This window comes from Triturus cristatus, chromosome 4_2 (assembly GCF_964204655.1).
Source record: "Triturus cristatus chromosome 4_2, aTriCri1.1, whole genome shotgun sequence".
NCBI classification, from domain to species: domain Eukaryota; kingdom Metazoa; phylum Chordata; class Amphibia; order Caudata; family Salamandridae; genus Triturus; species Triturus cristatus.
The window spans coordinates 312,448,699-312,520,787 of NC_140586.1; the positions used below are offsets into that span (position 1 = coordinate 312,448,699).

At 47.0% G+C, this 72,089-nt stretch overlaps 2 protein-coding genes across 3 annotated transcripts; one reads left to right on the top strand and one right to left on the bottom strand.

Moving 5' to 3' along the window:
- The first annotated feature begins 9,875 nt into the window (after positions 1 to 9,875).
- Positions 9,876 to 45,832, top strand: LOC146833773 (uncharacterized). 2 transcript variants are annotated; one of them, XM_085601640.1, is made up of 3 exons: positions 9,876 to 10,181; positions 23,382 to 23,421; positions 41,786 to 45,832. In XM_085601640.1, the coding sequence occupies exons 1-3, from the start codon at positions 9,999 to 10,001 to the stop codon at positions 42,199 to 42,201; spliced, it is 639 nt and encodes a 212-aa protein (XP_085457766.1). In that variant the 5' UTR covers positions 9,876 to 9,998; the 3' UTR covers positions 42,202 to 45,832. The 2 variants fall into 2 exon arrangements, with proteins under 2 accessions (XP_085457766.1, XP_085457767.1); XM_085601641.1 differs by lacking the exon at positions 9,876 to 10,181 and adding an exon at positions 11,952 to 12,087.
- Positions 45,833 to 67,056: 21,224 nt separating this feature from the next.
- Positions 67,057 to 70,739, bottom strand: LOC146833774 (zinc finger BED domain-containing protein 5-like). The gene is made up of 2 exons (XM_085599913.1): positions 69,179 to 70,739; positions 67,057 to 67,274 (listed from the first exon to the last, which is right to left on the bottom strand). Exons 1-2 carry the CDS (start codon positions 70,737 to 70,739, stop codon positions 67,057 to 67,059), a joined length of 1,779 nt encoding a protein of 592 aa, XP_085456039.1.
- Between the last annotated feature and the right edge of the window lie 1,350 nt (positions 70,740 to 72,089).

Here is a 72,089-nt window from a genome sequence, read left to right on the forward strand (position 1 = left end):
ATATTTGCCCGAGCAAACTCTTTTTAGTAGAATAATGAAAGAATGGAGAAGTTCTAACTATATCATAACACAAAAAAATGAAGTTTGTAGGCAACTCTTTGATGACAGTTCACTGGTCACTGTCCTATGTTAGGATAGTAACTTCTGAACTACAAGTAACACAAGTATCTCTGAGACAGACGCAGTAAACCACTGAGCTATTCCCATAACATTCAGTTTATCTGCATTTAAAAATTACCAACAGACAAATGGTTGTCCTCCTCTTACTGAAAGCCTGTGTTTATTAGGATCAAAGACAGTCAGCATCAGCGCTTCTATAAGGCAAGGGCTGGCTGCTGGTGGCGCGTTTTATCACAGAAATAACCCCAGTGAAAGAATCAAAACGCAACTCGCACTACACCGTGTAGTGCGAGTTGTGTTTTGATTCTTTCACTGGGGTTATTTCTGTGATAAAACGCGCCTCCAGCACACCACAGTGCAAACAAAGTACTTTAAAAATAAAAAGAGGTAATGCAGAGCGCACACACCGTGTGCTCTTCAACACCCACCCAACACCATACACATCGAGCACCACACATTGGCAGCGTCCTTTTCAAGGGATTCCAGATCTCTTGGGCAAAGGCTAGTTTACAGGAGGCATAAAGGAGCTCACATTTTCAAAATGTACTCAATGCTTGCAGAAAGAGCTGCTCGCAGGCTTAGACCTACTCCTCTAGGTGACTTTCATTGTTCCACCTGTTACATTGTTCAACGGCGCAGTTTCCGTCCAAGTGCATGGAAAGTGGAAACCCAGAATTACTTCTAATATGCTATTCGTAATTCTCCGACTCACAGTTAAAAGCATATCTGAACTTCAAGCATTCAGCCATCAAAGTTTGCACTTGTGCCTCACCAAGTTTATTGCACATACTACAAGAGTTTGTACATCGTTTGATTTTTTTATTTCTTATAACAGCACGAAACTCTGTAATCTATAAAAATACATTCAGACTGTTAATTTATTTTACTTGAAGAACACTGAATGCACTGCCTCTGAAAACACGAGTTAACAATGCTAAAAAGAAAGTGAGCGCTTTAAACCAAAGCACGCGGTATATTCAAAGAAAACGTAGATTGCAGGCTCTCTGACAAGTTGTATTCAAAAGCATCAGAGTTGGAAAAGGAGTTTACAAATTATTGTAACCTTAGCATGTTAATGACAATTAAACGTTTCCTATTTCCAATTACATTGAAGTATGCGATGCTTGACCATAGCCCCGCCGCCTCATACATTGAACAATAATTTAGGTTTAAAAAAAAAAAAAATACAAAAAAGGCTACACACACCATACCATGCATTTCATGTTTGCAAATGTTGGAAGCTTCGACTGCTTGCTCCACGGCGATACAGACTTATTGCTCAGCTTATTAACCAAGGTACAGGCTCATTCGGCCAAAACGCACTGCTGCTGACTTTCTGGCTCATAAATTACCCTGTTTAGACACATGCCCTGACTGAACATGGTGTCGCGTTTCCGGCATGCAGGGCATCTGGACAAGCCTCCTGCTTTAGGCACCAGGAATTAGTGGGGGGTGCATGACGGTGACTTGAGTCAGGTGCACCAGTTGCGGGCGGCGGGCATGACTGAGGAGTGAGGGGGGGGAGGTACGCGCGGGGAGGGGGGTGGGTGGGGGTTTAATTTAATGATAAAACTTACCAGGCATCTTCTCCTCCTCCAGTGAGTCCAGTCCCGAGTTGCATCACGTCCCCTCTGCAACGTGGTGGACCACGGAACAAACTTCTCCCAGCTCTTTCTTTTGCCGCTCAACAGGAAATACCAACTCCAACTGCCAAATCAGGAGACTGGATGCGACGGGGGGCCGGGCGGCTAGCATTTGATAGGGCATGGGGCTACTTGACGAAAAACACGTCACCGCCCGAGCAGGAGCCTATCTCCAGACTCCTACACTACACTAGGCATGCGCAGCATGCCTAATGCTTTGTCAATGTGAGTGAGGGGCTTTGCTCCTCTCTCACATGCGCAGACAGTCCACTAGACTCCTGCTATCGCCTGCGTGCACTGTGCCTTGACACATGCGCACTTTCACCCCTGAAGCACAGGCCGGCCCGGAAATGTAAACAGACGAATTGTAAAAGTTGTCAATTCGTCTGCTTACATTCCTGTTGGCCGAACTGCAACTGTGAGCAGTTTCTTTTGTAGGGCGCTGCCCCAACGCCCCTAATGGACCATCCGCCACTGAGTGAGGGCCGTGAGGTGGTATGGTGCATGGTCATCTGGGCCTAATAACTCGGGGGGGGGGGTTTAAAAACCTTAGGACTAGCGTCAAGCGCATTCCATAGTTTCCTGTGCCTGTGTTTCCAAGGGGAGGTGTTTAAGACAATATTGTCTGCTCCTTAACCATTATTACCATTTCTTGAATGTGATTTTCCCAAAGCTCTTCCAATTACACAGGACTATTTTACATGCTAGTGTTAACATTAAGTCAAGCCTGCCAATATACAAGATAGTTCTTTAACCGGGGAGATGTTGAGTGTCTGTGAATTGTATTTCAAAATTTGATTCCAAACATTTTGTAGCATCGGGCATAGCAGGAGCATGTGAGATGAGTCACCTTTGTGTGCGTTGCAATTCCAGCATTGTGGGGACTGGGTTAGATTTAATCTAAGTAGTCTTGCGGGGGTCCAATATGCCCTGTTTATGATCATAAATTTTGTTTGTGAGAGAGTTGGGGAGATTTTCAGTTTGAAAGGCATTGTATGTATTTGCTTCCAGTCCAGTGTAATTGTTTTGCTGTTTGGTTCTGCCTCCCATTTTGCCACATTACTCAAATGTTGTTTGAACAGTTCGGGAGCAGTAATTTGTAAATCCTTGAGACTGTGTGGCCAGTGCTCAATAATTGGGTGAGTCTTGAGGGGAGTGAGGAGGGGCTACAAATAGAGCTAAGTTTTGAGATCTGGACTTTCACTTTCAGAAAATCATAGAAGTCTAAGTCAGTTAAACCCTTATCTTTTTTTAAGTGTGATAGTTTTCAAACATGATATTAGAAACTTTCAATCTTCACCCCCACACCCTGACAACTGAGTGTCTTAGTGAACTAAGAAGCAAGTCAGTTAAATAATAAATGATAACAATAAGTTGTTACATCCACTCTTTGGGTGGCCTGGGTTTATATTATACATGAACAACAACATGGTTTATTTAGTCAAACACAAGAGAAGGTTTTGTACAGCACACACCCTAAAGTCATGTATTTGGAGATCCTCATATGTGATAATGAAAAAGGAGGGAAAGTGAAATAAATCAATTGCCTAGGATCACATAGTTTAGTTAAGTGGTGAAGCCGGGATTAATCCCAAGTTTTTGGTTTCATATTGTGCAATTCAGACACTAGATGTATAGGCTTTCCTTCCACTACACTGACTTTATTGCCAGTGCCCCCGAACTCCCGACCAGCACCTTGCTGGCATCAATGCGGCCCTCTGTCACATTACACACCAAGCTTTGTGGCCCCTGGGAAAATGTTTGCGAGTACCTATGGTCTGAAGCAGGCTATTTTAGTCTAGCAGAGGTTAGAATAAAAATGTGAACAAGTAGTGTTGGTGAAAGAATGCTTTTAATTTAAGTTTACATTGATGTCATAATTAGGTGAACTCCTGTCCAAGGTTTGTCTTCCATTTATTTAAAAAAAACTGTGTTTATTACACAACATTATTCATCCCATGTCCTCTCACAGGCAGTGCTAATTTAGTGATACTGGTTGAAGGTGGTGGACGCAGGCACTCATTCTTTTAATATTAATCTATAACTCAGAGGAAGAGACACAGAGGTAGAAAAAGGTGAAAGGAGGAGAACATGAAGGGACAAAAGAAAATTCACTGATTTAAAAGAAACAGCTGGCATGTGAAAAAGTTTTGTTTGAAAAGGTGCCCAGCTCAAGCCCTCTTGTCTGGTACCTACACCCTTTGGGCTTTCCTGGCAAGTTAGAAATGATCTCAAATACAGCACAAGTGTTCCATTGGACATTTCTCAGGAAACTATTCTTTTTTTGGTCCTGTTAGTAAAGAAACTATGCTGGAAAATGCACCAAAATGATCATCCTGCCACCCGAACCCTTCATAACACAGCTGTGCACACTGTCTGTGCTTGCTCACTCATGACAAATTATTAGTTTAGTTTTACAACCCACCACTTTTCAGACTTCACCAGCCACCACTCCTGGAGTATTGCTTCGAAAGTGATAGCCTACTGTATACCTCTGTACAACTGGAAAGTATACTTTTATATAACATTGAATCAAAGATTTGCATTGTTGATAACACCATATGCAGGTCAATGAAACTGAAATATTAAACTCATGATCCCGTTTTACACGGTTCTCAAGAGCGCAACAGTAAATTTGTGGGAGACTTTCATAGTACAGAAGGGACAGCATACACTTGAGTAGCCGTTCTGTCAAGCAAGTAGCGCCGGCGCGATCTCTAGGGGGTGTTCCCTCATTTGCATGGGGCCACTTTGGAGCAGAACTGCAATATTTTTACAGAACACAGCACAGCAACCAAAACTACTCCATTGTGCTGCCCATGGGGAAAACACAGCACAGACCTATATCTACTTACATTAGCCTTCTGCTGGTGCTCTAATTAGGCTACCTTGCGCAATGCACAACCTCGCACTGTAGTGCAGAAGTGAGTGTGCGCAATCTAACATAGATTTTGAACTTCAACTACAACATTCCAGTGCAAATTCCTATACCTATATAAACTCAGAAGTATCTCATACACTGATGTGTGCTGTGTACTGCAGCACACTTGCAATGGGTGCTTTTTAGGTCTCGCTGAGCCCCAGCGCTTGCGCTGGCTCGAAGAGACATTTTGTATGTGGGCTTTTCAAAGTGCTGCTGGATGGCCTAACGCTTGCGTTCACACGATCGTGCACGCGCGCAGCCGCCCGCCAGCAGCACTTTGAAAACTCGTGTGCGTCATCGCGATCACTTTCGCTTTCAGAGCGATCGCGATGACGCACGCGCACACACAACTCCCGCTTCTCCCCCTCCCCCACCACATTTTGCATCTCCGGCTGCTCGTGCGCGGCCAACGCTTGTTTTTTTTACTTCCGTGCATCAAACATGGAATGAATATTGGCAACGTGTACAAATACAGAACTAAGGCGGAAACGTGGAAGTGAATACTATTGCTTAATTGAGACTGCAGTTGTTGATATAAAACCCGGTTTCTATTGTCAGTGAAAACTCCCAAAGGGCTTTGTTTTCTAAATTCCATAACTCGCTGATTATAAACAGGGATTAACATGCGAAGGTGTACATTGCAATTTAATGTTCCCTGCAAAGCGACTGCTTGAGATATTTGCGGATATAAAACCTTAAAATATTTTTCGTTTAGAAGCAGGTCACATGCCTGGCTGTTCAATTAATGTAATCATACCTTCTTGTTCTGCTAGGAATAAAGCAGTTGTTTAATTAAAACATGCCAGTTGTTTATAATATAGTGTTTCAGGAATCCTTATTTGAAAGAACTGGTAAGGATTTATATCAAGCATTTCAATCTCACAGCTAAATTACATTTCCTCCGCTTGGAAAGAGAGGCAAGCGGGAAGAAAATAAAAATGGGTACAAAATAGCTTTAAATTGAGCGTGACACTCGGGAATTGTGAACTTGTCTGCTGATTGCTCAAGAGATACCGCAATGTATTCGTCCTAAAAGATGGCCTGGTGCACTCCTTCCTGGCAGAATGTACAGCCGCTCTTTCAAATGTCATATTTTTGCTGCAAAAACACTTTTGCCAGTTTCTCTCATTTTACCCACGGGGTAGTCTATAATTGTCATGTCCGCACTGAAACCATCAGTAGAAGGCAGACCTCTCGAAGTAAAATGAGTTTTTATATTTCTGAGCCTGTCGGTCTTTTTCGGCCATCGGTTCTTTTTTTTCGGATTAGATCCCAGAATGGTTCGCATTGGTTTCTGCTCCAAGAGCCCCCCCCCCACACACACCCGCCACGTTCCATGCAGAAGTTAAGCTTTTCTTGTGAGTCAGCCAGGGCTTTAAGTGGGCCGGGTCTCGCCGGGTCTGAGCACCGGCAGTTTTTAGGTCTTGCCTGACCCAGCGCATGCGCTGGTCTGGCGAGACTTATTGAGAGGGCTCCAAAAAGTGCTACCAGGCCAGCTTAGAGCTACAGTGCATGTGCGGGGCGCGCGCGCCGCGCTTGACCGTGATTACTTTCACTTTCGCGGCGCTTGGCTTAGCCAATAGGTCTCGCTTTTGGGACCTAAGTATTTAGTTAAGCAACTGTTGCATGGCTAAACACTTATAAGGTCCCGAAGGCGAGACCTATTGGCTATGCCAATGCTTGCTTAAAAAGAAATCAAAACATTTCCTCTTGTTAATGCCTGCAGCCTGACCTAGCTATATTAGGCATCACAACCTTGGGGTGTTTGCGCTGATCCATCCAGGTAAAACCTCAGGAATGTCCTCTTGGTGCAGATTGATGCAAAGCAGCACAAAGCACTTTTAGTGCTAAGAAAAAGGCATGTTTCCAACCCAAAATACCCTTTGCTCTGGAAAGTACATACCATTACGTCACTTTATGTCGCTTTGCAATGGTGCGAAGCCTTAGGTTCGGATTTACTATCATCTTGCATCGTGAATGCGTCACTTTTGTGGCGCAACCCAGAGGTAAAATATTTTTGGGCCTTTACCTAGCCACACAAAGCCACTTTGGGTGCCTTTGTGTGGTTTAGTAAATACATAGTGACACAACACAGCGCTTTGAGCTGCCTTACGCTACTTTGCGTCGGGTATGCATTACATGGCTGCAGCATGAGTGAACCCATGCATCCATAGATGGGTTTTGATGCAAACCCAGATTTACAGAATTATAAACCTTGGTTTGCGCTAAAATAGAGTATCTGCCCAATATAGGTTTAATGAGGAAAAATATCTTAGGGGCATATCTACAAGGCGGCGATATAAAATTATCGCCGCTTTTGCGGCCGTTTTCGGCCGAAAAGCTGCGATAATTTTATCGCTATATCAGCAAGGTCACGCTATTGCGTGAAACCTTGCCTTAGCGCCTGAATTCCTAACGCCCATCTTTGCATCTCTAATGAGATGCAAAGTCGGCGTTCCTCCCCAGGATAACGGGAGAAATGTCGCTAAGCGACATTTCTCCTATTATCAAGCCTCACGCAAAGCAGCATAGCGACAAGAAAAGTAGCAATAACCTCTGTTATCGCTACTTTCCTTGCGCCTGCTTTGAAACTGACTTAGCCATGATATCCTATGGAAGGTGGATATCATGGCTAAGTATGTGAGGCCCTATCAGCAAGCTATCGCCAAACTTCGTGGGATTATCACTGGGTTTCCAGCGATAATCTCACGTTTGGCAGTTAGCGCTAGGATTTTTATCGCTTTTGAGATAAGCATTGCTAATAGCACGCTATCTCAGCAATAAAAATCCACGCTAGCCGGCGATAATTATCCTAGCGCTAAGTGCGCTTAGCGATAATTATCGCAGGTTGTTGCTGATATGCCCCCAAATTTCTCCTTGTTACTTCCTCATTCAATGTGTACTGCAGTTTAAGTGGGTTGTTTTTGTGCAGGAAAGTATCCCTTCCTGCTCAAAAACGCTCCTCCCTGCAACTTAGGCACCCTTGCACAATGGTGAAAGGGTGCCTGCTTCGGCCCTAGGCAGCACAAAGTGCACCAGTCCAAGGAGAGAGCAGAAATGCTCCATATCTTTGTAAATATGGAGCATTTCTGCTCTCTCCCCTTCACACAATGCAGCGCAGCAAGTTACCTTGCTGTGCTGCTTTGCGTGAAATAATAATAAATATGCTCCCAAGGGTTTCTGCCCATTTGCCTCTGCTCCCATGCTGCATTACACACATGGAGGCAGAGGCAAAAGAGCCGTTAGGTGGTGTGCTGACTGTGCACCACATAGAGGCAGTGCACAATCACTGTGCCCATCAAACATGGCCGTTTGAAGGGGTGAAAGTGGTCCCAGGGACTGCTCAAACATTCCTCTGCATGGGGTTCAGTCTCTCAATGCACCGATCTGAAGAGTGTTCTCTACCCCCTTCCAAAGCAGGTTGGCTGATGTCTGCACAGTGAATGACTTAAAACAGTTGGTCTATCCTTCCTGACTGAATTGCCGAGGCACAAGTTTGCAGCTGCAATGGGGACAGCACATTAATAGGGCCCCCAGAGTACCAAGAGAAAGTTGGGGGGCCGCCTTATTTTTCGAAGGTATGTTTTGACCGATGCTGAGGTTTCTCAGATAGAAGGTAGTATGTGTAAACGTTTTGTTGACATGCATCACCACTCCAAGTTGCGTTCTGTGTGGAAGCTAAGAACACACTTATGAATAAACAAGTTATGAAATGCAAATGGTGGGCAGCACAGTCAACTTGATAAAATTACAACCAAGAAAAAAAGCTGCTGTTTTTGAGATAAAAGAAAACTGTAAAAAAAAAATACCCCCAGTTTCACGTGATCTCATTCTGCCTCTCTACAAGTCCCTTCGAGGCGGGAACTAAGGTCTGGTCTGACCGCATTCTTGCGTCCTCCTAGCCGCGCGCTGCTCGCTTCCGGCGCCATGTTTCTAGATTCCTGCACGCGCCCAGTATTTCCCGGATTCCCCGTACTGCTTCTGCAATCTCTGCTCGTGCTAAATGCAAACGCCCTGGCGCAGCGCCAAATAAAGGTTGGCATTGTTTGCTGGGTTTCGCAAGATGATGACGAAATAGAAAGTGAGACTGGGCATAGAGAAAGACAGAGAGAGAGCAATATTGACACTTTACACTCCAGTACCGGCCTCCTGTACGTAGCACACACGTGTGGGTGTTTCTTCAGCTATAAAATAACCGACTCTTTCCAGGGATGCTCAGAGTTCCTCTAAGCTTCCTCGCCTACTAGATGAAGCCGGGCATTCCTCACGGTTGCTCCTAGGAGACCTTGTCACTTGACTGTGGCACCCACTGGGACTTCCAACCTCTACTTCAGCATTGAGGGCTCCTACACAATTACAGCTCCTTGGAATTCCTTCTTGGCTTCATTGCTGCAGTTCCTCGAACTTTTCCCTCTCTTTTGTTACTGTGGCACCTTTAACTTCTTTGGTCACCACACTGAAGCTGCTCTGTGTCCATCGTGTCGGCATAACTAAACCTGCTCCTAGGCGTAAAGGGTGTTTTAGGGTAATTTACTCCCTTTGGTTATCACATTGCTGTACCTCTTTCTGTTCCATCACAACTTACATTGTTGTAAATCTTGTCCACTCCACTGCGAGTTGCTTTGTTGTGCCGCCTTTCAGTCCTCGATCCATTGTATTGTTGTGCTCCATACCAATTTTCCCTCAATTGCACTTTTCAGCTACTTGCAATCTTCAGTCAGTTGTATTGATTTGGCTCCTCCATTTTTTAGTCAGTTGTGTTGCTTTGGCGCCTTCATTTCCTCCATCACTTACATTGCTGTGGCTTCTTACACGTCCACCGCTCCTGATACATCAGCTCTTAGTCCACTGTACTGCTTCCGCTCTGCCATTCACAGCTTTGCTCTTGGCACTGCTGTGCGTGCTTGCCCATCCATTGCATTACTGTGGCTCCTTCCGCTCCAGAGTCAATTGCATTGTTGTGGCTCATTGGCCACCCTGATCAAGCGAGCTGCTGGGGCACAGAGGCCACCTTGAGCCATCGCATTATTTTTGCACATTGGTCACCGTGGTCCACTGCGCACAGCGCCCCTTTGACTACCTCTGTCAATCTCATGTCTCCGGCACCTCGCCACCTTTAACCAGGGCATTTCACGTGGCTCCTGGAACTCCTCTGTTGACGGCTCCTGGTTGCTTTCAAGTCTCCCAGTTCTGCTCCAGGCTGTAGTTGTTTAGTGCACACCGCAACTGTTGGCGTTTCCCTAAACCTCTGAATCACTCAGAGTCCAAAGAAGCACAGTCTCCAGATCTTGGCGTGTCTTCAGCCATCAAGGATGAGTCATTCGGAAGTGGAGGCAAAGTCCAAGGAGACCGAGATCTTCATTGGCGACACTACTGTGCCAAAGACAGTGTCTGGACAAAGATGCCGGCTGTTGCTCCTCTCCGCCCTTGTGTCTATTGTCCTGGCCGTGCTGGTGTCAATATGTACCAGCTTCCTTCTGCTCCCAAGGTACAAGGTGAGTGATGCATTTACATTCTGTTTTTCCCTTAAAATGCTAAACTTATTTCCCCTGAAATAAATATTTCTCGTCACTGATCCAGTTACCTGCTTGCCACCAGATATTTTATTTTTAATGGAAACTGCGTTTGAGGTACCCAAAATGTTCCTAGAACAGATCAGATGGCGGTGCTGCTGCGTGTAATCAAGTGCTCCTGAAGTGATGGCGGCCATTGCGCTTTCCCTCACATGCCATCATATTTGACTCATCCGTCCTTGAGTAGAAAGGTGGAAAGACACACAGAGACACGTTCAACCCCGCTTGCTTTTAGTAGTCCAGGTAGAGGCCTCTTAGAGCGGGCCATTGGGCAACCAGTGATTGCGCTTCATTGGGCCTATAGATGAGATGCGGCGGAGTCCATGGGCACAGGGATTGAGGGTGCACATTTTGGTCACTAGGTTAAGGGAGACACAACCAAGAGCATGGTGTACCTTATCGTAAGTGGCGTGGCAAGGGTGCCAAGGCCCATAGTACACAGGGAAAACGGGACTGAGGGTTTTGTTGTAAAACACAGCCATAATGTGGGTGCCATAATGTCTTATTATGTAATAGTGTTTTTATCTGCTTTTACCGGACTATTGTTATGGCTTTTATTAACTTAAACAATACAGTATGAAATGGAGTGGGTGCCACACTCTGGCAGTGCCACTGCGCCTGCTGCAGTGATGTGAGATCGTTTATTGATGACCAGAAGTGCTGTGTCCTGCTTGGTAATTGGTCGTTTTGTCGAATTAGACGTCCTTTTACCAAAGAATCAAACAAAAGGCTTTTGTCAAAAGCTACTCTCTAAATGTAAGAAGTCGATCTTGATGCGTTGCTGGATCTTATTCGAAATTCTTGGCGCGTTGCTTGAGAAGGCTTGCGCTCAGGGCTCTTTTTGGCGGTCCTCTTGTTATTCATTATGTGTCATATATTCAGATTATCAGCCAGCACGTTGGAAGTACTGAAGTGCTCTGACAGAGCTGTGTTTTTGTGCATCCCAGGACCTGAATAGCACAAGGGCGGTGATGCTTTGGGAGAGGTGTCTCTGTGTCTGACAGACGTGTGTGCGCGGATGACCCGTCTTGGGCGCATGCGCAGAGCTCAGTCTGTGGGCGCCTCAGGTGAGTGAACCTCAGTAGCGTGGCTGAGCATGTGTATGACACGGTTGAGATGCATTAGCAGAGCTAAGTGTGTCTAACAAGATTGAGGTGCATTACAGAACCATGTATGTTCACGGCTGGCTTGAGGTGCATTGGCAGAGCTGATTGTGTGCACGACGGGCTCGAGGTGCACTGACAGAGCTATATGAGTGCATGACTGGATTAATGTGCATCGGCAGATATGAGTGTGTGTGTCCTTAGAATGGAGCAGTGGCGGGGTCTGACTCTGCAGGTCTGTACTGAGGTGGATTGCCAGAGCTTTTATGCAGGTCTCAGAGTTAGTGCATCAATGGGCGATGAACTAAGATTATTATGACGCATTAGAAGTTATTTAAGAAAGAAAAAAACGGTATGAGCTGCTCATACCGGATACACGCGCTCGCGAGGCTGTCGGCTCATTCACATAAATGGTGTTTACTTTCGGCCGTGACCCTTCTCGCAGACAGTGTTTGCTTGACCCCTCGAGTCAGCTGTCCGACTTCCTGGGGTTACTGAAAGGATACGCCATACTCGTGTTGATGGGCGTGTACTGTCTACAGGGGCAGGAACTTAACTCTGTAAATCATTGAACCAGGATGGGGAGGGAGCGGCGGCAGTGTACATGGCAGTGAATGAGTTGCACCACTGCCACAAGTTTCTGTGCGAGAGGGCACCATGCTGTGGAACAGACTGCCGCACTGTGCAGCCACCTGAGCCTGGCTGCTGAATTGCCGGCAGTGGAGGTGGGTGACAGGAGTAATTTTCAACTTCGGGGCAGGGAAAATGGAGTCTCAGGCAAAATGATTTTTTTGACGTTTGGGTACTCCCCGATTCCCAAGTAGTACGTTGTGTTATGTTAACAGCTTTCGCGAAGCGCTCTGTCACCGATGGTTCCTAGGTGCTATTCCAAATGTAACTGGGGACAAAAACCAGCTAGTAAACGCTGAGTTATCAAATACTTGTATGAACAGTCGGGGTTTTAGCTCATGACGAAACGGGGTAGAGAATGTTGAAAACATAAATAAGTTGGGAGAAAATTAGTAAGTTTAGGTGCATTGCTTGGAAAGCAGCGTGCCCCGTTATTGATTTGCAAAATCCAGGAATAACTTTAAAGTTAACAGAAGAGGATTTCAGACAACCCCACCAACCGCAGGGGAAAGGCCGTGAATCACCTCCTCCACAAAGCTGCATTATTTCTACCATTGACTGTAGTGGAGCGTCGTACAGTAATTAATAAAGCCCTGGAACACCTTGTCAGGGTAGTAAGCACTCAATTAAATGCAGTCTCAATGGTAAAGACGGTAACGTTCCATCCTTGGCGTTTTGTAGATGCGGGCAAGCAAATGTATAAGGCTAACCGAGCTTCAGACAGGCCAATGGTCCTGCGTGATCCTAAGAGGGACATCACGAGCCGCCGAGGCATCCAAATATTTGGCATGTAAATCGTGCAACACACTTATATAAAAATATGATAAAGACGCTTCAGCATTAAAAAATAGTGCAATCCTTTAATATTTGGGAGGATTTTACTTGATTAGGTTAGATAATGTCACTGCCTTGTGTGGCATTTTTCAGAAGTTATAGTTTCTAAGCATCATCTTGGAAACGCTCATGTACCCCGCTTGTAAAAAATGTGTAATTCAGCCACTCAGTGACATCTGCTTCTCATCCCTATTTAACCCCAAAGGAAAGGGCTTTTTGTTTGATTATTTGAGCATCTAAATTAGTACAGTGTTAAATAAATACATATATTACTTATTAAATTAAGCTGACACAAAAACAGACTTTCTAGAAAATTCTATAAAGTTTAGTTAAGAGAAGGTAGAGCACTCTGTTTTTATGCTAATATTGCAAAGCTTCCCTTGACTTAAAAAAGGAACCTATTAGCGTGGCGCAAGCCCTTTAACACCTTGATAAAGGCAATATGGGGTAATTGCAAAATAAAGGTGGTTCGGCGGTTCCACAGAATTACTTAACGGTCTTCAATAAAATAGAAGTGAATTCCAGACCTCGGATACAAGAAGCCTTTTAATACTGAGCAAACTGGGTCATTCGTCAGTGTGGGCTTTTTTCATTTTGTTATGTTATGTTATTTAATTTTATAACGCGCACGGCTACTCAAAGAGTGTCCCGGCGCGAACAAAGGGGAAACACACAAGAAACAAACCTAACCCTCACATAAAGAGATGAGTTTTTAGCAATTTTTTAAAAACAACAATGTCATCCACCGAGCGCAGAGCAAGGGGAAGTGCATTCCAGGCCCGAGCTGCCAAAACAGACAGGGAGGCACCCCCCCAAGCGATGCCGCTGGAAACCAGGAATCTTTGCCAATTTAAGGGATGCAGAGTGCAGAAGTCTCCCCGGAACATAAAAAGAGAAACGCTTCTGCAAATAAGCCGGTCCAAGGCCGTGGAGCGCCCGATGGGCTATGGTGAGGGATTTAAACACCACCCGCGCCTTGACCGGGAGCCAGTGCAGGGAGCGCAAGTATCCTCGCACGCTCACCCTGGGCGGAATCCCTCCCAGAAGGCGGGCAGCTGCATTCTGGATCACCTGGAGTCTATTGTGGGAGTAAGCTGGAATTCCCACATACAGGGCGTTCGCGGAATCCAGACGAGATAGGATAAGCGCACGCACAACCGCCTCGCGAGCCGACTGCGGGAGAAGCGGAAAAAATCTTCTCAGAACTCTCAGGAGACCAAAACAACAGCCTGCCAGTCGATTGACCTGGCTGGAAAAGGAAAGATTCGCATCAAACCAGACGCCCAGGTTCTTGGCTGTCTGGCTACTGGACAGGGGGGGCGGAAACTCAGCTGGCCAGATCAAATCTCTGAACCCAGGTGGGAAGACGCCAAACAGCAGAACCTCAGACTTGTCTTCGTTGCATTTCAACTGGGCCCTAGCCAACCAGTTGAAAACTGCCGCGAGACACGATTGCACAGGGGCCACAGCAGCCGAGTTCTTATTCCAAGGGAACAGAAGTTGTGTATCGTCAGCGTAGGCAACCACCTTAGCCCCCAGATCTTCCGCCAACCTAACAAGAGGGGTAAGGTAGATGTTGAACAAAAGAGGGCTAAGGGATGAGCCCTGGGGCACCCCAGTGCACACCCTCTGTGATGAGGAGACAGCCGGAGGAAGCCAAATCTGCTGAGACCGGCCCTCCAGAAAGGACTTAATCCAGCCTAAGGCAGAGCCAGTTACACCAAACTCTGACAATCTATCCAGTAGAAGAGGATGGGGAACCGTGTCATAAGCAGCCGACAGGTCGAGCAGCACCAAGGCTGCTCTCCCGCCGGCATCGAGACAGTCACGGATGGCTTCCGATATCTCCACTAAGGCACCTTACGTGCTAAAGGAGGGGCGAAAGCCCGATTGCGCCGGGTGAAGTAGGCCCGCACCCTCGCACATACTCTGAGAGTTGCCTGTTAACAATCTTCTCGCACACCTTAGAAAGGCTAGGGAGAAGAGAGATCGGCCGATAATTCCCCGGAACCGAGGGATCAAGAGCAGCATTCTTCAAGAGGGGGAGGATTTTTGCCTGCTTCCTAATACTAGGGACCTTGGCGACGTGCAAGGACATATTAATGATGTAATTGACTTCGGCATTCACCGTCTCTGCCACGGAAGCCAAAAGTCTTGCCGGGCAGGGATCAGCCGGAGAACCGGCCTTCAAGCCCTTCAAAATTCTCAGCGAGCCGTGAAGATCAACTGGGGAAAAATTAGCAAACAAATGGCTGGAAAACGTACCCACCTGGCTGAGCATCGGGGAGCCCATAGAAGAGGATCTACAATCCTGAGCAACGGGATTTAAAAAACTATCTTTAATCCCCTGGATCTTATCCCAAAAACATTTGGAAAGGGACTCACATCAGGCAGCCGACGTGGGCATTGAGCTACTTTGAGCCAATGGAGACATGAAGCTCTGAACAATGGCAAAAATCTCCTTCGAGTTGTTTTGCGCCTGATCTATGCGAGTAGCAAAAACTGCCTTTTGGCCAGAGAGATGGCCTTGTAATATATTTTCTGGCACTGCCTGAGCCTGCCCTTGGCCTCCAAGCAGTAATTGCTGAGGTGCCAGAAACGCTTCAGCTCCTTACAGTCCTGCTTCAGGTGACGCAAATCCTCAGTGAACCAGGGTTTAGAGGGAGAATCCCTCGACCTTCTAGAAGAAGTTGGATTGGATATCTCAGCTAGAGAGTCCTGCAGCCAATTATGAAAGGCATCAAGATTCCCATCCAAATCCTGCGACAAGGACGGTCTTCTCGCCTCCAAAGCTCTTACAAAGTCAACAGGATCAATTTTCTTAAAAGAGAGTTTGTGAGAAACTATAGACTTTGAACACGGGGAGGCTACTTCCCATGAAAAGGAAATTAGATAGTGATCAGACCAGGAAACTGGCAGAGGGGCCTTAATTTTGATGGGAAAGGTCGAAAAAATGTAATCAAGGATGTGGCCACCTTGGTGGGTCGGCTGACAGAGCCATTGCGAAAACTGCGCTACCTGGCAGATCTCAAGAAGCTCCACCGTATCCCTAAGTTCCCCTTGATCGACATGAATATTGAGGTCTCCAAGAATTAGGTAGTGGGAGAACCGAAGTGCCCGCGATGAGACCGCCTCATCACAAGCCTGAAGGAAGGATTTGGCCGCGCCTGGTGGGTGGTAAATCAGAGACCCACCAAGCGTAAAATGGGCTGAAAAACGAATACTAAAATCCAGAGCTTCACAACCGCCCCACTGGCAAAGCTCACTTTTGCCCAGCTCCCACTCATCCTTAAAAATGACAGCAACCCTCCCTCCTCTCCCGACGGGGCGATCTAATCTACAAATTTTATAACCTGCAGGGATAGCCATTGACACTATCGGGTCAGAGGAGCCATCCAGCCAAGTTTCAGTAATAAATAGAAGGTCCAACGAGTTATCCTCTAATAAATCAAAAACCTCCAAATAGTGCTTCATCAATGAACGCACATTTAACAATGCTGCAGAGATGGCTGGAGCTTTAAGCGCTGGGGAAGAATCCAAACAAAGATGAAATCCACAAACCCCACACTCATAATTTTGCATTCCCCATGAATTGGGGTAGATCTGAATGTCACAACAAGCGCCCCTCAGCCCTTTCAGTAACTCACTCGAAAAACGACGACTATCACCAACGCACTTTATTTGCGAAGCAGCATGACTTGCCCCGGCCGCTGACGAGACGCTGACGGGCGCAGACGGGCTTGCCTTAGGCGCGCCTTCGGTGCGCCAGTGGCGCGCACGCTGCGCTCGTCCGCTGCGCGAACACGCAGCGTGCATTGAAATAGCTTCGGTGGCCAAAGAGCTAGAGCACGCCCACCAAAACAAAATGGCGCCTCTGTTCTGGCACACCGGAAGAGAGTGCAAAGAGCGAAGATACGAGCAAATTAAAATTTCCCCCAAGATTTTGATTACCCCCCTGGGGGAGAGTGGACCGCCTGATGGTTCAGATGGTTGCTGATTTGTCTTTTTAGATGTTTAGGTCCTGCCTGAAGCAGCTGCTCAAACTGAGATACTTTTATTTTCTTGGTGCTTCCCCTGTCATTGTTCTTGTTTCCCTGTCATTGTTACATCACCCGTACATCCTTCTGTGGTATTGCTTGCCTGTCCCACCTCCCGCATTGTTTCTTGTTGTTGTCCTCTCTCTCCGGTGCTCTTGCTTGTTGTTGCTGCCGTCCAACCCACCCATTGCTTGCCTCCTGCCCATCTCGTGCACCGACGCTTGTTGCCCTGTTGCTCCTGCCCCCTCACCTCAGTGTTGTTTCTTTTTCCAGCCAGTAGTCCCTCCCACCCCTCCCGACATACGCCGTTGCTTTTTGCCGTCGTCCCTTCTGCCCCACTGCTTGTTGCCCAATCCCTCCTACCCCATTATTTATTTATTTATGTGTTTTTATATGGCGTGTACTTTACCCATCAGTGTCAGAACGCTTTACAATAGAACCAGTTACATTACATGAGGACTTCAGAGTACATGGATTACATACAATATACGAAACAGATACACAAGTCTAAACACAAAAAGAAAACTTTACAATGGTGTGTACGAAAGATGTGCAATTTAAACAAACAGTGTAGACATCAGTGACGGCTCCTCCGCTAAGGCCCCACTGCTTTTTAGCAGTGAAATAAAGGAAAAATAAAATGATAATAACTCAACGTTATTATAATTTAATTTGTTCATCCTGCAGCAGTTTTGCAGGGCGGGGCGGGGCTGCTCTGCTCTCAGAGCAGGTGGAGCAGTGGTAGGCACACTCTGTAAGTGTGCATGAATGTTTGGCCGGCCATCTCGGGCCAGCCAAACATTCATGCGCACTTTGCTTGTTCTCCGACCCAGGCTATATTGCTGGGTGGAGAACTTGCCCAGGCTCCCACTGCCTGTCTGAGTGCCGAACCATGGCGCTCAGACCAATCGCAACACTGCATTGCAGCATTGTGATTGGCTATGGGGAGCCTGAGTGTGCTTCCTGCTCCAGCTGGAGTGCAAGACTACAGAGGAGAGACGCAGCGAGGAAGGGGCGAGAAGGTATGTTTTTTCTTTTTTTTTTTTTTTTTACACCGGCTTCCCCCCGGCTCAGCACCCCCGATCCGTGCCGGCCGCCACTGGTAGATATAATCTGCTAGTATTGGCAAGAAGTAAGCAGAAAAAATATTGGGGGGAAGTGAGTGCAAAGAATATAGACATAACATAATGATATTATACAGCATAGCATTCTGATTGTGACTGGTTGGTTAGTTAGAAAATACGTCCAAACAGCATCCAAGGGGCCCTAGCCGCTAACTCTGTCCCCACCATCACGCTACATAGGCGGGACCAGCCAAGCTGTAGTCAACGTGCTCTAGGCGGGACAGCCTTCTCAGTTGTTTCCCAGTACAGCACCAGGCATCATTGCTTGTAGCCTTGTCCCTCCTGCCCTGTTGCTTGTTGTCTTATCTGTCCCTAGTCCTGTTGCTTGTTGCCCTGTCCCTCTCTCCCCATTGCTTATTGCCCCACCCCTCCCGCACTCTTTGCATCCTGTTGCTTGTTGCCCTGTCCCGTTGCCCTGATGTCTCCACCTCGTTTCTTGTTGCCGTGTCCCTCCCTCCTCCTGCTCTGTTGCTTGTGTACCACCATCTCATTATTTGTTTCCCGATAAGTCCCATCCTGTTGCTTTCTGCACCGCTGCGCAGCATGGCTAACAAACATTGACAAAGCCAATAGCTCTCATAAGCTAAACCTGCGGCATGGTTGAAAGTAAAAAACAAAACAAAAAAAACACTTTGATGCGGCCAATCTTGACTGCCTAATAGCACTTTATTTTTTAACTTTTAGCTATACTGAAAATCATTGCCTATTCAAGAGGGCATTGGCAGCTGCTAACTGGTTGTGCATAAAGCTATCCCCAGCCCTACAACTGTGCTTTAGAAGATGCGCCCTGTAGAAAACCCGGGTGGTCCTTTTAGGGGTTGTGGGCCATCACCAGGAGCAGTGAGTGTACTGTTAGTGCATAGTATTCATAAAATTACTTTCTGCCATGGTCTTTCTTTCATTTAGGACACTGTAAACAAGGCAAGAATACATGGACGACCCGTGGTGTTCAGACCCATGACCTACAAAAGCACTCAGATATCTGTCGCGGATGTGCTAATCCACTGTAATTTGTAATCCTCAGTGAGAGGAGTTCAAAGTCCATGCCCATTCAGTCTTTGGTCTCTGGGGTTTTGCCTAGGGTGACCAGATTCTCAAAACAAAAAACGGGGACAGGTCATAGACATAGAAGTAGGACTACGGTTTGCAGTAACCATCGACATAAAGGTAGGACTATTTGACAGCTGCCATGGACATAGAAAAGGGACTATAATGACAGCTCCCTCCACAGACCGAGATGAAGCATTACAGACGACAAATCAGAGGTCTTTTATTGGCTGTAACCATTAATTCCATTTAAACAGACTTTGCCTCAACATTTGCTATAGTTGGTGACCACGGCTTTAGTGCTGGTGGCGCCCTGTGCGACAGTGTTTGTTGGCGCCCCCCCAAGACCACCTCCACCACGGATTCTCTCACTAGCACCCTTTAACAGTGACCAAGTCTCCATAACCACACTCTCTCAGATGCATTCAATTAGTTATATAGCGCCACTCATACCAGTGTAGGGTGTCCGAGCACTTCGCATCACACACACATTACACAGAGACAATCAATCATGCATGTGTAATTAGTGTATAGGAAATGTTACATAAGCCAAAGGACTAAAAGTGTAGGGAGTCACATGTCATCCATACTCGTAGGCAGTATAGTTTAAGAGTGCTTTGTGTGGAGAAGCACAAACGCAGAGTCGAAAAAGAAACAGCATAGTTGGGAGTTTTCTTTAATAATAAGAATCGATTTCTAGCCAAATTATCCCTTTTTGCAACATTAATCAATGCTCTAATAATGTATACTTTGCAGTGTGTATGCAGTTCTAGGATGAAAGTTAATAGCTCACTATTCTATATCAGGACTTTAAGTTATAAATTGCAAGTAACAAAAGGATATCTCTTTTGAAAGCAGTAATCTGCTGATCTGTTTACATCATACGCACTCTGTAATCTACTTGGTACAGGTTCTTTGCAGCAGGCATGTTAACCCTCTACACTAACTTCACCGAAGTCAAAACCTCAACTATACAAAATGCTGATCTCTCTCCAGGAAGATTATTAATCACACGAGTTATCTTTACATTTATGTGAGGCCTGGTAATTGCTGGGGGTAAAGAAACGCTGCAGCAGGTGCTTCAAAAGCATAATAAACTTTAAAACACGGCGCCCCCAGGAAGCCAGCACCCGGTGTGGTGGCACTCGCACCGCCCTAAAGCCGGCCCTGGACACGAAGTACAAACAGGTTACTGTTTCTAAACAAGGATATAAGCAGGTCCTGCAAGTAGGCTTTTACAAAATAAAGACATTCAAAGACGCACTGCCATCAGTAGCTGTTGGAGCAGGAGCGCTGCATTAACAAAACAAAGGTATCTCTGGAAGCACCCTAAGTGACCGGCATTCAGGTGTGAATGTATGCAGATTGCATCCTTTGACTTCTCGGCCTGGAGACAGAGGTCACATTCAAAGTGCGGAACCTCTCGCTGTGGAATGAAAGGAGCACCTCTCCCCACCCCCCATCCCATTCAAAGCCCGATTTCCCTTCCTGCTACAACGCTCACCTAAACGTCACGCTTTAATCAGTGCAAAGAGAGCATGCACGCGCATGCTCAAACAACCGAAACAAATGAAAAACCGGGACATTTGTATGTTTAACCCGGACACTGTTTAAAAACCCGGACATTTCATTGAATTGGAGAAAAGTGTCGGGACACGGGGACACTTCTCCAAAAACGGGGACCGTCCGGGGAAAACCGGGACGTCTGGTCACCCTAGTTTTGCCAGCTGCAGGAGACCTGATAATATTTACAAGATAACCCTGGAATAGTAATCACATGCCGCTGTATTTTTTATTCACACAGCCCCAGCATGACTCATTTGGCCTCTTCTGAGAGGCGGCAGTCCACTGCACCTGGCTAAACTACAATCCCTTACCTGTGTTTTATGGGTTCAGTGAGTGGGAGATCTGTACAGGCAGGAAGCACTATGAATTGAATCACCTCCAAGTGCATCCACATGGCGCACATGGCCAAGCCCAGTAATCTATCTGCAATGCTTATTTCACAGCCTTCCTATTCTGATCACCAACATAGCTGGGAAACAAGAGACAATTGGGAAAATGAGAATGCGGAGATAACATTTTGAGGCCTCTCTCTTCTCTCTCAACTAATTAAGTTCCTAAACCACAACTTCCAGCTCATCGACTTGGTTTGCTGCAGTTAGAGGAAAGAGTGAAAGTATTCACAGCCTGAACATAAAATGTCACCCTAATACAGTGAAAATAAATTCTGAGGTTCCAAATCTAATTTAGGGCCTGATTATGAGTTTGGCACAACGGCACCGGCTCAAGGCCGGCTCCGCTGCGCCAAACCCGTGCATGGACCACCTGCCATATTACAAGTTGTAAAAGTACAACTCGTAATACAGTTGGTCACTGGCGTAACGAAAGTTGAGTGGGCCCCCCTGCGAGGTACATTGTGGGGCCCCTGCTCCGGATTGAATCCGGAGCTCCCAGGCCTGACTACTGTGCAGAGGGGACCCCCTGTGGCTCAGGGCACCCCCCGCACTGCGGGGGATGCGTGGGCCTGCGTTACGCCACTGCAGTTGGTAGTCCTTTGGCTTTCCCATGGTGGCGCCTTCAAAACTGGCACCGCAATGGGAACGGCCAAAAAGTTCCAGCACGGCATGAATGGTGACGTCCATGCCATGCTGGAACTGGGGGGAATACAGACATTGGGGTCATGTTGTTCCCCCCCTGAATGTATCCCCATGGTGGGGGGGGGACATGGTTCCTGCACTGCCAGCCAGTAACTCAAAATATGCTGAGTGGGACGGCGACAGTCCCTGCTAAGCATAATGCATTGTGGGGCTACTACGCCACCGCCAGGGAACGACTTCCCTGGCACAGCCGGAGCTCCACCGCCCATATGATTTACAAAGTCGTAACCAGCAAAACGGTGGACCGCCACTCCTGCGCCAACACGAGTCAGGCATTCGCAAGACCGCGAGACTCGTAATCAGGCCCTTAGTCGTGTTTTCACACAGCGAGGATGCTGCCTGCGTACAACAGTACTGGAAGAAATAACAAGGCACTCGTTACTTCAAGTCGGTAACCCAGAAATGTAAGTGGGATGAAAAGAGTGTCTGTGGGCGTGTGTCTAAATGGGGCGTGGCATATATAGTGAAGGGTGTGGCTTAAACATGTAAACTAAAATTCAGTGCTTCCCAATCCCAATACCCAACTGGTATTTTGGTGTCTTTCTGAGCTTTCTGTTATTGCATCGAGAGACATCCACCTTAAACCAGCCAGGATTATTGGCTTTGGCAATGGTTGCGAACTGTTTAAGATAAATGAATAACAACAATTATTTTGTTGTAAATAATTAATATTCAAAATGTTTAAATGTTGAAATAATGAGAATTTGAATTAAATATGACTAAGGTCTACGCAAGGGTTAGTAGTCAATTACTCCTGTTCTCTTCACACAACTTTCCTCTGCAGTCTATGTTAGTCACTTAGATTCTTTTTCTCTCCACATCTTTCCAAAATCCTCCATATGCATATCTCACACTTCGCTCTTCAGCACCCTCTTTTAACTCTCTCCTGCATGTGGTTCCTCACATCTCTTTCACTTTACCACCATCCAAACGCACATACTCACCTGTAAGCACTGCTTTTTCTTTTAATTTCGCCTTTTCAAAATTTTGACAACTGTGTCACCACTTTCACACACATTTGCACAGAATCACAACTGCAACTGGCATACGTGACCATTGATCTGCACGCTTTGCAGAGAGACCAAGGATTGGATGACCATGTATTCTGAACAGGTTTTTGATTACCCTGACAGACAGTGAGAAAAACTTTGCAATACCTTCAGCACCAACTCCATAGCTGTCAATTGTGGTCTTTTATAATCACCAGGAGGCGACTAAGTTCAAAGTATGCACTAATCAAGAGTAATATGCTGCCAGAAAAATGATACAGTAACACAACATCCTGGAAAAAGCAAACAGTCTTAAGTAATGCAAGACCTAGTAACACATGTGAAGTATAAATTGCAATGAGAGTTGTATAAATCGTTTCAGAATGATTAGAGGGCTACTTGCCATGTTGCAATAGAATTCTGACAGTTTTGCAGGAATTCCTTTTTCTCCTACCAGCTCTTGGCTGCTCCACAATAGCAAAACGTGAACAAATGGCCAGTGTTTTTGACTAAGAAATGTGGCAACTCTAGCAATGAGCAGTCTGAGCAAATTATGTGGCAAATTAGCAGAACACTGTTCTTGGTAGAGTGGTAATTTACAACTGGCGGTATTTCTGGAAGAGTAGAGTATATAAGCTGGTAGCATGTTCTACTCAGTTTGTGTAACAGCCCTGATGCAACTGTACTTCTCTTTTCAGACTCGCCCCATCTGCCTGGCTCGATCTGTTCCTGGGCTCTGTAAGTATTTGCACAAAATTGACATTCTTTTCATTTTTACTGGCACTGATACAGTAAATATGCTTTTTGTGCATGAAGATGTCGCCTATCGCTAAGTAGATCAATTCTAGTGATAGAATGTAAGAGAGAACCTTGGATTCACTGTGCATACAGATGTATGTCGAATAGGTATGCAGATAAAGATGTAAGTACTATACCTTAAAACACTGCGGTTGTAGTAGAGTACATATACAGATGAATGTACAATAGGTATTTTAAAGTGCAGATACAGATGTATGTACTATAATTAAATATGTAATAAATGTACTGTAATATAGAAACAATTATGCTGTATGTAGGAAGCTGTATTGAGAAATGTGTACAAAATCAACTGAGCAGCCACATCGCCAAATTCAAGTTGCTGGACAACTGCCAATCCGGATTCAGACCAGGCCACAGTACGGAAACAGCAATCTTACATATAGTGGATGATGCGCTGAAGGCCCTAGATCTCAATCAAACATGCCTACTAGTTCTTCTTGACCTGTCGTCTGCCTTTGACACGGTAGACCACACAAAACTGCTAACCAGGCTTCAAGACAGGATGGGACTATCTGGAATTGTTCTGAAATGGTTTGAATCCTTCCTTCAGAATAGAACTCAAAGATTCCTAGTCAACCTAACGCTCTCCCCATCAAGCCCAAATTCGATTGGAGTCCCTCAAGGATCAACATTATCCCCATCAATATTCCACCTTTATGTCGAACCCCTCACAGCAATCCTCCGAGACGCATGCATATCTTATAACATGTACGCAGATGACACTCAGATCTACATCAAGATAACATCACTGGAAGACATAAAGAAAATGAATGAGGCCTTAAAAATATCATTACACTGGTTAACTAGCAATCATTTGAAACTAAACGCACAAAAAACTGAATTCCTATTAATATCACCACCGAAGAAACCCACAGAAGTGAAGGAATGGACCAAACTGATCACAGCGTTAAACTGCACACCTACACTAGTTGATTCTGCAAAATCACTGGGAATCACGCTTGATAAGAACCTAGACATGAAAGCCCACATCAAATCAATGACAAAAAGTGCCCGGTTTCACCTGAACTATATTAGAAAAATGAAACCTCCCATCTCCACAGCGGACCTTAAACTGGCAGTCCAATCCTTAGTTATTTCAAGGATTGAATATGGATGTACAACTTTAACAGGTCTTTCAAAAATCTCCACAGCTCCACTAAAAACATGTCTAAATGTGGCGGCAAGACTCATTACTGGATCCAGAAAATACGATCATATCTCCCCTCACCTAAAAGCATTAAACTGGTTACCATACGAAGCCAGAATTCAATTCAAACTGGCATGTACCACACACAAAGCACTCCACTACAAATCTCTGAGGTACTTAGCTCAGAAAATAGAGCTTTCGGGTGGAAGCAGACCAGGTAGGAGTGCCAAAGAGTTGCTGCTGAAACCACCCATCTTTCGGAAGAAGAAAACGTATGACAGAGCTTTCTCCGGAGCAGCCCCCAGAATTTGGAACTCACTCCCCCCAAACATTAGAAAAATTCCAAACATAGCAACATTCAAGAAGGAAGCGAAGATCTTCCTAATGAGCAAGTTCCTTCCATAGGCTAGACTGTTCACCTTAGCATCGTAACTAACACCCAAACGTCGACCGTGCAAGTGTCTGATGGAGAACTCTCGGAAAGTACATCAGAACCATGTGTATAGAAATACTATTACATTGTGTAAAAGAAATCGATAAAAATCATGTACAGGAATATTATATATATGAATGCTGTTATCCGCACTGTATTACAAATGTTCCACATGTAACTGTGAAGCGCTCTGATACCCAAGGGTCAAGTCCGCGCTATATAAAACTCTATAAATAAATAAAGAAAGAAAGTAAAGAACAGTTGTTCACTATGAGTAATTAATCATGTAAACATGATAAAAGCTGTCCTATATACATTTTGACCAGAAAATTAGTAGTACACCAGGGCAGATATAATGGTAGGTAAGGGAATGCAATACATTTATTCAGTGCATATACTTTGTTGCATATTATTTGGAGCATATCATATTCTGATAGTGTAGAAGAAGACTCCATACTCACATTTGGGTGAAAGAATGTGCAGTGACAAGTGAGTGATAAAAAACATGCATACACTAATAAAATCACGATGCATGACTCCTTTAGTTATTTTTATATAGTAAAAGAAGAGCAGGTATGTCTGCAGTCGATGGCGTTTCGACCTGTTTAGATGTGAGGTCATCATCAGCACAATGTGTGCAAGCACCTAGTATCTAAAGAAATAAGAAAAACAGTGAGATCAGATGCAGAGCGCAGAGAGCCTGCATACTTAAGTAGGGTATGGTAATGAAGACCTGCCTGGTGAGTAAGTAAAGGCATTACTCCTATGACTGGAGTCGTCCGGTTAGGGAGGACGCACAGACACAAGCCATCAATCAGCCCTAGAAGAGAGAAAGGTAATTTGATCAATCTTATGGGTCCCTGAATGGGAGCAGGGAGAGAGGGGGTAAAATAGTGGAGGGGGTGGGTGGAAAGAAAGGAGGGGAGTAGAGAGGAGACTTAAGGGGGTTGTGGCATGGTAGTGCCACACGTGCCCTGTAACTAAGACCAACTAAGTACAATGACCAGAAAATTAAAACCTGCGTGCTGCAGAGAGGGAGGGAATTTCTACAGCCTTCAAGGGGGATCTTTAAACGGGCTGAAGGGGTACGTATGAGGATACATACAACTAGATTTAATCAAGCGCCTGAAACAGATCAGTGACAGGGGAATTAGTACTAAAATGAATTATCAGGGGTGCAGTATACACATATTGGAAGAGCAAGGTATTCACTCAAGTCCTAGGGGTGACTGCCTGCAAGAAGAATCCCTAAATTGGTTACACACGTAGACAAGGGTGCCTATCTAGGCGCTACCATGAGGGGTAGCGAATATGGAGACTGTATGGGAAAAAATGGGAGAACGGGAAATTACTAAAACATAGTACACTCAGAGTGGTAGAGTGTAGGTAAACTAAAAACGGCCCAGCTCTAGCGTGGGACTCTGTGCACTTACTTAATCTCCAGTGGCGGACTGTGTATGATGTAGGCGGGAATCTGCAGGCTTGGCGTCTGCTTCTAAGGTGAGGATGTAACGAATGTCGAAATCGCCCGAATATAGTCCAGATTGCGCATGCACCTATGTAGATTAGGGCATTGCCACTAGAGCGCGAGCTGGCTAATCAGTGCGACTGCGCAAATGAGCCAACAGGGTTCACGGGTTCCCTTCCTTAGCTAGTTTATGTATACTTGCAGCATTTTGTGCGGGATACATTGTCTAATAATCAAATATGCATACCCCTCCATAACCAAGGGAAAGGTCATACTTGTTGCTTACTCCTAGTTCGCTATGTTAGGGGAGTGAGATTTATCGAATAACTTATAAAACTGAATTGTCTATATTTATGAATGGAGTTTTCATAAATAAACAGCGTAAGAAAGAAAAACAGAGTGAATCAAAAAAGGTCATGGTAGACAACATATACAGATAAATATTTACAAACAGGCTTACATTTTGCATCTAGAAGTTCCCAATAAAGAAAAGATAGATATCTGGCTATAGGATAGAACAATGACTATGGGAAAAAGTAATCCAGATGGAAGGTATAAAGTTGATCCGGAAAAGGCATAACAAACAACATATATTTATACATATAAAAATAATTCCATCTTGCATGTAGAGATGCTCAATTGGTACGTGGGGTCATATTAAAAGTACAGACAATTTTAGTATTGTCCTATAGGATTGCGTTCCAATCTTACTGAGTATTCAGCCCATTCGAAATGAACTGGCACTTTGCGAGAAGTTGGCCTGGCATATGCTGTCCTCTAGTTATAGGGGACACCTTGCACCAGTCCAATTCGACTCTTATGGTGATAGGTTTAAGACAACCTTTAAAGAAAGCTATCCTAGTGGTAGCTGTGGAGAGCAGCCTTCAGGCTAAGTCTTGAAGGAGTGTTAAGCTTATTGTTTTACCATAGATAACCTCTTGAATGACCAAATGAAAGAGTAGTCCACACAGTTATATATATAAAATATATGTATTTATTCTAGACAGAATCCCACAAGTCTCTTTATGAGGCTAGAGGTAAAGTTACAATTCAAACAAGCATTTATAGATACAATAAATAGCACTGGAATCACAGGGCCCCAGGGGGGGACCAAACCATATATTAAAAAAGTGGTATAAGAACCACGACAATTCTACAGACAATGCCTAGGGCATTTAGGATCGCTGGCCCCTTAAGAATCCACCCCAAGTTATGAGGAAGGGGACCCACGGGAGACACGTGCAATGCAATTAGCTGCTATCGGGATCTCTATTACAGCCTATGGAGAATGTCGCGGTTTGATTTTAAAAGATTAAAGACACTTCTAGCAGGAGTTCAAAGTTAAGGGCTTAGAGTTAAGCTTTTGAGGAGCCCACTACCACGAGAGTACCGAGGTACCACTGTTACCTGCCCCAGGGAAGCCGGGTGCATAGGTCGTTTTTGATGTCGGGTCGCGGGCTGATTTTCAATGGGACAATGTACAAAGCTGCTGCTAGCCAAAAGCGTTGATGATGTCGTGAAGAATGAAGTTGTAGATTTTGTAGAGGAGAACCTGAAAGCAGAGGGGACAGAGTCTGGGGCACGGCACAGTGACCAGGGAGCTCAAGGGAAAGAGCCCTTCAATGTCGGGTGTTTCAAGTGAAAAAGGTGTAGCTTGGATCTGCAGCCACGGGCTCCGGGAGGCTTCAAGGAAGGCCAGCTTCTGGAGGGCACCTGTCCCACAATGGATGAGGGTCGCTGCGGTGTTAGTGTCCGGATTTGATCCACTAAGCCTTGGCAACTGCAACCCGTGCAAGATAAACAAATCAGCTACTGGTGCAAACCAACAAGGTCTGTGAGAGGTCTCCTTTGAGGAGACGATAGAGCAGGCTTGGAGCAATCAGGAGAACTCTTAAAAGTTGAGATTGACTTCCGCTAGGGCCCACCAGTCGAAAGACAAGGGACTGCGGAAGGCAGCAATTTGGAGTGCATAAAAGGGAGCCCACGGGCCACCGGAGGGGGCTAGGGCGCTGATCTTTGGCACAATTGCTGCTGAGAGGTTGGCTCAATATTGGGCCAAAGCACAACTTCCCCACTGGTCAGAGTTGTGTGCTATGCAAGAGGTGGCTGGTGTCCTGGGGTATTGGGGATCTCGGCACCCACGCGGTCCACGGTGCTCAGATTTGCTGTGCACACTCACTGGCCTCTGGGATGCTTGAGAAACCCACCTCAAGGTTGCCGGGAGTCGATAAAGTCCATAGGAGCAGCGAAGTTCCAACCGGGTCACTTGCAGTGTTTCAGGTGCCTGCCCAGCAGGGGGGTAACTCCTTTACCCCAAGGGAGATTTCTTCAGTCAGCTGGGCAGCAGCTCGTCGAAGGTCAAGTCTGTAAAGTCCAAGATTAATCTGAGGCTCTGGGGACACAGTATTCACCTTTATCAAGAAGATTAGGGGAGGGTCCAGATCAGAGCCCACCAATGAGAGTTGAGGCGGGAAAGGGTGGCTACACCCTCTCCCCTTTGTGTGTTTCCCGCCTGGGCGAGGGGCAGGATGCCCCTGAACTGGTTTCAGGCAGTGTATGCAGAATGTAGGCGCTGTAGCAGCCTACGTGCAACTCTTAAAGGCATCCTATGGTGCACCCACCCAGTTCCAATCCACATAGCCTGTCTGGAGAGGTGCTGGCACCTCCCTGCAACAGGATCCCTATTGTCCAGCTGCTGAGGCTGGGGTTTTCCCCAGCAACAGGCAGCCAGAGTCGTGTGGGTGGCTGGTAGCATCCATTTTGTACTACATGTGCACTTTTAAATTGGTGTCTAAATTCTGCCGCTTTTCCCATATCGCCCCTCTAGCAGGGGGGAATCGTGCCCTCATGCCCATGGCTGGACTGGGGGTATGATTCCTACATGTTTGACACCAAACACGATATGGTTCTGGGTAGCCATTCTCAAGTTATCACGCTATCACGATATACTTATAATGCGGTTAAGAGTATATGGTATGGCTACACTACAAACAACCCAGCAATGATTTTACGAAGGTTGAAGGTGGGCCCTACTCAGGTTGGGGTCCCCCCTCACACATACCTCAGCACCCTGCCTTGTAGGATTACCAAGGCCTGCTATAGGGGTGACCGATGAGGGTATATGTGTTGTAATAGGGTGGGATACAGGGTACCTGTATCCCTGTAAGGGGTGCAAGCACCACCTTACCCAGACTACAGTAGTGGTCTGGTGTGGTTAGTTTGTATGGCTGTCCCAGGGTGGCACAATAAGTGCTGCAGCCCTGGTAGGCCTACTGAGGGACCCATGCCCTGGGTACCTAGGGTACCATTTACCAGGGGCTGATAGGGTGTCCTCAGTATCCAATTGGTTTGTACCTAGGGTACTCACATCAGCTTTAAGGAGAAAGCAGATAGGCTGGGGACTTGGATAGCAGGATCCCAGCCAGACTAGTCAAAAACCACTCAAATACCAGGCAAAAAGTTGGGGGCAACGATTAGTCAGATTCCACCTTCCTACACACTTAATAAACCATTTGCATTCCAGCCTGTTGAGTAACATTTGGTTGTTACCACCTCTTGTTTGGGGTTTCAAAATGTCAATCACTTGCCATGAGAAGTCATTTTCATTATGTTCATTAGTCAGGAAGTGCTCGACCATTGGTGTGGTGATGAGCTTACATCGAATCCTGCTTGTGTTAGAGCTTACCTCGTTCTGTCACTGGGCTGGGTGAGTGAATGGGTGTGTGAGTGCTGTATGGGTGAGTAAGTGACTGTGAGTGAGGTTCTATGGGAGAGTATGTGCTTGCCTCAGTATATGTATGTGTGAGTGGGTGTGTGACTAACATTATTGGTGAGTGAGTGGCTATTTGAGTGACTGTATGGGTGAGTGGGTATGTGTGTGAGTAGCTGCATGGGTGACTGGTTTACTGTGTGAGAGTCTCTATGGGTGTATGAGTAGATATGTAAGTGTCTGTAGGACTTTGTGTGTGAGTGGGCATATTGGTTGAAGAGTAGGTGCATGAGTGCCTGTATATGTGAGCTAATGGTTGCGTTAGTGACTGTATAGGTGAGTTGATGTGCGAGTGGCTCCATGGATTAGTGAGTAGATGCATGAGTGTTTGTATGGCTCTGTGAATGGGTATGTCAGTGCTTGTGTGGGAGTGGGTGTATGATATATTATATGGAGCTGTAAGTGGCTGTGTCAGTGGTTCTGTGGATGATGTCATCAGTGATGTCATTTGAGATGTCATCAGTGATATCATCAGTGATGTCACTGACCATGTCATGAGGGATTCAATATGTGAGCTCATAAGCAGTGCATTGCAAGGGTGTAAGTTATAGTTAGCTCAGCTAATTATAACTGCTGAATTTCTCTGGTATTGCACAAGTGAAATGGCTGCCTAACTATAACATCCCTGTAACTTCTGGATTCTTCAGTAAATTTTCAAGTTCTTTAAATTCTATTTCCTAACCATAAAACCATGTAACCTTTGGTTTTTTCAGTGAATTTCTATGGATTAAAAACATTATATTTCCTAACTACACACACACACACACACACACGCACACACACACACAAACATATAAAAACACAGGCACACACAAATATGCAAAGCTACTGTCTGAAAATAAAACACATGCCACATGCGCACTTCACAATTTTCACTTTAAGCCACAGCTCCAAGTTTACTCCTTGACAACAAGTGTCATAGGTGGTCTTGATATGTGAGAGTTTTTCTGGACAGAACTCACTCAGGGAGAGCAGTCAGTGAAGAAGAATGAAAACTCTCAGGTGAGGATCAACCTGCTTTCGGTGCTTTTCCTGGTGCAATAAGGTGGGGAGGACAGGGAGGCTGATTGGTCAATGCACCTTAGTTGGGTGTTATTCCGTAGCAGTGGGCAATAGAGCAACCTGGGACAAAGAATCGGGGGTGAGTATATATTTATCGGGGTAGAAGTTGCAGCGTTGCCGTCCTGGGTGAAGTTACATTTTTATGCCCCCACCACCAAAGTATATAACGTGCCTGCTTCAGTACTGCCATCTGTGTACGAACAAAGTTAAAGAATGTTTGCCAAGCTGCGAGATCCCGCATGGGGAAGATTTGAACTTGGGAAGTTTCAACACAATTCAGAATGCAGTTTTATGTAGTAACAGCAAACAACTAAACAGCTGTAAGGGATAAAGGAGTAGTTGATCCGTTCTCTCTACTTCTCAGGTCTCTGTCCCTTTGTCAAAGCTCGATTCCCAGATGATGAAATAAGGTCAGGCAATTGCTTTGTCACACCGCCAACTCCATGATGCTTCTGATGTCCATCCATCCATTACATTTGAGGTTGGAATACCTGCATTGCATAGTGTGAAAATGGTCTGCTTGAGTAGCTGTTGGAGAAACGTAACTGGGAGACTGTGACTGGGAGACTGTTTGAAGGGTGAATGGTATTCTAGGATTAGGCCTAGTGCCTGCAAAAAGCGGTCTTTACTGTTCAGGTTGGGTATGGTACTAGAATATTGTGGCATAAATAACATCTGAGAAAAATACAGTGTCCGAAATATTGTTTACAAAAATATTTCCACATTTGAGTCAGTCATAGGAAATCAACATCCAAATGCAGCTATTTTTTGTAAATGAACTGTAGGCAATAATATTTATGTTGAACCTCAGACTGTCTTTGTCCACCCTTCATCCTGTTGGGTTTTCCTGCTACAGCACGTAATGCGCTTATAGAGTTTGGCTGCGCAACACCTAAAAATGTGAGATTTTGGCCAAAAGTCATGGGTTTTGGTGAGACACAACGCTTGACGAATTACTACCACCAACTCTTTTTCCCTTCCAGAAAACTTGAGGAGCAAGCAGGAATCCCAGAAAGAGGCATCCAAAGGGATGTTTAAAATGGTGAAAACAGCTTGGACTTTGGTTCATCCTGGTTTCACACCACTAAAACAGGGAAAAATAAAAGCTGGTCCAATGAAGCCAGTAGGGGTAATTTAGTAATGTAACGCTGCTCCATCCCTGAGAGATGGCTGACAGGGACAAGACTGCTTAATGTTGTGCTTAGAATCTGGAAGAAAACTCTTCTTCTGTAACCTTGGAGAAGAGAAAATTGTACTGCCAATGCAGAAAGAACCAGGCCCTTGACTTGAAAGAACTAGAAAAAAAGGTCCAGTGGACTTGATTGCATGCAGGTCACCTCGAAGGAGTGAGCTGCAAAGGATGAACAAGGACCTTACAGCCCAGGTTAGAACCTCTGGGTTGGGCAGAACTAATCCGCAAACATTCAGATCATCAAGCAGTTGGGTCCTGCAATGATCATACTAGGACTGAAAGTGTGATGAACCTGCTTCATCACTGAGCCACACTGCTTAACCTTTGGCTTTGTAATAGGCAATATATGCCACTATCCAGCATGAGAGGGACACTGAAGAGCTCCCCCTTCCACTGTAGGTCTTATGGTACTATCCCATCAGCTACAGATGGTATCCCTGAATGTAGCATCATTTAAATTATTCATTCAACTCTTGCAGTTCCAGAATTATCACATTTCGATTCAAAATTGGATCTTAATGTTTAAACCCATGTGCCCAGTTCCAAAAGATGAGGTATGTTTGTCAGCATGGCTTATCACTTTTTACGGGGTTACTCTGTGGCTAATACTTCAAGGCCTTATTCAGCCCTTGGCAGGTGGCTCACCGCACCACCAGGAGGGAGGAGCTCATGACCACCACCACCCTGGCTAAGGCTGTCCATCATATTTAGAGATCCTCATCTGCCTGGTGGGGATCTTAATACTGTGAAGGGAGCTGTCGCCACAACAGCTCCTTTCACTGCAGTGAAGTTTGACTATGCATCATGTTTATAGTGCCAGCTCAGCAAACCCTTATGTTTTTAAGAAACAAACTTCCAAAGCACAGTTTGTTTCTTGAAAACAAAAGAACTAATGGTCAGACACACATGGAGCTTTTCTCTGAGTGTGGGGGCCATTAATGGTTTTTCCTGCCGGTGTCCACCATGCATCATTTGGAGGACAGAGTTACGAAAAATAAGAGACAGTTGTCCCATTCTAAATAAAGTGGGATGATTGTCACTGTGACCCTGTGGTCATATGTGACTACAAACTAGATACACATGTCAGACCTGGCTTACTTTGGTCTTTGAAGACATGCAAATTATAGTTCAGATCTGTGTGTATAGGTGTATTTTATGATAATATTCGGATTCTTACGCCTATCCTTGGCAGGTTCTGGACACAGCGCTTATGGACATTGTGAAGGAAACAGCAGGTCGAGTTATTTTGTTCACCAGTATTCTCCCACCTGCCGCACTTACCTGCAACATCATGTCGGGACTGGCAAGGCGGTAAACATCATTTTGATTTCATATACATTATGCCACCATCCCAGATGAATTATGGGAAATGTAGTGCAGTAGGAGTGGGACATGTGATCAGTTACAGCTGGGACACTGCACTGATGGGGCAACACCTTTGAGAAAGGCAATTGGCTGAAACGCGTCAGGTGCCTCACACATGCTGTTCCCTGCGGAAATAGAAATACAGCCTCTCTTCCAGAAACCGGGTTGTAGCGCTTCGTTTGTTGTGGACATTGTTGACGGGAAGTGCTGTCTCCCGTTGTAGTCACGACCGCCCTGCAGGGTTGGAGATCCCCTACGATAGCCTTTTTTGTTTGAATTTTGATGGGGGACATGACCCGCTCGCCTGGCTTCAAGCCTAAGGATTTCCGGCGATAGTGCAGTTGAAGGTGAGAAAGGGAGCTGATGAAGGCAGACGCCTATCCTTGGCAGGTTCTGGACACAGCGCTTATGGACATTGTAAAGGAAACAGCAGGTTGAGTTATTTTGTGCACCAGTCTTCTCCCACCTGCCACACTTACCTGCAACATCATGTCGGGACTGGCAAGGCGGTGAAACATCATTTTGATTTCATATACATTACACCACCATCCCAGATGAATTATGGGAAATGTAGTGCAGTAGGAGTGGGACATGTGATCAGTTGCACCTGGGACACTGCACTGATGGGGCAACACCTTTGAGAAAGGCAATTGGCTGAAATGCATCAGGTGCCTCACACATGCTGTTCCCTGCGCCAATAGAAATAAAGCCTCTTTTCCAGAAACCGGGTTGTGGCGCTTCGTTTGTTGTGGACATTGTTGACTGGAAGTGCTGTCTCCCGTTGTAGTCACGACCGCCCTGCAGGGTTGGGGATCCCCTACGACAGCCTTATTTGTGTGATTTTTGATGTGAGACATGACCTGCTCACCTGGCTACAAGCCTAAGGATTTCCGGCGATTGTGCAGTTGAAGGCGAGAAAGGGAGCCGATGAAGGCAGACACCCATCCTTTGCAGGTTCTGGACACAGCGCTTATGAATGTTGTGAAGGAAACAGCAGGTCGAGTTATTTTTTGCACCAGTCTTCTCCCACCTGCCGCACTTACCTGCAACATCATGTCGGGACTGGCAAGGCGGTAAAACATCATTTTGATTTCATTTACATTACGCCACCATCCCAGATGAATTATGGCAAATGTAGTGCAGTAGGAGTGGGACATGTGATCAGTTACACCTGGGACACTGCACTGATGGGGCAACACCTTTGAGAAAAGCAATTGGCTGAAACACGTCAGGTGCCTCACACATTCTGTTCCCTGCGCCAATAGAAATAAAGCCTCTTTTCCAGAAACCGGGTTGTGGCGCTTCGTTTGAGATATATATATATATACCGAGCCCAGATTTCAAAGCAACATGCATTTATTTGTAGAAGACAGCACACTTTGTAATGTCCTTACGCGTTTCGGTTTTTCAGTCAGCCTTGCTCACAGGTGGAAACGGTTTGCCAGTAAAATGCTTTCTTAAATAAATGCCACGCTGTCACATGACTCAATGTTACAAGGTACTGCTGTTCCCAGAATGCACCATTGATGTTATTCAGTGTTTCTTGACAAGTTGCAGCGCATATTTTGATAAAACATAATTGCATCATTTGTGTTGCACTTGTATATTTGTGTTCCTTTCAGGTGCACTCCTGATGAATTGTCATAAATGTACAGTGTGACAGCAGGCAAAATACTATATGTGTGTTGCACGCAAATCCGAATCCATAAAGTATACACAGTGCTGGCCTCTTTGACACAATGTCTTTGGTAATGGATGCAGAATGAAAAAAGTCAAGAGACAAGTCTGCCGGTGTCCCTTTCTCACCTCCATGCACAGGCATCTTAGGATAATCCTTTTTACTGGTGTAGGGGAGAGCGGGTCATGCTCCCCAATTGAATCCTCTGATTCCCAACAAAAAACATCCACTTGATGGACGCCCCCAACCGTGCAGGGCGGCATCGGCGAGACGGGAATGGAGCACCCGTTAATTAAACATGGAGAATAGTGCCGAGCCCAGTTTTCAAAGCAACATGCATTTATTTGTAGAAGACAGCACACTTTGTAATGTCCTTACGCGTTTCGGCTTTTCAGTCAGCCTTGCTCACAGGTGGAAACGGTTTGCCAGTGAAATGCTTTCTTAAATAAATGCCACGCTGTCACATGACTCAATGTTACAAGGTACTGCTGTTCCCAGAATGCACCATTGATGTTATTCTGTGTTTCTTGACAAGTTGCAGCGCACATTTTGATAAAACATAATTGCGTCATTTGTGTTGCACTTGTATATATGTGTTCCTTTCAAGTGCACTCATGATGAATTGTCATAAATGTACAGTGTGACAGCAGGTAAAATACTATATGTGTGTTGCACGCAAATCCGAATCCATAAAATATACACAGTGCTGGCCTCTTTGACACAATGTATTTGGTAATGAATGCAGAATGAAAAAAGTGTATATATATATTCACTGAAAAAACCATAGGTTTCACACATGTTATAGTTAGCTGGACATTTCACTCGTAAAAAAACATTGAAATTCCCCCGTTATAGTTAGTTCAGCAAACTATAACTCGCGCGACCGCCACTCTATCACAAGGATGATGTCATCAGTGATGTCATTTGAGATGTCATCAGTGATGTCATGAGTGATGTCACTGACCATGTCATGAGTGATGTAATATGTGACGTCATCAGCAGTGGATTGCGGTCACGCGAGTTATAGTTATCTGAACTAACTATAAAGGGGGAATTTCATTGGTTTTTTACGAGTGAAATATCCACCTAACTATAACATGTGTGAAACCTATGGTTTTTTAAGTGAATATATATATATATATATATATATATATATATATATATATATATATATATATATATATATATATATATATATATATATATATATATATATATATATATGATATATAGATATATATATATATATATATATATACTGATGTGAGAAAATGTCCCTTTTTGAGAGGTCAGCCCTATTTGTTTTGCTGAATTTATTGCCGGTATTTAAACTCGGGAAAATGGGGTGCTGCCATTCAGGGCCCAGTGTATTTGCTCTGACTGCTAAAACATGTACAAATTGCCTAATACTTAATTGATATATTTAGCTCTCCTCTAAGGCAATGGAATATGGTGTAGAAACTATGCCCATAACATGGAAAGGTATTGCCATCTGTGGACTTCAGCACTTTTTGCACCGTCCACTAGTTTGACAAGGAAAACATGGTTTTAAGCCTACTATTGTAGCCTGACTGTTGCAATTTAAACCTGCAGCCCAACTTGTCAAATAACCCCTTTGTTGGGGACAGCCACGGCCCGTGCAGGTAACAGCGGTGGGGCCGGTTGGGGGGAGGATTCGACAGACGACCAGGAGGGAAAATTAAATAAATAAATTATTTTCCCTCATCATCGTCTGTCGAATTCCCCTCCCACCCTGCCCCACCGCCCCAACGCTCTTACCTACACGGGCTGCGGCTAGTTGGGGAAAAACGTTGTTTTAAATATTACGCTACTCTTATGTAGTCATTGTAGCCCACAAGGTAGGGTGCTTGGTATGTAAAAGTGGAACATGTACACATTTAATGTTACCTTGTTCCGGTAGTGACAAGCCCTGAATGCTATTTTCACATTGGAAGGATCTGACTGTTCTATGTGAAAACTGGAGTACAGATTAAAATATGAATTCTATATCTCGGGTTTAGGACCGGCTAGAAAAACTATTCAACCACTATTTTTAGTATTTATTAAAATCCAATCTAATGGTGACGTTATTTTATTAAATAAATATTTAGGAAAATTAACTTTTTGAAAGTTACCTTTTCCCTGCTTGAAACCACTGGAGGCTAAATTGCCTGAGTCTGACAGCAGCAGCAGTGCCTGTGCTTGACCTTAAAGAGACATAAATATTGCTCAAAGAACAGAGACAATCGCTTAGGTTTGGTGAGAAGATGGACTGTGGGTAGAGAGTGTGATACATATCAGCCCAGAAAGAGCAGCTGTGGAGGTTCCAGGAACTTCATTAACACGAAAGAGCCAGAGGTGAAGCCTGGACATTCATAGTTTGGTATAAGGGGAGACCTGAGTAAGGGGAAGCCTTTGCTCTTTAGACCCAGGGTAGTCATTCGGTAACTATTCGGGTACCACCCCACAGGGTGGGGAGGGGGCTGGTCCTACAACCAGCATTGTGTGGCTTAGGAGGAGGGGACTGCTCATTTTCTTAAACACACACACACACAACCTGGCACACAAGCAACCTCCAAGGGCAGACGGCTGCACCATCTTGGATTCCCCCAAGAATAGTTCACTCTGGGCCAGTTTGAGGTAAAACAAACATGATGTGCTGCAAAAGTGACTAGGTTAGTCCCTGGAAACTTTTCCCCCATTGGTTATGGAGTGTCCAGGAGTCACCCACACTCACTGGCTATTAAATCCTACAAAGCTGGCACCTAATCCATAACTCCTCAGAACAATTTCTGGACCTCGGGAAGAACATAATAAGGACTGCTTCTGCTATTTGAGACCTGTGAGGAGACCTGAAGGGCTGAATCTGCTTCCTCTTGTACCCAGGACAAAAACGTGGACACCAAGGGTTCATTGACTGACCTCCTGTGTAGCTACAGGGACACAACAAGCTGCAAGAGGCCTTCTTCTGGAAGTGACCAGTTGAAACTGGAAAGCGAATGGACCCTTCTGGTGGCCTCTGCTGGAGTGAGTCAAAACCCATAAATGCTGTCCCTGATGTCGGGTAGCCTCAGTGGTGTCCATAGGACTTATTCTGAAATCTCAAATAAATGTGGACTTAGACAAATTTTGGACTTCCAGACCTCCAAAGGACCAGAACCAGCTGCCCAAGTCATAACCTTGCTGGGCAAGAAAATCAGGTTGGTCCCACCTGGAGAATTTTGACGCCTCAAAACGCAGTTCAGCGGACCACCACGGCAAGCCTATACGATTTCGGTACAACCTTCCAGTATACAGCCTACTGCCTTGCCCCACTGGAGGAATCCGAGCTCCCAAAAAAGTACTGGGTCCAAAAGTAGAAATCTTGATCGAGCAATGCGCTAAAAGTATCCAGCTAACAATAGTACTTTCCTGAGTGCAAAATTGTACTTTCCCCATGCTGAGCATTTCTTGCCCAAACCAACAGCTACTGTGAGACCTTGCTCAATGTCTATCTGACTTCAAAGGGACTTTGCCGGATACAATCTCTTGCCTTGTTCTGCTAGAGGATTTTGACTTTCATTACAAAGACTATGTCAAAGGGTAAAATCTTTCACCAAGACGAACCTGCTTGGGGTTTCCAAACTGCACTTCATTGTGGGTGGCCGGAAATCGTACATAGATCTCAGTCAGTTGCGAACAGTGATTACTGATTGGTGCTTTACTTTTTCTTGGTGCTGTTACTTGAAATATTTAAAAAATGGTATTGTTATTTTAGACTGGCTAATCTATTTTATTGTATTGCTGATGTATTTTTTATGGTTTACAGACTACGGTCTAAATAAACTATATTTTTTTACTACTACTACTTCTTCTATAAAATTTCATACCTCCTCTTCCCCTTACTCGAGTTTCCCCGTTTTGATGACATTTAGTTTATCAAATCTTACTCTATGTTTATAAATTGGAGTGGGATTTTGATTGTGTTGTGTGTTCGAATTTTTTGCTGTTTTGGTACTTCCAAATGCTTAACACATTCTCTCTAAATCAACCCAGTCTGCTCTGTGTAATAGCTACCAGTGGTTGAGCTGTGGTTTAACTTAATGAAACTTTTCTCTGGATCTAACCGGTTAGATTGAGGAAACTCCACTTGGTTAGGCTTTACAATAGTGAGGCATAAATGCCAGCTATATAGGACTGAGATTCTAACAATATATCATGTTTTATTGTCTTGTGTTTGAGTAAAGCAGTGCATAATTTGAGCTGGTAGGGGCCGCCGGCACTCAGTTTTGGGGCCTGTGGGGCTTCAGCCCTCATTTTTTGGGACTGGAGTTTATTTTTCCTCATCCAACATTTCGCGAGAGCAAGAGAGCTAAAATGCACAACGGAGAAACAACGAGAAAGAAAAAGACGGCAAAACCGTCATCAAAGGAGAAAGCATAAACCTGCAGGAGAGAGATAAAGGGGCAGGATGTGTCTGGAAGTTGGTTAACGAGGCATAAGATTGTTCCAGACCTTGCAGCCTATGGTATTCTGTGCGCTGGTGCCAGCCACGAGCTTCTGAGCAAAGCTTTGGGTATCGGCTTTGGGTACCTTCAAAAAAGTAAGCACTGGAGTAAAGCGATGTAGAGCTGCTTAAATGAAACCTAAAATTAAGTATAGAAATATGATTTCGCTTGAAAATTCGCTTTTCTCTACAATGAATTTGGATGGGGTGAATCTAAAAGAAAAACAATATCTTTTTTAAAATAGGAGTTTGGATTGTTCTTTTAAATTATAAATGCTTATTGAGATACATTGTAAAAATGCTTTACATACTTTGATTTATGGTTTTGTAAATCAGTATCAACAATAAATAAATGACATTTGAAGAATGTACAGTGCATGCCTACCTCATAACTGTGGGTGACATATAGTCCAGCCTCCCCCCCCATAACCCTGGAACCCCTTCAAATTCCCAGAAGAGCAGGAGATAATTCTCCATACCTTCCATTTGACTGCTCTAATACTCCCTGTAAACAATAGCATATTAGGCAAGTCTGAAGGGAAACTCATGCAATCTTCCAATACTTGAGGGCATAGAAATGTAGTACCCACATTTTTGTTTTCTATGAGCAGCAGCAAAACAACTGCAAGTCTATCAGAAAACTGTGTGTTTCTCACTCGACTGTATTCACGGCTGGATAAAAAGCAGCCCCCTGTCCTCCATACATGATAGAATCCTCTCTGAGTCCTCTGTTTCCAGCCCAGCCCTATAAAATGTCTTTTTATCAGTGGTAAATGTTGGACTCCTTACCCTTGTGTTCTCCTCATAGACTTTGCAAGCAAATATTGTCATGTGCGCGAGAGGTTGCAGACAAGGCAAGCTTTTGTATGCACGAGAGTTGTATAAAGTGAAAACTCATACATTTAGAAAAGCAGTGTATTGTGTGGGAATTACCCCAAGATAATCTTCCGTGTTCTGTGTGGTAAGTGGGAGTTCCTTATTTTCTTATGCATCCATGCCTTGGTGTGGGTCAATTCGGTTTTCTTCCCCAACACAAGTATTTATACAGACACACTGCAACAAAAAAAGAATTGTGAGTCACATCAGGACCACATGTGAATGAGTAAAAATATAACCTTTGTGATTTGTGTGTGTGTTCCATAGCATGTCTTCAGGTCATCATCACTGAGGTGGAGTTTGACCCTCTTATAAACATGAACTGAACATTGAGTTGAGGAGTGATTTGAATGCCCTATAGAGTGCCTGACATGAGATGGTTGCCCTGAGGAAAGCCCTGAGGTAACAACAATGCTCGAAATGAGGAATGATGACCTGCACTTACTGAGGAGCAAGGGGGTGAGTTGATTGTTAGCTGTCAAAGTTGGCTCTTCATGGAGCAGGTGAATGGGAGAGAGGCAGTGTTTGTAGGTAGAAGGGCTGAGTGCTGAGTGAATGAGGGGAGTAGTGATATGGACTTGGAGTGTGGGTTTTTATAAACTATCTTTGAAGAATAATGTTTTCGTGTGCTACCTTGGTATTTAGGTGGGAAACTAAATGCCTGCATTTAAGCAGATGTAGGCAGATTGCATTCCACTACAATAAAGAAGAACCTAAACTTCTTTCTCTCTTGGATGACTGTGCAGAATTTCCAGCACTGTATGTGGAAGTTATGAGGTCATAATGGAAGTCCATTATCTCTTTTAGCCGTCAAAGAGGATTGGACCTGGACCATGCCGTACTGCAGCGACCACTTCCGCGAAGATGGTGAGAAATTGAAGGTCCTCAAGGAAGGGGTCTACATCATCTACGTGCATGTGACCCACAAACCTATCGCAAACAGGCAATACCGCAATCTCTTCACGGTTCAGCTCAGGAAGAAGGAAAGCAATGGAAATCCGAGTACCTTGAACAAAATGACGGAGTATACCGGGGGCATGAACGGTTCTTCATGCGAGCCTTACATATCAGTGGCTCACCCCTACCAGCTAAAAAAAGGCGAACTGTTATATTTGGAAATCGACAATTTTACTAATGTGTCGAAGAACAAGACTTTTTGGGGGGTTTATGAAATTGCACCAGTCACAGTCTCTTCGAGTGTACTGTTCCAGGAATCAGCTTGAGCTGTGTGAAGCAAATTGGCTCATCACCTTTTGGGCGCTTCTGAATTTGAAGTACGATTTGCACTATTGCAGATGTTTATTTAAGATTTCGGCCTATAGAAGTATCAAAGGGTTGACCCACATGCTCGTATTACCTTTCCTTGGATATTTATTCTGTGGTGTGAAAGAAAGGTACTTCATATTCCACGTGAAGTTAAGAGATGCGTGATTTACAATGTGGTTGAGTGAAGTAAAAGTCATTCAGTTGTGATTATTAAGTTACAAACCAATGCTCTGGTTTCAATGAGAGAAAAAATGCTAAATTGGTGGGACCAATAAAGCCACATCATCCATTCCAAGTATATGTCACTGGGAGGAAAATATTGATATGGGTCTCTTCAGTCGCTCCTACAATCGCAAATTTTGACATTGCAAATGAAGGTATGCCTCTTTTTCTTGTTGAAACCAGGCATAGCTCCTGTAATAGCCAGATAAAAGTCTGCTCTCCAATCATACTCTTCGCTTTATGGCTGCCACTGAAAGCTGTTCTTCATGTCGACCTCTACACATTAGACATTGTTTTCAAACAAATGACGTTAGCTCAGGGCAAAACAAAATGTGTTTTGGTCATTCAATGATTTGGTGGCCAAATTTAACCTACAGTAGCCATGGTGACTCTAACTATAAGTATTTGGCTACCTACTTGCTCTTGAGAATAGCGAGCCACAGTAAAAATAGCCAGGGAATAATTCCCCACAACTCACCCACCAAACTGGGTGTGATTTGGCGGAGATATATCTTCTGTCCTGGCAACTAAAGTATCTACCTAAAAACTGTCTAAGAAACTTCATTTTATCTATTTATTTATTTGGTATTATTTTCTTTTTGTCATTAGTGTACCAAACCTCCAAAGCACTCATACCTGCTGTCGAGTACACTGTCTTCGTGCTCTGCCTCCTTTCCAAATGGTTGGGAATTGCCTGTCCCGTAGGCAGAATGGGAAAATGTTTCCTAAAAAAGAGGGTGTCGCTTTCAAACTATTAGAACTGTCCCAGTGCTATCATCCCAATGTACCAGGCCATGCCCTTTATCCATGTCAGCAACCATCTACCTAATACTAATGTTTATGACTAGGTGAACAGTACAATTTTATTTATAGAGCTGTAGTGCTGAATTATGCAGGTCAGTCTGCCTTTGGCCTCTGAAGACCCATTGCCATTAAGCCCCACGTGGACCTCAAGTTGAAGATTTTTTTCCGGGTCAGAGTGTAGTTTCTTCAAAGTCTGGAGAGAGTAGGAGTGGTCTAAAGACAGAAGTGCACTGTTGTAAGGGGTGCTGCAGGAATTAAGTTTTGCTTTTGTAAAAACTTAAGGAATGGCTGGTTGATCACATTGTAAATCTTTGATCAGGAGGTGTGTCTTGCATGGAGCAAGCCTGTAGTTGTGAAACAATCACATTAATTGCAGTTTCAGACAAATTGAATCGGCAAATACTATCTCTGATCTAATGTAGATGCTTTATTTGTGGATGCACGATTTTTCAACTCGACATGAGTTAGGCTTTGTTTCCTGCTTGCTGGCTTCTCATACTCCAAATGGCTTTACCATAGAGAATCTCCTCTTAGAGGCAATGACAGGTTTCCCCAAAAGTGCCTCTGTCTATCTGATGCCTCTCCTCCAGAGTTTCCTGATTGAAAATTCACTCCATTATCCCTTTGGCCACCTGTTGAGATGGGGATAAATGAACTGCTGTGTAAATAGGCAGCCATCTTTGAAATAGATGAATTTGTCCCATTCACTAGTTTTACTTCCTCATATTGAGCAATTTATGGAATACTGTTTTTCCTCGCCATTGTTTATTATTTTTAAGGAGACCTCATAAACCATCATAAACTTAGTAAAAGTTGGCCAAAGTAAGCCCAAGAGACCAGCATTAAAAATATATAATTGGAAGAATGCTGCTCTGAACTCATTCATATGAGATTATTTAACATTAGAATTCTGATGGGTTGGAGAATGAAATTTACCAGCCCTGTTGCACTTACATCTTTACCAACATTGTGAATCCTTTGCGTTTCACCCGAAGAGTCAGTGTCATCTAAAGTTCTATGGGAGTCCGGGGCAAGACATATTTTGCAGGCCCCTGTAAGGAACAAATTTCAATTTTGTTACCCATTTTCTGATAATACATACACTCCATGATGCCAAACAATGCTAAATTATATGTTAATCTTTAACAGGGCCGCACAACAGTTGAAATATGTCTTGCCCAGGACCCCAAAATCCACAAGATAACTCTGGGTAGAGAGACCAAGTCAGGGTAAAGGTAGGCGGAAGGAGAGAGGTTTAAAGAGAGAGAAATAAAATAGAGATAGAGCAAATATAGAGAAAGTTCACTTTCACAGGGGCCCCTTGGAAGATGGGGGCCCTGGGCAATCGCCTACATTGCCCATGCCTTAAAAAGTCTCTGCGAAGAGTTTGTCAAAAAGCTGCAGTGAACTTTGGGTGAATCTCCGGGCAGAAATGAGGAACAATCAGGGGGCTCTGACTCAGAATTTCTGATTCCCCTAGTAATTCTTCATTTCTAAGGGGTCCCACTTATAATCCCAGGTAATTCTATCCTTTGGAGAGCTCTGATATCAGTAACTCCTAGGGGCTCAAAATGGGACTTTTATATACTTACGCAAATCAATGCATGCTAACATTCTATGATGTAGGCTACTGCTCTTTTGTCACAAAATCAGATGTTAGCATATTATCCTGAAAAGCTTGAATTCTCTTTTTTCTGGATTTTGGTCCAGACAATAGCCACCACACATCCTAGAAGACTCTGAAAAGAATAACTCAGTGGAAAACAATCATTGATGCTGCCAATTTGTCTGTATATTTATATATAATGCACAGTGCTAATAATAATATGATTATGTGGTAACTGTTAATAATATACGGTGTAATGTAAATACTAGTGTAAATAAAAGTTTTAATATGTCTGACACAATTCCTTGGCTGAAGTTATATAATGGGTTAAAATTATTGACACCAATGGAGTTCGTGGCTAGCTTAACAGTGAGAATGTCGACTGTAGTGTCAGGTATTCTTAAAAAAATAAAACAAAAGTGTAAGCATTCTTGGCATGATTTAACTCAACAGTTCTGAACCTTGATTGTGTTTCATTGTAAGAGCATGTGATGTGATGAGAGTGGGAATTTAATTTAACAAAATGGAATATACAAAACTGCAGACACATACAGGCTACATGTAGTTAATGGTAGCACCTGGGTAGTTATAGTCAGGACTTTTTTATTGGAATGAAAAAAACTGGGGGGGGGGTCTCTCAAAGGGGTGTGTTCGATGTAATTATGGGTGTGGCTTAAAACACTTACGTAAAAAATCAGTGCTTAGCATACTGTGCCACCCGAGTGGTATGCATCCATATGTATTTTGCTTCTTCTGTCATTGCATCCATATCTATAATACAACAAGCAACATTAAATGGCTCACTCTCTAAAGGGGCCACCTGGCAACAAGCTCTGTGTCTTTTAAATGCCCAAAATAAATCTCTGCATCTTTTAAATGTCCAAAATAATGAATACCATGCCATAGTGTATCAAGAGATTGTACCCGAAATAAAGCTTGGAGATGGGCCATGAAAAGTTGGCTTGTGATGTAATATTATTGGCCTATATGCTTCTCTTTGAAATCATCATGAAGTATGTTGTCTTACCTAAACAAAATGGAAATTATCATTTTCTTGCATTTTCTTTTGCGTCAAGTCAATTCTTCCGTGCAGTTACCTTGCAGACAAAAGGGTCATGATTTGAATGGTGCAGCAGGCGCAGTAGCACCGGGGCCAAAAGTTGTCGGAACTCCTATAATATAGCTATATTTGAATTCTAAACAGTCAGTCACAATTGCAGTTACCTTGCAGATAAAAGGGACTTGGTGCAGCAGGTGCAATATTAACAGGGTCAAAAGCTCTAGGGACCCCACTAAACCCAGATTATTGCTAAAATGTTAAACCAAACATGCAGTCACAAGTACAGTTACCTTGCAGACAACAGGGTCATGATTTGAATGGTGAAGCAGGTGCAGTAGCACGGGGCCCAAAAGTTGTCAGAACTCCTCTAAACACATAAGATTGCTATATTTGACTACTGAACAGGCAGCCACTAGGGTCATGATTTCAATGGTGCAGCAGGTGCAGTGACACCGGGGCCCAAAGCTCTAGGAACCTTTATAAACACCATATATTGCACTATCATACTACTATACAGGCAGTCACAAGTACCATTACCTTACAGGCAATAGGGTCATGATTTGAATGGTGCAGCAAGTGCAGTGGCACGGGGGCCAAAAGGTGCCATAACTTCTTTAAATACCAAATATTGCTATATTTTACTAATAAATAGGCAGTCAGAAATGCAGTTATCTTGCAGGCACTAGGGGCATGATTTGAATGGTGCACCTGGCCCAAAAGTTGTCAGAACTCCTCTAAACACATAGGTGCCAATTACGATCCGGTAAAAAAATGGCCCGTACGACTCGTATCCGGTCTTTTTACCGTACGAATCGTACAAGTGCCGTACAAACTGCCAATTACGATTCGCATGGGAAGAAGACCATACGAATCGCATTGGGAATAATTCCCCACACGTCCTCGGGTCGGAAAACGTGTCCGACACGTCCACGGACGATTTACCTTACAAATGTGAAATGTGAAGTCCGACCGGGGAATCATGATCCATCCCGTGCGTCCGATGTTACAACCGCATGGAAAAAACACTGTCCGCACCGAACTCCCATAGCAACCATGGAGACATGTGCCCGCATACGCGCCCAACACTCCCCCCAGCTCCCGTACGTTCGAGTCGTACCCCCGTGTATGTACACCCGTGTACGTGTCGTACCCCCCCGGGTATGTACACCCCTGTACGTGTCGTACCCCCGTGTATGTACACCCGTGTACGTGTCGTACCCCCGTGTATCTACACCCATGTACGTGTCGTACCCCCCGTGTATGTACACCCGTGTACGTATCGTACCCCCCGTGTATCTACACCCGTGCACGTGTCGTACCCCTGTGTATGTACACCCCTGTACGTGTCGAACCCCCACCCGTGTATGTACACCTGTGTACGTTCGAGTCGTACCCCCCGTGTATGTACACCCGTGTACGTGTCGTACCCCCGTGTATGTACACCCCTGTACGTGTCGAACCCCCGTGTATGTACACCCCTGTACGTGTCGAACCCCCCGTGTATGTACACCCCTGTATGTGTCGAACCCCTGTGTATGTACACCCCTGTACGTGTCGTACCCCCCGTGTATCTACACCCGTGTACGAGTCGTACCCCCCGTGTATGTACACCCCTGTACGTGTCGAACCCCCCGTGTATGTACACCCCTGTACGTGTCGAACCCCCGTGTATGTACACCCCTGTACGTGTCGAACCCCCATGTATGTACACCCCTGTACGTGTCGAACCCCCCGTGTATGTGCACCCCTGTACGTGTCGTACCCCCGTGTATCTACACCCGTGTACGTGTCGTACCCCCCTTGATTGTACACCCCTGTACGTGTCGTACCCCCACCCGTGTATCTACACCCGTGTACGTGTCGTACCCCCCGTGTATGTACACCCCTGTACGTGTCGTACCCCCACCCGTGTATCTACACCTGTGTACGTGTCGTACCCCCGTGTATGTACACCCCTGTACGTGTCGAACCCCCACCCGTGTATGTACACCTGTGTACGTTCGAGTCGTACCCCCGTGTATGTACACCCGTGTACGTGTCGTACCCCCCGTGTATGTACACCCCTGTACGTGTCGAACCCCCACCCGTGTATGTACACCTGTGTATGTTCGAGTCGTACCCCCGTTCATGTACACCCGTGTACGTGTCGTACCCCCATGTATCTACACCCGTGTACGTGTCGTACCCCCCCTCTACGTTCGTGTCATACCCCCGTGTATCTACACCCGTGTACGTTAGAGTCGTACCCCCACCCGTGTATGCATGGAGCGTACCCCCACCACAACATCCTAAGTACGGAGCGCACCCCAGGCCCCAACATCACAACCGCATGTACCAGTCGTACCAAGCCACACACAAGGGCAGCACTGTACAACAAAATGGGCCATGTACACACCGTACACACGCTAAAAACGCACGTACACAACCAGGACAAACCAAAACGACACAAGAATACACCATTCGAATGGCACAAAGCCACAAAACATGTCCAACAACCACTAAAACAACACATTCACTGACCTGCAACTGCCAAAAACAAACAGAGGCCCAAAACACCACCACTCCTTATAACACACCCGCCCAAAGTTCAAACACAGCCACACCCACCAATGGACCAATAAAAAGGGCCCACACACACAAACCATGAGCCTTTGCAACAGACTCACTGCTGCCAGACCCCACAGACAACCTACAGCACCATACTAGAAGCTTCACCACACCTTACACTTGCACACCTTCACACACACACCTTCACAAACACCCCCTCATCACATTCACACACACACCTGCACAACCACACCCACACACCCACAACCATCCACACACACCCCCCCACCATCCACACCCACACCCCTCACCATGCCCACCAACAAGAATCCAAAGTTCACTAGCCGAGAGTTGGAGGTCCTTGTCGATGAAATCCTCAGAGTCGAGCCACACCTCTTTGGAACATTGGTCAGACAGACCAGCATTTCAGCAAAAACAGCCATGTGGCAGACCATCGTCGATGCTGTGAATGCTGTTGCGGACCCCAGAAGGAACAAAGCAGGAATGCCAAGCCAGGTGGTACGATCTGCGGAGGAGGGTCCAAGCCAAGATGACGGGTGAACACAACCAGGCCAACGTCACTGGAGGAGGGCCGTCCCGCAGACCCGTACACTACCATCCCTGGGAGGAGAGGGTGATGGCCATACTGCCGGTGGAGGCAGTGGAGGGATTAGGAGGACTCCGAGACCCGGGTGAGTACACAAACAACGCACCTCACATGGGGGGAACGTCATCCACAACCAAACTCACAAACAGGCACGCAACCACCCCAAGCTATCGCATGACTCAACCACACTCCATGAACACGCACATGCCACTGGCGCCACCATGCCCCATGCACCCAGCTGGACAATGTCAAGTCACAGGCCACAGAAGACACAAACACATGACACGGTAAGCCGGATGGCGGGAGGGTGGGCCCAAAAAATCACATAGTGCAACTCAGAAGCAGACAACAATGCCCCCTGCCCATATGGCCTAGGTCACAGCCAGACAAACAGTGTGTCCCCACACAGGAAAGACTTGCCAGCAAATGGCGGACGCCTTGCATTAACACATGGGGGTGACGGCACGTTCTTGCACATGACAGCAGCTAATGAACAGCCAACACTGTGAAAGAGTGGCAGCACACACCACCACAGCAGCAGTGCAGACACAACACCCAATGGGTGCCTGGAGATCAGAAACAAACTCACATCAACAATCCAAGGCCCATTCAAAGATCTGCAAAAAGTGTGTGCACAGTAAGCTGGGCTGAGGTGACAGAGGGTGACACACAGAGGGAGGGAGAGGGGGACAGAGACGGAGGGAGACACAGGGAGATGGACACAGGGAGGAGGCTGACACACAGAGGGAGGGAGACGGGGACAGGGAGGGAGGGAGACACAGGGAGACAGACACAGGGAGGAGGCTGACACACAGAGGGAGGGAGAGGGGGACAGAGAGGGAGGGAGACACAGGGAGACGGACACAGGGAGGAGGCTGACACACAGAGGGAGGGAGAGGGGGACAGAGAGGGAGGGAGACACAGGGAGATGGACACAGGGAGGAGGCTGACACACAGAGGGAGGAAGAGGGGGACAGGGAGGGAGGGAGACACAGGGAGACAGACACAGGGAGGAGGCTGACACACAGAGGGAGGGAGAGGGGGACAGAGTGGGAGGGAGACACAGGGAGAGCAAATCAGCCTTGTGGTGTGTGGGAATGTGTACCAGTCAGCAGGTGGACTGCGTGCATGTAGACAAGGGTGGCCAGTGCCAGCACCCCCCCTCTCCTCCATGGCAAAACACAGGGCCATGTCACAACCTGTGCACGAGCACAACGACAGCTACCTGCATCATATAAGTGTGTGGAACAACTGCATGTGCCCACGTACAGTGCCCCACGGAAGGCGCCAATGCACGGCTTGCCACACCTGCCCACTCCACTGCTGACTGCAGTCACACTTGACGCAGCAAGTAAGACTGTGCCACACATAGGTAAAGTCACCAAAGCTGTGCCCAAGGGGCATACCCATGCACAAGTGCACTGTGAGTGGAATGCAAGACAGATCCAAATTCCCAGAGGAAATGTGCCAACTTTGAAACTAATGAAACATGGATGTTGCATGGAACACAATAACATTGTCTCTCTCACACACAGGTGAACGTCGTGGATCACCCCCCAACACTGGGGGGGAAGACTCACAGGACCCGGGTCGGCGGGATGAAGGAGCCACCGGCAGCGACGACTCTCACCACTCTGTGGACGAACCCGACCCCGACCAACCTGGCCCCTCTGGTGTCCAATGACCTGCAGCACCTGCGTCAGGTACAACGGGGCCAACCACCACCCCCACTCCTGCCACATCCCAGGAGACACCCAGGATCCCTGCCCCACCACCACAAAGCAGCCAGGCTGGCCAGGAGGGACACGGTGTCCCGGGCACCCAGGAGGAGGCAGGCGACAACGCCAATGCCACCCCTCAGGGGTCCCGGAGACCCGATGTGCCCACAAGGGCAGGCCAGGTGCAAGTGGGCAGGGGTGGTGGGAGTGGAGGACGGCGGAGGTGCCAGCCTGACCAGTTGGCTGGGGAACCGGTATATTCCCATGTCCGAAACATCCTGGACACATACCGGCAGGACACCACGGGCATGGCCCAGGTTGTGCCCATCCTCGAGGGGATCAAGAAGACCCAGCAGGCCCAGCAACATGCCTGTCTACTGCAACACCAACGGAGGATGGAGGACAGACAGGCTGAGCTCGTGACGGTGTTCACGGGAATTCACAGTACACTCCGTCGGATGGCCGACAACATGGGCAACCCTCCCTGTGCCAGAAGGCGTAGAAGATCACCACCCACAGGGAGGGATCAGGAGGAGGAGGAGGAAACATCCGATGGAGCATCCCAAACATCGTCACGGCCTGCTTCTGAGGGTCCCCGCAGGAGGGTGGGTCGTCCACGGAAAAGACCGTGAGGGTCGGCGCTACAGCACCATCTCCCAGGACACCTGGCCTGGCACCTGGCCCACTGGAGCAACAGCAGCACAGCATCAAAAGACATTCTCTGCCACATGGCCTTGCTGGTCACTGTCTGACCAATGTTGCCAAAGACTGTGGCATGGACTCTGAGGATTTCTAATGGCAAGGACACCAACTCCCCTAGTGAATTTTGGATTCCACACGCCCGGAAAGCCCCTCATGTCAAACCCCCCCCCCCCTAAAATAAAAAGTCACACCATGAAGAGAAGATGCCTGCTGGTTGCATTATTACCTTACATGTGTCTTGTAAAGTCTAAACATGCCTGAGTTCTCTTTTGACTTCAACCATCCGCACCCTGTGGCCTGAGTCTGGCCCTGGACATACGGGTCACAGTGTATTAGGTAAGACAGACATGGAGCACCATACACACCCGTGATGGGCCCAACCAGCTGAGGGGGTGGCCGCACAACCGTGCCGACAGACATATTGAGTACAGCAACAGTAATGCGCAGAGGTCAGGGATCATGTGGAGTGTCCTGGGGGGCACCCAGGTATGTGTAGACAGGTGGCAGAACCATGTCCTGCAAGCTTGAGTCAGGTGGATGCAGAGAATGGTGGCCTGGCCAACGTTGGATGCATGGGGATGGCACATGTCACAATACCCACACAGTCATGGACATCATGCACAATACACAGTCTAATCCCACACAAACAGCTTGCATCTTGCTACTCGACACATAGACACATAGCCACTATCACGGAAAACCATGCCAGACATGCCGGATGCACCGTGGCAACACACCAGCATTGACTGAGAAGAGGCACCTTGGAGGCATAGGGACACCTTTATTAGTCATGTATTCGGGATTGCAGAGGCAACTCGAAGTACACATGAACAGTTCATGTGGAGTAACATGTGGGTCCAACACTGGCACCCCCCTTCTGCAGCACAAATACGTGATAGCCATGGAACTGGCACACAAGTGTCGGCTAACAGCTAAACACCCCCTGCTGCTCACGGAGAGCCTGCCATACACCATTGATCCGCTGATGTGGAAGTCCCACAGCATGTCAAGCCAATGCAAACCGTATGTGTCCGAGGGCAGTGTTACACACATTGATGCCATCATCACATTCCACAATCCCATCACTGATGACTGTCAACAAGTCTGACCATCTATTCAGGTGTACCCAGCTGCATGTAATGTGTACCATGGTGATGCAACATGTCTGCAGAGGAACCAAACATCGACAGGGGCAGTGTGCATACATCGTGAACAACTGCCACACCCAATACACCCCTGATGCATCCCTTACCCTAAGGAGACTTCCAAACGTGTCCGTGCCTGTAACGCTGAGTCAGCACACGATGACGTGTCCATGAGGAATAGCAGTGCCACAACAATGCAAGCAGCAGATGGCATGCGCAAGTACCTGGGGAAGAGAGACACACAAGAAGTCAGCCACAAAAAGCACAGCCACTTGCATGTGCATGTACTCGACACATGTAAGGATGACAACATGCTAGGTCACAATTATGACTGGGGAAATACACACATCACTGGCACCATCACTCCAGTGACACATCCACACACACCTCTGACTCACGTGCCATACATGCAGGTGGAGACACACATCGCAACACATGCCACACGGGGACCAATGCGTGCACACTCAGACACTGGTACTCACCACTAAGCAAAGAAGTCACGTATGAGCCGAGTCCGGATGTCCTCTTGCGGCTCCACATCCTCCACATCACTAGCCCCATTGCCAAGCCCTTCATCCTCCACGGGTGGATGGTCCTGGTCATCTTGATCCAGGATGAGTGGCACAGCTTTCTCAACTGCCATGTTGTGCAGCATGCAGCAGACCATGAAGATTTTGCAGACCTTCGCCGGGGCATATGGGAGGGCGCCGCCGGTCTTGTGGAGGCATCGGAATCGGCTCTTCAGGAGGCCAAACGTCCTCTCTATCACTCGCCTTGTCCGGCCATGGGCGGTGTTGTAGCGGAGCTGGGCCGGCGTGATGGGGTTGCGGAGAGGTGTGATCAGCCATGGCATGTTGGGATAGCCAGCGTCCCCTACATGGAAAGCACATGGACATAAGTAGGACAGGAGAAGCGGTCGTGCTGGAAGTCTACGCAAAATACAGGACAGACAGAGTGTACCCATCAACAACACATGCTCGTTCGTTGCGCAGCTGCGTCATCATTTCAGGCATCCTGCTACACCTCATGATGTAGGCATCGTGTGCTGATCCTGGAAAACGAGGACAGACATGTGAAATCACCATGTTGGACAGACACACCACAAGGGCATTGATGGAGTGTTAGTGCTTGCGATTCCGGTACGCTACCTCCTGTGCGTGTGGTGGTACCAAAGCCACATGTGTCCCATCTATGGACCCAATGACATGGGGCATCCCTCCCAGGGCATAGAATCCACGCTTGACCCCAGTCAACATTTCTGGGGTAGGAAAATGGATGAAGTCATCCAGGTGAATCAGCATGGCCTCTAAGAAATCATGCAGCACACGGCAGAACATGCTCTGGGACATGCCACCAACATGAGCTATGGTATTTTGAAAGGTACCCGTGGCTAGAAAATGTAGGGCTGCCATTACCTTCAGCTTGGGTGTCAGTGCCGTAGGATACCTGTGCTGCGGTTGCAGGTGTGGTGCCAGTCTCACCGTCAACTCCAGAATCAACGGTTGGGGGAAGCGGTAGCACCGGATACTGTCATTCTCCCGCATGGCAGCCAAGTCCGGAATTGGTCGGTGAAAAGGCGGCGCTCTGCAGTAATTTGGAAGTGACAAGGAAGAGTGAGTGCACCACAACAACAATTTATTTGTACTGAGCACATGTTAATCTGTCAATACACATATGCTACATACGGAGTCAGGTATGTGCTACATGCCCTGGACACGTATGGCTGCCAGGTGACACTCCTACCAAGACCCAGCTACACACGGAGATTGTGAACCTCCACATGCCATGGCATGGGATTAGCTGTGTCCCAGTGCAAGTGAACAGCCAGACGCAACACAGGAGTGACATACATCCACACATCAGCAGAAGTAGGATGTCGATTGCAGAGACTGGTAGCGGAACACTAGAGCCACAGGTCACATGACATTACACTAGGACAGCCCACACACCTTGCCATGAAGGTGTACATGTCATGACTCACCACACATTCATAGAGAGGATGCAGACATGTCCTTGTTACGCTACTCCGTGTCCCATGCACACATACGCACCTCACATCTGATACCACATGTGGCATGGTGTGCGGAACAGTGTGCCATGTCAATCTACACACAGACACATGTTGGTTGCTGCAACTGCTGCAGCTTTTGAGGGAGCTCCAACATCAACCTAATGGGAACCACCCACACATACATGACATAGTCACATCGCGCACCGTGTGTAGTGACATGTCAGGTGTGGTAACCCCTGTACCGGGCCTCAGGGGACACTTCCGTGTGTTGGTGTCCGTGCCATGCCAGTGACGCTCATCCCAAGTGTGCAGTACGACATGCACACATGTCAAAGGAGTCAAGGGCATGCCTGGCACACATTGTACCGTCACACATTACATATGTACACATCTCATCATACATCTGGTGCCTTCTCCACCCAGGAGTAATGTGCCACATCACAGCCTTTCACACCTGTGCCCCACACATGTAGTACTGCCCAGACAATGCCTTGATGTCCATCCATGGACAAGTATGTCAGCCCTATTCCTTCGTGTGTGCTGCCTGTCACCACTGTGATGTGTGAAAACCACCGTACTTCTGCTAAGAGGGCCTGTGTACGTTCCCGTATCACTATGGGAGTGCTGCCGTATGTGTACCCATAGTGATGGTGAGCATACAGGCATGTGTACGGTCCGTACCACTACGAGTACGCATACGCAAGAACACCCATAGTGGTACGGCCCGTACACGCGTGCGTACGTTCACTATCTCTATGGGTGTCCTCGTGTATGCGTACTCGTAGTGGTACGGCCCGTACACACGCCTGTACGCTCCCTATCTCTATGGGTGTCCTCGCGTATGCGTACTCGTAGTGGTACGGCCCGTACACACGCCTGTACGCTCCCTATCTCTATGGGTGTCCTCGCGTTTACGTACTCGTAGTGATAGCGAGCGTACAGGCGTGTGTACGGGCCGTACCACTACGAGTACGCATACGCGAGGACACCCATAGAGATAGGGAGCGTACAGGCGTGTGTACGGGCCGTACCACTACGAGTACGCATACGCGAGGACACCCATAGAGATAGGGAGCGTACAGGCGTGTGTACGGGCCGTACCACTACGAGTACGCATACGCGAGGACACCCATAGTGATAGTGAACGTACGCACGCGTGTATTGGCCGTTGCTATGCATTTGGGGTGCCCTAGGGCCCCGGAACGCACCGTACCTGTGTGTGAAGCTCAAAATTACATAGGGGACACATGAGGGACAAGTATTAAGGCCTACATGCATGCTGGTTGTCATGGAGACCAAGTTTAAAGTTTGAATTTGTTCTGGAAGGTGCACAGCAGAAGTCAGTTGGAATGAATCTACTTTGTTGCAATGTGTTTGTGTGGTTGACATCATGCTGAAGAAAAAAACAGAATAAGAACCCACTGACTGCTAGGTTTGAAGGGATTGGAGGAAACATAGGATGCAAATGTGAGTGACCAATCACTCTGTACTCCTGTGCATGAAATGGGCCAGCAAGGCAGATATAAGGCAGCCAGGTCCCATGAGGGAGCACTTGCCTGCACATCTCTGTATTCCACGACCCAGCTGCTGCTACTGATTCCCTGGAACCATGTCAAGGGCTGTGGAGAGGTCACAGCCATTCACCCTGGAGGAGAACCTGGCTTTGCTGGATGTGATCCTCCCACAGTACCCCATGCTGTATGAGCGACCAGGTTATCAGGTGAGTGCAGAGTCCACTAGCACAGACTGTGTTCCTTTTTTTGTGACTGTGACTTCTGCCATTGTGTCCAGGTGTGACACACATGCTATGTACTGTAGGGGGGGGTCCCAGGGGGGGAATGCCTGATGTCTCCCAGCAGTGCCCAGAGACAGGAGGGGTGTGTGCCTAACACTCCCACCAGTGCCCAGAGACAGGAGGGATGGGTGCAGAGTCCTCCCAGCAGTGCCCAGAGACAGGAGGGGTGTGTGCAGAGTCCTCCCAGCAGTGCCCAGAAACAGGAGGGGTGTGTGCAGAGTCCTCCCAGCAGTACCCAGAGACAGGAGGGGTGGGTGCCTAACACTCCCAGCAGTGCCCAGAGACAGGAGGGGTGTGTGACTAACACTCCCAGCAGTGCCCAGACACAGGAGGGGTGGGTGCAGAGTCCTCCCAGCAGTGCCCAGAGACAGGAGGGGTGTGTGCAGAGTCCTCCCAGCAGTGCCCAGACACAGGAGGGGTGGGTGCCTAACACTCCCAGCAGTGCCCAGACATGAGAGGGGTGTGTGCAGAGTCCTCCCAGCAGTGCCCAGACACAGGAGGGGTGGGTGTGATGCACAGTGTGAGCCTGGATCATTGATTGTGTAGTTGCCCTCATTCCACCTGTGTCCTTTCAATGGCACGTACTGCTTTTGCCCTTCCCCAGAGGATCATGTCCCTATGACAAAGGTGCAATGCGTTGGTTGCATACTATGCCTTGTTGTAAACAGCAAATGTGTTCTAATATGTGTCTCTGTGACATGTGCCAGGTGTATTGATGTAGTGTCACTTGTTCATCCTCACAGGTAGACGCCTCTGCCAAGGAGCACATATGGCTGACTGCCGTCAGCGCCGTGAGGAGTGCGGATGGTCGGAAGCGGCGCCTGTCCCAGGTGAGGAAACGCTGGCAGGATATCCGGTGCTGGACGCGGAGGATCGCACGGGTCCTGCTGGGGGACTCACCTGAGAGCCATAAGAACCGCGGGCGCCGCCGTCTCTCCCACATCCACAAGCGTGTGCTGGCGGTGGTATTTCCAGACTTGGACAGGCGCCTACAGGAGATGCAGCAGCAGGAAGGGGGTAGGTACATGTGTGTTTTTTGTGTTTCACCAGCATTTGTAAGTGCACTGTTCCATGGATACACTGCCAGGGTTTAATGGTGCTGTGCAGATCCTGTTACCCACAGTATTGCAGTGCTCTCCTGCCTCCCTTCCCCTCCTTGCAATGTGTTCCCTGGTCTGTGTGTAGTCACTCCGTCACAAGGTTATGTAGCCTGGCACCTTCTCCACGTGTACTATGCCTGCAGCATCATGTGTGGGGGTGGTGTGTAACAGGTTTTGGGACCTTGCCTGTGCCCTGTCCAGTTCTGGACTTGTGGGTTCCATGTCAGTTGGCACTAATGCTGAGTCCAGACATGGGAGTTAGTCTCTCAAGTGTGAGGCCTTACAGCACGCATGTCCTATGTGGTGGCCTGTGACATGATGTGCATGAGTGTGCGGTACTCATAGTGCAGGGATGGTAGCGTGTGTTGCAGTCATTCCCATTCAGGAGCATGGAGTTGTGTGGCCACTACTGTCCCCAGGGGCATTTTTTCCTAGGTATCATGTGTGTAATCCGAAAATGTCGACAATCTCTGTGTCTACAGCATAGGTTGTGCTCTGTGCCATTGTCCCCTGGCCCAATGTATATTGACGTGAAATGTAGTACAAGTGTCCACTGTACAGCCTGACCTGATTTTCCTTGTTCATACTCACGGTGGCCATTGCCTGTGTGTCTTGTTACAATCATCTGATGATGCCCATTTGTACATGATTATTTGGACAGGCGCACCTTGGGTATTTTGTGTGCAATATTGAATTTTTGCATCCCATGTGTATTTCACCCAGACTAAGAGATGTAAGTGCTTCCTGTGTCTCCAAAGAATTGTCTCATGTAGGGGGTGGGTGGTGCGGGCATGGCATACATGTCAAAACCTGAAATCTCCTTGCTAGGACTGGCCAGTGTGTGATGTTTGTCTGGACCTACACTCAAGGTGCAGTGAGCCAGTCAGGGTGGGCATGTTTTCAGTATTACCTATGCTGCATGTGCCTCTAGTTCCTGGCTATGGTCCCTGCTCATCCCTATTTCCTGCCACGCTGTGTGGTGCAGATGCAGTGCTGGATTGTCCCCAGGGCCTTGCTCCTCAGTCAAAATTCCTTTTCATCTCATTTGCTATTGTGTCATGCTCTCCATAGTTTTTCAGTGGCATGGTGGGTCAAACAACTGTGTCTTGCATGCCCTACATATGTACCTTGTTTTGTAGATGTAACTCTTCTTTTGTTTCAGGCTATGCACTGTAACCTATGTAGATTGGACTCATGTGACATATGTATACAGGTGTATGATTAATTTCTGTCTCTTCACCCTGCCCACAGCATCGTCGGGGGACACGGAGGGAGACATGGGCACAGACGGAGCAGAGGGACCGAGCACCAGTGCCAGCGGTGACATCGTGGCTGGCACATCGAGTGGGACTGAGGCGGAGGAGAGTGAAGCCGGGGACCTGTCGACTGGCACAACAGAGTATGAAGCTGCACCACCATCTGACAGCAGCACAACATCTCGCCCGGCCCCTTCATTACAATCAACAGCCTCCCACTTGCTCGTGTCCCTTCCCAGCGTGCCCAGTCACCGCATGTCTCCTTCATGCCAGGCACCGCACCCCCTGCCCCTGTCTCCACTGCTGCCACCAATGCCGAGTCTGTGGACATCCAGCGGCAGTTGCAGATTGGTCAGGCTGCGATCCTTAATGTCCTCCATGGCCACAGCCAGGTCCTCAACAACATGGAGGCATACTTGGAGGGCATTCACTCATCGCAGGCTGACCAACGCAGCTTGCTGAGGTCGATAGACTCGACACTGACTGCAGCAGTGGGTCTCCTGCAGCGCTACGTCCCACCCCCTACCCCTGCCCCATCCACACTTCCCACTCCCATGCCTGTCCCACGTACACCCAGACGTCAGCATGCACCCACCACAACAGACACAGGCACCACACCAGCAGGGAAGGTCCGCCGCACACCTCCTGACACGCACACACAGGGTGAAGTAGGCACACCCACTGGGTCGGGGGACAAACGTGTGACACGCAGCCAGAGTGGGAGTCCACATTCCACCAAATCCACTCCCTCCAAATTCCCTCCCCTCAGCTCTCCTGGCCACATCTCCCCCAAAGACTCCTTCATGGCCGCTCTGTCCCTGAGCCCCATAGTGACACCACCCCGCAAGCGGTCAAGGAAGTCCCTGGTCAGGGTGGTTGAGTCCCCCCCTGTCCACAGCCTCCCCCAGTGGCGCTGCGACCCATCCCTCTGACCCCCCCCCCTCCTTGGGGCCTGTGGTTCCTTCGGGTGCAGGGGATTCCCTGGAGGACCTTGCTAAGGTGTGCAGCGAGCTCCTAGAGTCCACCTTTGGCCCTGCCCCACCCCCTGTGGTGGAGTCCTCCATCCCTGCACCCACGTCGCCTACCCTTCGCCCTCCTGTCCCTGCGGTACCTGTTCCTTCCCCCCCACATGATGCCCTCACCCCTGTGGAAGACGACGGAATCTAACTGTGCAGGCAAGCTAGGGGACACGCGTCCCACTGTGTCCCCCATCCAGCTGTGACTCATGGACTGCCCTATGGGCTTTGTAAATATTGAACTTTCTACGAACACACTATTTAAGATCATGCTGATTAAAGCCGTTTTTGTTTCCTTTGAACACTACTGCTTTTCTGATGTTGCTGTTGGTGGGGCTGCTACATGATTTTGGGTGGTAATCATGTGTTGGGTGTGTGGGAAATGTAGTAGTGTGCTGGTCATAGGGGGGACCCTGGTATCTGTGTGCCATCACACGGTGTTAGCTAGGTTTCTCTGTTCATGTAAGCAGTTACTGCATGGTGAAATTGTCCAAAGGTGTATTCCTTCCTCTGTGTACCCTGACATCTTCCCTGCAGGGTGTTCCCAATATTTAGCGCTGAGCTGTGTGTACATTAGCTGGGTGTGTTATGGACTCCTTCAACTTTGCACATGCATGCTGAGCAATGTCTCCACCTGCATCATTCGTGGCATCCTTGGTAGTCATTGTACTTGTGTATGTGGACTATTGACATGACTTCACGTGGACATGTTTTCTTTTCGGCGCTATGCATGCGTATACACACAGCCTCGTGCACCTGACTGACATTTGTGGGCATGGTATCTGTGGCTACTCCACCCTTTGCGTTCCATGGGCACTGCTGGGAGTGTTAGGCACCCACCCCTCCTGTCTCTGGGCACTGCTGGGAGGACTCTGCACACACCCCTCCTGTGTCTGGGCACTGCTGGGAGGACTCTGCACACACCCCTCCTGTGTCTGGGCACTGCTGGGAGGACTCTGCACACACCCCTCCTGTCTCTGGGCACTGCTGGGAGTGTTAGGCACCCACCCCTCCTGTCTCTGGGCACTGCTGGGAGTGATAGGCACCCACCCCTCCTGTCTCTGGGCACTGCTGGGAGTGATAGGCACCCACCCCTCCTGTCTCTGGGCACTGCTGGGAGTTTTAGGCACCCACCCCATCTGTGTCTGGGCACTGCTGGGAGGACTCTGCACACACCCCTCCTGTGTCTGGGCACTGCTGGGAGGACTCTGCACACACCCCTCTCATGTCTGGGCACTGCTGGGAGTGTTAGGCACCCACCCCTCCTGTGTCTGGGCACTGCTGGGAGGACTCTGCACACACCCCTCCTGTTTCACAATATGTACGCTTAGAACATACACGTGTGTGGGTGCGCTCCATGCATACGAGGTGGGGGTACGTGTCGTACTTACACTGTTGGAGTGGGTGTACGCTCCATGCATACGCGGGTGAGGGTACGGGTCGTACTTACACTGTTGGGGTGGGGGGTACGCTCCATGCATACGCGGGTGGGGGTACGTGTCGTACTTACACTGTTGGGGTGGGGGTACGCTCCTTGCATACGCGGGTGAGGGTACGGCTCGTACTTACACTGTTGGGGGGGTACGCTCCATACGTACGCGGGTGGGGGTACGTGTCGTACTTACACTGTTGGGGTGGGGGGTACGCTCCATGCATACGCGGGTGGGGGTACGTGTCGTACTTACACTGTTGGGGTGGGGGGTACGCTCCATGCATACGCGGGTGGGGGTACATGTCGTACATACACTGTTGGGGTGGGGGTACGCTCCATGCATACGCGGGTGGGGGTATGTGTCGTGCTTACACTGTTGGAGTGGGGGTACGCTCCATGCATACGTGGGTGAGGGTACAGGTCGTACTTACACTGTTGGGGTGGGGGGTACGCTCCATGCATACGCGGGTGGGGGTACATGTCGTACTTACACTGTTGGGGTGGGGGTACGCTCCTTGCATACGCGGGTGAGGGTACGGCTCGTACTTACACTGTTGGGGGGGTACGCTCCATACGTACGCGGGTGGGGGTACGTGTCGTACTTACACTGTTGGGGTGGGGGGTACTCTCCATGCATACGTGGGTGGGGGTACGTGTCGTACTTACACTGTTGGGGTGGGGGGTACGCTCCATGCATACGCGGGTGGGGGTACGTGTCGTACATACACTGTTGGGGTGGGGGTACGCTCCATGCATACGCGGGTGGGGGTACGTGTCGTACTTACACTGTTGGGGTGGGGGGTACGCTCCATGCATACGCGGGTGAGGGTACGGGTCGTACTTACACTGTTGGGGGGGTGGGTACGCTCCATGCGTACGCGGGTGGGGGTACGGGTCGTACTTACACTGTTGGGGTGGGGGTACGCTCCATGCATACGCGGGTGGGGGTACGGTCCGTACATATCCGTACCCATGCTGTGGAATGCTTGTGCGGGCCGTCCCCAGGCCTTTGCCACGTGGGTACGAGCCGTCCCGCCATTGTTGGGGTGACGTAGGTGTGGGCGTGGTACGACTCGTACCCACGCTCTTAAGGCGTGGGTACGGGACGTACCTGTATGGTTGTGTTGCCGGTTCGCGTCGTCAAGAACTTCCGTTGTGGCGGTCGCTGGCTTAGCTGGACACGCCCCCACCCCCTCGTAGTGACCAGGGATGAGGGTCGGGTATGTCCAGGGCATGTGTGCTGTGTGATTTGGGTGGGGGTTTTGTGGCCTGCCCTGGTCCTGCCACCCCCCCCTTTCCCCCCTCCCTTTGTTGTTCTGACCTTCTGCGGCGTCTGCGTCCGAACCTGTAGAGGAGGTCGACTGCTATGAGGGCCGGGATGACACGTAGGTTCGGGTACATGTCTGTCCGTCGCGTACAGGTACTCCTTGTTCGCGTCGTCCTGTCTGTCCGTCGCGTACCGGTACTCCTTGTTCGCGTCGACCTGATTTCCCGGCAGTTTTTGGCAGCCGGAAAATATTCACCGTGCGGGATGACGTCGGTGCGAATCGTAATTCCTGGTTCGTGAATGGCAGGCTGCGTGCGTCCCGACATCACGTCGGCGCTTTCCCGGATCGCATTTGTAGGTTTATTTTCGTCGGTCAGGGTTTTGTACGTTTCGTACGGAAAAGGTGTTTCCGTGTGAATCGTAATTCCATGTTTGTATATTTTGACGACCGGGTACGCGTCGGACGGAGAATATGCTCCGTCCGACGGTTCGTACCCGGTTTTTACAGGATCGTGATCGGCACCATAATATTGCTATCACTTACCTCCACTATACCACTAGTAACAGCACAGTATATTGCCTTTTTGTACACAAACAAGTCAGAACACCTTGACAGAAATTCTGTGACTTATATTGTACAACTACTTGGCAAGCTACAACTTACAAGAAAAAACTGCTTGTTATTAATCCCATGGGCAAAATTTAATGCATTTTCCCATGCTTGTTATGTTAAGAACCCTGAGGTGCCGATTACGATCCGGTAAAAAAAATTCCCGTACGACTCGTATCCGGTCTTTTTACCGTACGAATCGTACAAGTGCCGTACAAACTGGCAAGTAGGATTCGCATGGGAAAAAGTCCATGCGAATCGCATTGGGAATTATTCCCCACACGTCTTCAGGTCGGAAAAAGTGTCCGACACGTCCTCGGACGATTTACCGTACAAACGTGAAAAGCGAAGTCCGACCGTGCAAGTACGATCCGTCCCGGGCGTCCGATTTTACAACCGTATGGTTAAAAGACCGTCCGCACCGAACTCCTATAGCGACCATGGAGACGTCCAAACAGGTGCCCGGTACGCGCCGAACCCCACCCCCCAGCCCCTGTATGTACGCGCCGAACCCCCCCCCAGCCCCCGTATGTACGCGCCGAACCCCCCCAGCCCCCGTATGTACACGCCCAACCCCCGTGTATGTACACTCGAGTACGTGTCGAACTGTACGTGTCGAACCCCCCCGTGTATGTACACCCGAGTACGTGTCGAACTGTACGTGTCGAACCCCCCGTGTATGTACACCCGAGTACGTGTCAAACTGTACGTGTCGAACCCCCCGTGTATGTACACCCGTGTACGTTCGAGTCGTACCCCCACCCGTGTATGTATGGTGCTACGCGCTGGGGGTACGCACCAGACATACACGGGTGGGGGTACGCACCATACATACACGGGTGGGGGTACGACTCAAACGTACACGGGTGTACATACACGGGGGGTCGACTCGAACGTACGGGGGCTGGGGGGGGTCGACTCGAACGTACGGGGGCTGCGGGGGAGTACGGCGCTTACCGGGCCACCTACTCTGGTCGTTTCGCGCCGTACTTCGCTTTCCGGCACTTTTTGGGTGCCGTGAAAATATTGCCGTCCGGACTGCTGTCGGTTCGAATCGTACTTCCTGGGTCGTGAAACGCTGCCTGGAAGCGTCCCGACGTCACGTCGCAGCATTCCCGGATCACATTCGTATGCATGTTTTCGTCGGTTGGTGTTTTTTACGATTCGTACGGAAATGGTGTTTCCGTGCGAATCGTAATTCCATGTTTGTAATTTTTTACAACCGGGTACGAGTCGGACGGAGAATACGCTCCGACCGACGGTTCGTACCCGGTTTTTACCGGATCGTAATCGACGCCTGAGTGTGAGGGCAAAAGTGGAGAGCCTGATAGGGACGCGTCTCAGCACCTGCTTTTTAAAAATGCCAGTGCTGAGCACTGGCAGGACCCAGACCACCTAAAGCCCTGCTTATAGTGACACTGGATAACAAGAAAAGCACATTTGTTTTTCCAGTACTTCTAGCACTTATTTAAGTGGGAATCAGTTAATTTTTCCAATTTAAAATGAGGCAGTATGTTCACGGAGCTCAGTTTCTTCTCTGTACCTTATCATGATTGATGTGAAACCGTTTGTTCTTTTTTCTCTAGTTTTGGAAACAAACTGTATATTTGGTTGTCATAGTGCCTGAAGCGTGCAGTTGGCTGCAAACCTCACAATGTATGAATCAGCTTGGAATCTGATTGTCTGTCCACAGATGTACATTTTGCATGCCTGCAGTTTATTATGCTGCAAAGTTTGCAAACATCGATCTGTGAACAATGCTCATGGAGGTAAGCAGAGGCACCGATCATGGAGGCTCTGAGGGGCATTGATCAATAGGGAGGGGACACAACAGCCAGCAAAGTTCATTCCTTGTTTCTAGACCCTCTGCACCCACAGCACCCGGGCCTAGACTTTGGGCCAGCACATGGTCTTCTTCAAAGCACTGTGCTCTGTCCCCATGTTTCACAGTGCCTAATGGGCTCTGGGTGTGGGGTGTGACCTTCGGCCACAGAACTACACAGTTATCATGACTCCAGAACCAGCAACCTTTCGCCAATCTCAGTGCCCAGCCCCCAGAGCCCAGTGAGCTCTTGATGGAGGAGACCACAATTAACCACTCTTTTTGCCTATTCCTATGTACCCAGAGCTTGCAGGGCAAAACCTTTAAATAAGGCGCTTGCTATTAAATATGCCATGCATCTGTATCATTTGGCTGCAGGTGGTGGCCTTTGTCCAAGCCCTACTCTCATTCTCCTTGCCACGGAGACTGTTGCACCTTGTACAGGGCATGGCCAATGGCCATAACAGTCACCCAGTCCCATGCTCCGTAAGCTGTGTACACAGCCATGGGCCATGTCCTTTATCCAGTCTATGTTACCCTGTGTAGTGACCTAGGGTCAGGGGCACTAGGACCCTGCACTCGGACTCAGGGAGAGGACAGAGACCGGACACCACTTCCGGTCAGGGAGTGGGACGGGCACTTGACTTGACGAGGGCAGAGGGAACGGACGTGCATGTGGGCACGAGCGAGAAGAACAATAAAGAATAGAAGAATCACTTCCTGATCCCAACGTGTCTTACTAAGCAGGACACAACAACTGGCGACGAAGGCGGGATGGAGAGCCACCACGAGAAACCACCTCGCCATCACGTCCACGCAGAGACAGGATCCCACCCTGGTCTGCCGACCGACGAGACGACGTCGGGAGCAAGATGAAGACGAAACTCAGGAGCCCACCCTGGTCCGTGTGCGTGGCATCCACAGCAACATCGGGAGCCCACCCTGGCCGCACCAAGGAGAGTGAGGTTAGGGAAGCGCGAAATAAGCCCCCGATCGTGGAAAGGCCGCCCGCCGACTAATTGAAAGCCTGAGTGTCCCGCATTAAGATTTAACTCGAAATCTCGCGAGAGCTCGGCGGGACAGCCACCGAAGAGCTGAAAAAGGCCTGGCGGCCATTTTGAGGTCAGGCAAGGCAACAAATAGCAAATCTCGCCCACAGAAGTACCGGCGGCCATCTTGGAGTCAGGCTGGACAGCAAATGAGAGGCTAGAGAGGGCCAGGTGGCCATTTTGAGTTCAGGCAAGGCAACAAATAGTAAGACGAAAAGGTGAAAATAAAGAAATAAAAGGAAATTAGAGCATGGATAAGGAAAAGGAACACAGCACTGCAAGAGGAAGATAAAGGAAAGGGAAACAGTGGCCAACTAAAGCGACAAACCCAGCGCCCAGGCAATATTTCGCAAACCACTACCATTCAGCATATCGGAACCCCAGACAGGCATCAGGTGGGAACGCTGGATTAGGCAATTCGAGCGCTACATGCGCGCCACAGACGTCGCAGAGGTCAAACACATTAACCTCTTCCTGAATCTCGCAGGAGATGAAGTAGAAGACCTGCTCACAACTTTCCCCAGCGACAAAACAGCGACGTACAAAGGACTGATCCAGTGTCTCACAGAGAAGTTTGACCAGGAAGGGCACATCGACTTCGAGAGATACACATTCAACACTGCATGTCAAAGAGCAGAGGAGTCCCTAGATGATTTTGCGACAAGGCTGCGCAAGTTAGTAATGTACTGTGAGTTTGATAAGTTCGACAACGAACAAACGATACGACTACGCATCATCGAAGGCTGCCAGTACGTGGAGTTCCCCCCGCGTATCCTGAAGGAGCCAACGACGCTGGAGAAAATTCTGACGATGGCCCGAGCAGAAGCAAGAGCAACAACACATGCCAAGGAAATGGAGCAGGGCAAGGATAGAAGAACAGAGCAAGCAAATCGCGTAATGGGAAGCAGCAAGAAATATGACAGCACACCGCCACTGCCAACGAAAAGGCAAGAAAGAACGTGCTACCGGTGCGGCCTCGACTTCCAACATGTTGATGCATGCCCGGCAATGGGCAAGAAATGCTGAAAATGCAACCGAGACAATCACTTTGAGAGTGCCTGCATGAGTAGACAGTTCAGAAATGAGCGAGGAAGAACAGCAAGACCGCGAGCAGCAGTGAGCAGGCACGCCAGGCTCATGGAGACGGCAAATCGCAGCTCATCAGGTGAATCAGGAGGTACAGCCGCGTCGGAAAAGGCAGAACGACTGTATTTGATGGCAGAGGCACCCAAAGACGAACGAAGGCCAGAGCACATCAACGCTGTGGAGAAACAACAAATAAAGAAAGCGGCAACTGTAGAAATTGAAGTGGGATGCCACTGCACACCCTTCGTGCTTGATAGTGGGGCCACGTGCAACGGTTCTCTGACAAAATTTCGAAAGTCAGAAATTCGACCTACAAAAATATCGCAACACTAATATCGATGTCAAGAATATCGACATCCTATCTACAACATAGTAAGTGCAAAAATATCGAAAATAAAATATAGATGTCAAAAATATCGTTTTTAAAAATATCGATTTTTTTTGGTTCTAAAAAATATGTAAAATAAACATAATAATACTTATAAATAAACTAAACATAATTAAATATATTTCACAATGTTAAAAATTAATAATTAATAAATATAATTTAATAAAAAATTAATTAAACATAGACATACAATATATAATATATATACTTACTTAATAATGTTTTAATAATTATTTTAATAAATTATACATTATTTAAAAATGTTAACAATTGTAAATACATTACACACATAAAACAATAACATAAATAAAATGTAAATAATTATGTATAACAAATTAAAACTATTACATTTAATTTTAATATTGTTAAAATTAATTATATACTACATTAGCTAAAATAATAAAAAAAATATTAAATAGCAGAGACAATAAAACTACTACTCCAGCTCCAAAAAAAACAACAGAAAGGAAAATGTTGGATAGCGTAAGGGTAAAAATTACTATTCCCACTCCAGAGAGTGCAACAACAGGGAAAGTGTTGGATTGCGTAGGGGTAAAAATTACTATTCCAACTCCAGAGAGTGCAACAGCAGGGAAACTGTTGGATAGCGTAGGGGTAAAAATTACTATTCCAACTCCAGAGAGTGCAACAGTAAGGAAAGTGTTGGATAGAGTAGGGGTAAAAATTACTATTCCAAATCCAGAGAGTGCAACAGCAGGGAAAGTGTTGGATAGCGTAGGGGTAAAAATTACTATTCCAACTCCAGAGAGTGCAACAGCAGGGAAAGTGTTGGATAGCGTAGGGGTAAAAATTACTATTCCAACTCCAAAGAGTGCAACAGCAGGGAAAGTGTTGGATTGCGTAGGGGTAAAAATTACTATTCCAACTCCAGAGAGTGCAACAGTAGGGAAAGTGTTGGATAGCGTAGGGGTAAAAATTACTATTCCAACTCCAGAGAGTGCAACAGTAAGGAAAGTGTTGGATAGCGTAGGGGTAAAAATTACTATTCCAACTCCAGAGAGTGCAACATTAAGGAAAGTGTTGGATAGCGTAGGGCAGAGGTCTTCAAACTTTTGTAGGCTGAGCCCCCCCAGCTAATTTTTTTTAGATGTCGCCCCCCCCCCCCCCCCCCCCCCCCACCACCCGACAAAAATTTCTGGAATCTGGTACACTATATAATCGACTGCCACCCGCATAGCACGGGCGATATCTGGCAAATAATGTTAAACACAATAAGAGTGTTTAGAAAACTGCAGGTTTGTGAGTGGGTTTGGTTAAATGACAGAGGTTTATTACACAGTTTAAAACAAAATTTTCCAAGACGAAATGTGCGCAAATTGTTTTTACTATGAAGCTTTGTTTTACACATATAACACATGATTTGACAGATTGATAATAACACCACTAACATTAATGTGATGGGTGTGCCTGTTTTTCGCCACAGAGACGGTCAATCTGTGGATGGATTTTTGCTACTGCCATCCTCAGGTTGTGCTCCACATCTAGTCTTGACCGGTACTTAGTCTTTAACACTGCAAGTGCTGAGAACCCAACCTCACATAAATAGGACGAGCTGAAAGGCATGAGAGTTTTGATAGCAGTTTCTCTCAAAGCTGAATGTTCTGCAGACATTTTCAGCCAAAACTCTCCCAGTGAGACTTTGCTGAATTGCATCTGCAAAGTGCGGTCACTTTGGAGATCAATCAGTTCTTCCTGCATGCGAATCGGGAGATGGCTCCCCACGTCTTCCAGAAATCGTTGAAAGACCCAGTCATTGAAGTGATCGATGTCCTCAGGAAAATACTTTTCTAAACTGTTCCTGAGAGACGTCAGGTGATTTTTTATTATCTCACCAACACTTGGAAGTTCATATTCAGTCTCCTCAAGAGCATCTACTAAACATGGAAACTGCTCAAACAGGCCCTCTTCCACTAGTCTTCTCCATAATTCCAGCTTCTTCTTGAATGCAGTTATTCTTTTATTCATTGTAAAAGAAGTGATTTCAGCTCCTTGCAGAGACAGATTCAGGGAATTTAATTTGTCGGAAATGTCAGCAAGGTATGCTAAAAGCACAAGCCAGCGGGGATTGCATAGCTGTTCTGCTTTGTCAGGGTCCAAACACAGAAGAAACTGCCGTACTTCATTCCTTAATTCAAAGATGCGAGTCAGCACTTTCCCCCGGGATAACCACCGCACTTCTGTATGAAACAGCAAGCCATCTTGCTCAGCTCCCATTTCTGCACATAAAATTGCAAAAAGACGAGCTCTTGTGGGATGAGTCTTTATAAAATTTACTATTTTTATAGCAGAATTAAGCACATCCTCAAGTTCACTGTCTATGTTTCGAACAGCAAGGGCTTCCCGGTGTATCATACAGTGGGTCCACAGAATATGTGGAGCCACTTTCAACACGTTAGCTTTTAGGCCAGCCCTAGCACCACACATTGAAGGAGCACCATCTGTGCAGATTCCAACACAGTTTTCCCATTTTAAGTCATGGATTTTCAAGAAGTCATTGATAATGTCAAACAAATCAGAACCTGTCGCCCGCCCCTTGATTGGCTTGCAAAATAAAAAATCTTCCAATAATAGTGTTTCATAACAGTATCGGACATAAGCAATTAAATGGGCATCCTTTGACACATCAGTTGCTTCATCTAATTGCACAGCAAACAAACTTGATTTCAACCGGGCTATAAGCTGTCCCTGGATATCTTCTGACATGTCAGAGATGCGGCGGCAAACTGTTGTGTCTGAGATGGGTATGCTTTTGAACTTCTCTGCTGCTTTTTCACCAAGCATTGTCCTAGCGACGTCGAGTAATGCTGGGAGAATCACTTTTTCTCCATCTACAAAGGGCCTTTTATTTTTAGCAATGTGGTATGCTACTTGGTATGAAGCTTTTAATGCATTTGCTGGAGTATTTGCCACCTGTTTCACCGCTTCTTTCTGTTGAGTTATGTCCTGCAACTTCCTGGCAAAGAAATCTCTGCTTTTTCCTGCCAGAGACCCATGTTTCGTTTCAAAGTGACGCCTCAGTTTGGTTGGCTTCAAGCTGTCATTAGCTAAGATCACGCCACAAACCACACACTGTGGTCTACTTTCTCCACTAACAACAATGCAGGTGAACCCAAAGTCCAAATAGGAGGCATCATATTTCCGTGTTTTTGCAGCTTTTCCCTCTCCATCTGTTTCTGTTTCAGCCTTTCGCTTGACCACTCTACCATCTTTTGGCAGCAGGAAACGGTCCATGTCAAACTTGTGCTTAACCTAAGATACAAAATTCCGAAGCTGCATGTTAATTAATAGTACATGGCTACAATTTTACAGCTTCATGTGGTAGAGCATGTTTTGTAGTTTCAAAAAAATCTTCACGAAAATTCTTCTTAAGTTATAAAAAAAAAATTTGGATGAAAAATTACATTTTATGATAAGTGGGTAAAAAGTAATTCCAGCTCATCCAGGCTTTAAGTAAGTGCTTCCATAATTGCTGCAGTATGTAAATGCTGTATACCACCGTTGAGGCTCTGCAAGTTACTTGTTCAAAGGTTCATGAGGGCAAACTTCAGCACTGCCCCTTCACCCATCACTCAAAAACAAATGCGTACCTTCTTATTCACTTCCTCGAATGTTCCTGCTGCTTGAATACGAGTCCTCTGCCTAGCGATCAAAACGCGTTTTACCTTGCAATGAAGAGAAAATGTTTAAGAAATATTATGTGCATGTTCTTAATATGTTTTGCATGAGACATCATGAAAGCTCCCCTGAGATCAGAATCATAGTGATTGGCAAGGGAGTGAATGACATGCCTAGAAGTTACCTGCTGCCTTATCTTAAGGGCAAATAAAGTATGCCATGATATGCAAGTTATTAGTTTCAAGTCCTGATGGCTGGTAAGATAACCATGATCTCCAAGTTAAGAATGTGATTACTGGCAGGGCCACGTTAGCTTTCCATTCTTTCAAGTTTGTTAAATTGATCTTGAATGTACTTCCTTGGAGCTCCTTCACTCAAATATCCCCCATAAACAACACACCCACTCTCCTGCAAGCGACAAGTTTCCTTTACTTTTGCCTTGCCAATATTTCAACACATGCAGTTCCTCTGCAGAGAGGCGAAGGATTGGATGAGCATGTGTTTTGATTTTTTGGTTATGACCCAGACCGTCGCTATGCGAGACTTGCACTGCCTTTGATTCTCAAATCCAGAAGTCTTAAATCATGGTTATTGAGCTGTTTAAGTACAGGCACATCTCTGACCGGCTCAAGAGGTTGTACGTAACTTTCATGGGATATTGCAGAGGGAGGCCAGAGCAAAAAAAAGCACTTGGGAAGAAGAATTCTATTGCATCAAAAATTGTCCATATAACATGTGCTGCTGAATGGCATCTATAAAAGACATAAGGGGGGGCTACTGGGATACTCCGTACCGCCACACTGTACCTTCTAAAAATGTTGGATTCAAAAAATAAATCTTTCCTATGCCCAAGAATGTATACCATGCAGATCACACAACGGTATTCCTCACTGTTTGGTCTAACATTTCCTATAGAATGCTTTATACACAAGATTCATTGCCTCTGAGTAACCAGTGCTCAATTTA

What these genes read in the sequence shown, in the direction of transcription:
- LOC146833773 (XM_085601640.1), top strand. Translation starts at nt 9,999, where the DNA reads ATGAGTCATTCGGAAGTGGAGGCAAAGTCCAAGGAGACCGAGATCTTC. An exon ending in TTCTGCTCCCAAGGTACAAG is followed by an intron (nt 10,182 to 23,381) that starts GTGAGTGATGCA and finishes TTCTCTTTTCAG; the next exon opens with ACTCGCCCCATCTGCCTGGC. An exon ending in TCGATCTGTTCCTGGGCTCT is followed by an intron (nt 23,422 to 41,785) that starts GTAAGTATTTGC and finishes TATCTCTTTTAG; the next exon opens with CCGTCAAAGAGGATTGGACC.
- LOC146833774 (XM_085599913.1), bottom strand. Translation starts at nt 70,739, where the DNA reads ATGGACCGTTTCCTGCTGCCAAAAGATGGTAGAGTGGTCAAGCGAAAG. An exon ending in AGAACTGATTGATCTCCAAA is followed by an intron (nt 67,275 to 69,178) that starts GTGACCGCACTT and finishes GTTTCTCCACAG; the next exon opens with CGTTGATGTGCTCTGGCCTT.